This window comes from Haliotis asinina, chromosome 2 (assembly GCF_037392515.1).
Source record: "Haliotis asinina isolate JCU_RB_2024 chromosome 2, JCU_Hal_asi_v2, whole genome shotgun sequence".
In the NCBI taxonomy this organism is placed as follows: domain Eukaryota; kingdom Metazoa; phylum Mollusca; class Gastropoda; order Lepetellida; family Haliotidae; genus Haliotis; species Haliotis asinina.
Genome location: NC_090281.1, coordinates 4,524,078 through 4,592,745, shown reverse-complemented (window position 1 = coordinate 4,592,745; position 68,668 = coordinate 4,524,078). Strand labels below are relative to the sequence as shown.

The 68,668-nt window shown below is 40.4% G+C and overlaps 5 protein-coding genes across 7 annotated transcripts in view; 1 reads left to right on the top strand and 4 right to left on the bottom strand.

Moving 5' to 3' along the window:
* The window catches only part of LOC137272206 (insoluble matrix shell protein 5-like), a 3,016-nt gene extending 344 nt beyond the window's left edge, over positions 1 to 2,672 (bottom strand). The window contains exons 1-4 of the mRNA XM_067804562.1: positions 2,465 to 2,672; positions 1,754 to 1,806; positions 1,170 to 1,294; positions 468 to 635 (exon numbers count right to left, since the gene is read on the bottom strand). Of these exons, the coding sequence (XP_067660663.1) occupies positions 468 to 635; positions 1,170 to 1,294; positions 1,754 to 1,797 (337 nt within the window). The 5' untranslated portion in view covers positions 1,798 to 1,806; positions 2,465 to 2,672. The remainder of the gene's footprint in view (positions 1 to 467; positions 636 to 1,169; positions 1,295 to 1,753; positions 1,807 to 2,464) is intronic.
* A 4,327-nt stretch (positions 2,673 to 6,999) lies between these two features.
* Positions 7,000 to 16,003, bottom strand: LOC137274750 (GRIP and coiled-coil domain-containing protein-like). The gene is made up of 4 exons (XM_067808088.1): positions 15,688 to 16,003; positions 8,805 to 8,942; positions 7,862 to 8,029; positions 7,000 to 7,076 (listed from the first exon to the last, which is right to left on the bottom strand). The coding sequence occupies exons 1-4, from the start codon at positions 16,001 to 16,003 to the stop codon at positions 7,000 to 7,002; spliced, it is 699 nt and encodes a 232-aa protein (XP_067664189.1).
* Positions 16,004 to 17,508: 1,505 nt separating this feature from the next.
* On the bottom strand, positions 17,509 to 24,271 carry LOC137272204 (insoluble matrix shell protein 5-like). Its single transcript, XM_067804560.1, has 10 exons — positions 24,246 to 24,271; positions 23,432 to 23,490; positions 22,951 to 23,066; positions 22,234 to 22,398; positions 21,729 to 21,775; positions 21,258 to 21,369; positions 20,694 to 20,858; positions 19,728 to 19,762; positions 18,224 to 18,258; positions 17,509 to 17,580 (listed from the first exon to the last, which is right to left on the bottom strand). Exons 1-9 carry the CDS (start codon positions 24,246 to 24,248, stop codon positions 18,232 to 18,234), a joined length of 729 nt encoding a protein of 242 aa, XP_067660661.1. The 5' UTR covers positions 24,249 to 24,271; the 3' UTR covers positions 17,509 to 17,580; positions 18,224 to 18,231.
* Positions 24,272 to 37,726: 13,455 nt separating this feature from the next.
* On the top strand, positions 37,727 to 53,136 carry LOC137272202 (putative ankyrin repeat protein RF_0381). 2 transcript variants are annotated; one of them, XM_067804559.1, is made up of 3 exons: positions 37,727 to 38,162; positions 50,321 to 50,838; positions 51,392 to 53,135. In XM_067804559.1, exons 2-3 carry the CDS (start codon positions 50,329 to 50,331, stop codon positions 52,010 to 52,012), a joined length of 1,131 nt encoding a protein of 376 aa, XP_067660660.1. In that variant the 5' UTR covers positions 37,727 to 38,162; positions 50,321 to 50,328; the 3' UTR covers positions 52,013 to 53,135. The 2 variants fall into 2 exon arrangements, with proteins under 2 accessions (XP_067660660.1, XP_067660659.1); XM_067804558.1 differs by lacking the exon at positions 37,727 to 38,162 and adding an exon at positions 42,038 to 42,234 and having other exon boundaries at positions 51,392 to 53,136.
* Positions 53,137 to 58,794: 5,658 nt separating this feature from the next.
* LOC137272201 (uncharacterized) lies at positions 58,795 to 64,548 on the bottom strand. 2 transcript variants are annotated; one of them, XM_067804556.1, is made up of 6 exons: positions 64,477 to 64,548; positions 62,602 to 62,638; positions 61,493 to 61,609; positions 60,275 to 60,394; positions 59,861 to 59,986; positions 58,795 to 59,090 (listed from the first exon to the last, which is right to left on the bottom strand). In XM_067804556.1, the coding sequence occupies exons 1-6, from the start codon at positions 64,531 to 64,533 to the stop codon at positions 58,951 to 58,953; spliced, it is 597 nt and encodes a 198-aa protein (XP_067660657.1). In that variant the 5' UTR covers positions 64,534 to 64,548; the 3' UTR covers positions 58,795 to 58,950. The 2 variants fall into 2 exon arrangements, with proteins under 2 accessions (XP_067660657.1, XP_067660658.1); XM_067804557.1 differs by lacking the exon at positions 64,477 to 64,548 and adding an exon at positions 63,755 to 63,817.
* Between the last annotated feature and the right edge of the window lie 4,120 nt (positions 64,549 to 68,668).

The following is a 68,668-nucleotide window of genomic DNA, read 5'->3' as shown; positions in this document are numbered from 1 at the left end:
CATACACACATATGTGCTGGGATCTCAACATACACACACATAGGGTTCAGGGATCTCAACATACACACACACAGGGTTCAGGGATCTCAACATACACACACATAGGGTGCTTGGATCTCAACATACACACACATAAGGTGGAGGGAACTCAACTTACACCACATAGGGTGCAGGTATCTCACATACACACACACACACACACACACACACACGCGCGCGCGCGCGCAGGGTGCAGGGATCTCGACACACACAAACATGAGGTGCAGGCATCGCAACATACACATAGACACAGTGCAGGGATCTGTTTCCAGTATGTCATGTGATTCCCCTATTTCCCCTTCACATCAAACAGAAATTGTTGCTGGATATAGTAAAGACGGGTTATTCTTTTGACCTGACCTATATTTACTGCATGTTTGAGTTAATGTTAATTTACTGTATTTATAAAGTGAATAAACATAACTCACTGTCCATGTCGAAATACTGGAAGATGAAAGGTAGATCGGCCTTGGTGACTTTGCCGTCGTCATTTGCATCGGCTGCATCGAAGAGCGCATCAGCCTCTGCTTTTGGTCCTAAGACAAACTTGGCAACCCAATCAGCCTCGAACTCGGACTTTAAGATCTGTGTGTCATCTACAACAAAATACACCACTTGTATATGAGGCAGAATGTCCTTTACAACACAGTGTGTTGTTAACATTACGATTAACATGTTAACCTGCAACGTGTTTGATAGTAGCAAAGGTTTGTCACATGTGATGAGTCATGTGTGCAATGTGGATGGGTGTGTTAGTCTGCAAGGTGCTAGTGAGTAACAACACGATGGATGTGTTAGTCTACAAGGTGCTAGTGAGTAACAACACGATGGGTGTGTTAGTCTGCAAGGTGCTAGTGAGTAACAACACGATGGATGTGTTAGTCTGCAAGGTGCTAGTGAGTAACAACACGATGGATGTGTTAATCTACAAGGTGTTAGTGAGTAACAACACGATGGGTGTGTTAGTCTGCAAGGTGCTAGTGTGTAACAACACGATGTGTTTGTTAGTTAGGAAGGTGGTTGTGCGTAACATCACCGTGTGTGTTAGTCTTCAAGGTGATAATGAGTCACAACATGGTGTATGTGTTAGTCTGCTAGAGTGAGTTAGCAACATTTTCATATTGGCTTACTATTGGAATCAAAAAGGAGAAAGATATCTTGCAACTCAGTTCTTGTTAGTTTTTGGTCTTTGTCCATGTCGACCTTGTTGAACAACATCACCTCCTTCTGGGGTTCAGAGTTGCAGTTCACCAAACTGAAGAACAGACCCAGGTACCAGCATTATGCAGACATACAGCATATTGCTATAAAAGCCTTTGGTCCACAAAAATCAGTGACTTAATCGATTCAGTTTCTCTTAGTTGTTCGACTTTCCGGATGAAACTAATTCAGTCAAAATTTTACATCTTGAGATTTTATATACTTTGTGAGTTGTGAAAAATACACAAAATTCGACTTCGATACAAAGCCTCTCTTACATACTTATAAATACTTTGTTCTATACTCTCTTTAGTGTGCGTGACAATTATGTGAATCCTCCAAGTAATTCTAATTATGCCTTCAACATCTGATGAGAGTCACATGTCTTCTCAGACATACTGGGAATCAAGATTATTATTAGTGACTGACCAGTTAGAACCGGTCCAGCCTTTTACTGCGAGTATGAAGTTTGACATCTAAATGGTATTGTGACATTTTCTGTTGTGAAACCTACCCGAGAAAGACGGCCAATGCTACAGCAATCAATAGGAACTTCATGATGGTACGCTGCGAAAGATGAATTGTGTGTTCAGTTGATTAACTGGCAATATTGACCTTATATGATACATTTCATGTGTTATAACGCTTACATCTGCATATGCAAACGAATAAGGGAACACCGCTTCCTGATTCATATTCAGATTTTCCCCCACAGCGGTATTAAAAATTGGTGATGGAACTTGATAAATATTAAAGCAACTCTTGAATCTTCCTGTATTCCTCTACTTGCTTCTGTCAGTATATTAGATATGGGGTGGGGTGAAAAGGAGTTTCAATGGGTAAAGTTGGGTTTACATTAAGGTGTGGTTTGTGGAATAAGATCTATTCATTTAGATATGAACATCAGGTGTGGGTGTATTAACATCACTGGGTTAAAATATAGGGACTATGTGGTGAAATATGGTATGTATGTACATATATCAACACAACCAGTCCAAGATTGCGTGAGACGAGTAGCACTTTTCAAACTATGTTGTCATCACATTTGCGGACCTCTCCCGCAAAATTAGCTTTGTTTTGCATGACACTAACATGTTTAAAAACTCTGCTGAGGAGAAAGTAGTTGTCTACCTTGAGTCAACAATAAGGTGAGCTTTGGTTCCTGGCCTATTTAATACAGGACTACGTAATACAGTATACCGTGGCACACTGCGTATGCACTTACCTTGTACACAGACGCAGGTAAACTGTCTCTCAGTAGCCCACTGTTCAGATAACATCTGATAGCTCTGATTGTACGGAGACCACCCGTGTCAAATTTATGCTGATGAAAATATTTTAAAAGAGGTTCACAAGCACACTATCATATGTTTAAACTTCGAAGTTTGGCATTATTGCCTTCCATACACCTAGACAAACACACGATCTGATATGAGGTGAGCTGCACACGTACCTTACGAAAGGCTTCATATATAGAAACACATGTATAACCAACATCTAAAATTGAGACATGTAAATGATTTATTCATTTATTTTAGGACTCTTTAGAAAACTTGTCATAAGATTTTGTTGCTACATTCAGATTAATCCAAAGCGATTTTTACAAGCCCGTGGTTTAGACTCATGGTCATTAGACAAGACAAAAATCAAAAACAGAACATGTCATTGACATGCACTACATCCCGACGTTGTTACTGGGTTCCAGTGACACTAAGACAGAGCTCAGGTCACACCGTGTTTGACTCCTGAGGGTTTCTAGGATTTCAGTCCTGCCCCACAACGGAGCACATGTCTCGCCATGAGTGCAGGCAAGTGGGTTTGTTCAAATGTGCCTCTGCTCACTCCAAATATCGGATACTCGGTTGAATGAATCATGTAACTATAACCTAGCTCCCAGAGACACTTTGACTTTCCAGGGTAATATAGTTCTGTATCACTCACAGTGTACTTGGGTTGAAGCGAGAGGTTGGAACGGCAAGGTCCGCATATTTACCATGCCTCTCTGGAATCTTGCTTATCGCAAAGGGGACTGAAAGTTCAATAACTTTATCAAAAAGAACAAAATCAGACAAGCCATTCAAGACAAGCCGAGTTCTTCCAGGCGAAAGAGTCAGTTGAATTATCGGTTTGTTCCAGACACTACAGGTACACACGATGTAATGGTGTTTCACAAAGTTTCTCCACAACAGATCGACTCTGGGTAGACTTGATAACCCCCTTAACTCCCATCGATATCCAGCAGTACATCGCCATCATCAGAATCAACCTCAAATGTCAGATTCTGTCCGACCACATTTCTATGCTTAAATGACTGTGGAATTTCTTGCTTTCATCATGAGTCTTCAAATGCATCACCAGAGGATACTCTGGCGAAAAGCACACAATAAACGATTTAGAGAGGAACGAGGGCGGAGGACTCTAGATATGTTGCATGGCACGATCCTTCTGGTCAAACTCTAGATCTGTTGATCCTTCTGGTCAGGCTCTGGATCTCCTTTTTGTCCAGTCAACTTCTCCAAAGGAATTGCAAAAGACTAGCACAGCATTATTGGTGCCTTTGATCTCGTTTAACTCTGAGCTCCAGATTTCCGTTAGACGAGCTTGTACTCGGCCTGAGGTTTGTTTGGAATCTGGGCGTCATGGAGCTTGTCTCGAACTAGCATTCCAAGACAGGTGTTGGTCTGATCTTCCACAAGATGCTCAATAACTCCTCCCCTGTAACCTGACCGATCCATCAATAGTTACCTTGCCACGTTTCAAATAAAGTGTATTACATTTGTCGAGTTCAAATTCAATCTGCAGACGTGTTTGTATGCTCTTGATCTCCGTCGCAGTACATGGCGTTTCTGTGTCATCGGTTGATCGAATCCTGCTCCAGACAAACCTGTGGATGACATTATGAACAGTATCCACACTGTAATAAGTGCGATACGTTGTTTTCACTGATCCCTCGGGGTCCATGGACAAAATACATGTGCTCCGAAATCCAGTGAACAACGTATGTATCTCACCGAACACCTCACTGTTAGTTTTGAATTGTTTAAAGCACAGGTGCAAATGTATTCGTTGCCACCACTAGTTATCTCCTTTCCATCGATTTGCATTCGCTGATTTCCGTACATCATACGTGATTCAGTGTTAATCGAGTTGAATAATTAGTACCACGGAGTAGCAAATGAGTTCGGCATTCTCAGCGGGGTACATAGAAATGTTACTCGCTTGCTAGCGGAGTACATAAAAAATAAGTGTTCAGTCTGAAAACGACATTTATGTGTGAGATCAAATAAAATGAAATGTCAAAATCTGCAAGAATATGTACATCGTGTAACTTAAACGGAACCAAGGATCCCCCGATCCCCCATATACGGCAATCCTTTAAGAATATTCGAAAGAAATGCATACCAAATAAATATTTAGTTCGACCTTTAGTGCAGTTTATCCGTCTTATGGCCACCACAAACCATGAAGATTTTGCAAAATGCCGTTTGATTTCAAATATGCCCTCAAGGGTACAAACGGATTGAAGTGAAATATGAATCTTTTGTCAAAGTGATCCTATATTGTATCATATGCACTAATATTTGAATTTGAATTGTTAATGACATAGGGTGAATCTTGCTTTAATATTTTCTAACGCTCGGGCATATGTGCATTTCCCTAGCTCGCTATCAGAGCTGATCACACCTTATAGTTACCTAGAGACCAATTAATCTCTTTCAATCTTTCAACACGTTGCCATGCCCCACTATCTATTTGCAAGTGTCTTCAAACCAATTCAAATTGTTGTGTTTTTCATCTTTTTCGCAATAGTCGTCTTTATGTGTGCCATGGTGGAATTGTGAGCTATACAATTTATGAATCGAATATTTAACAAAGTATGTATTTTTGTAAATAACTGCTAAATATGGACACAACTCCTAAATATGGAATGTAAATCTCCTAGAGATGGACACAAAATAGTTGTTGTTGGTTTCAGGCTCTACTCTGTGGATGATTCATCTAACGCATTTGCCAACAAGAGAGCCATAACAAAAAATCAAATATCGCATGTGTTTTATCCAATATGGTGTCAGTCGCACGGGCAGTTTGTCAAGACGCATGAACTTGGTGTCATTGGTACGTTACGTCATCACCTTTTTCATACCTATGTATGCAGGATATGATGTGCAGGAAGATGTGATGCGTCTCCTGTTAGGAAAGCTGTTGGACACATTAGAGTCATGGCTACAAGCCTTTGTAAATTGTTAATCTGTACTTGTATGAGTGAATTACTTAAATCATATTTTGACTTCCCTGTCCTCGGACTCAATACAACCAGAGTCGAACTGAACTATAAGAGACTAAGTGTATAAGGTTCGTGGACGTTCAAGAACACAAACCTTAGCCGCTTACAAAATTCAGTATATTTTATACTGTAAGACTAAATAACCCGTAATGAGGAAATCTCACCAGTCTCACAATAAAGTGAACTAAAATTCTGACCGTGCAACAGTTGACAGACTCAAACGTCAAATATGGCGGTAACGTGCGATGACAAATCCAGAATGAAAATGTGTTTGTTCGTTGTGATCCTTGATCTTATAACTCTTGTATCCCGTCGCTTAGTGTCAACATAACAAATGGAGGAAGCATTTACGTAAATGAATTGTATAAAGCTTTAGTTAGTAAACAGCGTGACATAACTGAATGTACACAACATTACCTTGACCGACATATATAGATTACACACTCGTCAGTGTCTGCTCGTTACTATAGAACTTACACTACGCCCTAGCGACCTTAAACTACAAGTGACGCACACAAACAATATCAACACAGGGGAGGTGTCTTCAGTTTATGGTTATATTGATAAATGTTGGTAATAATTATACTGGACGATCTGCTAGTATTCTTGCTATTTGTGGTTATCAGAGACAACCGACACGTGTTATCCTGGTACAAAATGCGCATAATTTATTGACATCCGGTTAAATCATATTTCACACTGGTAAACGATACTAAAAATGAAAAGAAATATTCTACGTTCACTTACAGCAATAGCTTTAACTCAGTTGTAACAGTAAAGCTCCATTCTGTGTTAATCTCTCCACCAAGCTAATGGCGATAACAGTCGTTATCATTTCTAGCAACCAACTACACATACATAGAACTACCACCAAACTAATGGCGATAACAGTCGTTATCATTTCTAGCAACCAACTACACATACATAGAACTACCACCAAACACCTACACCAAAAATAATAGGAAATGTTGTGGCATTTCCAAATATGTTAGTTTGGCGGGTATTTAACCAGAGAATGGACCAAAGACGAGAAATGAAGAGAGCAAGATCTATATACGTCCATGCCTGCTCCGTACAAATCATTTACCTCTATCCACACTAAAGCCTTTGAAATCCAGTAATTGTTGGATCAATTATGGTCATAAGTATTTGCAGTATGAATGTTTTATGCCTGGCATAAATAAAGATTCATATAACATATCTTCGGAGTAGAAACTCACTCTCTCACCCTACTGCCTACCCGCATTTGCAGTACCAACCCAAAACCACTCATGCAATCACGCCCTAACCTAAGACGTTAACCTAAGGAACTTAACTTAACTCACCAACCATCATTGGTTAAATGATGTTTTTTATTTATTTTGTAACAATATTCTTTTTCAAAATGACAACACACAAGGAGGAAACAACGTAAACATTTATTGTACTAATATACAATAGGACGACAGCCTTCGGAAGGGAGACAACTCGAGCGTCTATTTGCCCACCGCCGGAAGAAGCGTGAGATCGCCCCACTGCGTGAGGAACTCATTCATGTCCACACTACCGTCACCTGGAAGGAAAATGATTTGTTGGTAAGACATAACAGAACGTCTACAACATTAACTGACAAGAACGTAACTTGATGAAAAGAAAATATCTGACTTTCATAAAGTAATCGGAGGTAATCAAAACTGTTGTCAGCTCAAATCTTCTCAAAACAGAGGCATAATGCAAAGGAATGGAGTAATGTCTTGTAGTTGTAGCTGTAGAAGACACATTCTTACACCCTGTATGTCCGGACTGGACCAGTGTTGGACTTCCACTCCACTGATTACCTCAAATACATTACTCTGTGTTGACAGTGAAATACAGTAAATGTAATATTATTGTTATTGTGTAACTTATCTTGGTTATTTGATGGTTTCACACAGAATTCCTCTACGTTTCAATTTAACGATACACTTGTTGTTTCAACTTGAAAATGAAACTTGACAAGAGTCACCAGAAGCTACAGGAGAAGTAGAAGAGACATGATTACATCTGATAGTCAGGGATTCCTCTTTGAGCGGACATCGTGATGAATCACGGAGAGATTAAAACCAGCCAGGACCTCCTTTCACAAGACGCAAAGCACTAAGCTGGTTGCAGGTCGCTTAGGTGACCTTAGTGCTGTATAAAGACGGTTAACCTTAGTAAAGGTTACTTTGTGAAACGAACCACAGGATTAACAGGGCACACAGATTCCTAAATATGATACAACAGGGGCGGCGTTTATGGGATGGTAAACACCAATCATCACTGCACAGGTCTCAGTTACCCTTGAACACCTTGACCACATCTGTTGGACATACTCACTGTCCATGTCGAAATACTGGAAGATGAAGGGCAGATCGGCCTTTGTGATCTTGCCATCGTCGTTTGCATCAGCAGCCCTGAAGAGAGCGACCGCCTCCGCCGAAGGTCCCAGTGCATACTTCACAACCCACTGATCCTCGAACTCCTTTTGTGTTATCATCTTGTCGTCTGCAACAGGACATCAGCCACGTGTGTAAGGTTTGCTGCGTAATGAAATGTTTCGCTGGTAGTTTTTGTCTCAACAGTGGGGTAGCTGGGGATGTGTTACACATGAAGCAGACCTTCCAGCACTGCGAGCGAAAAATTAGGTCTGCTTCAAGTGCAGTTAACCAGTATTGTTAAGCCAGTTTTAATTATTTTTAATACACTAAACAAACACCAATCACTTGCAAGTGACCATGAAAGGAAAACCTCATGCGCATAGTTTGAAAGCTGAAGATCTGCGTCATGTGCATACACCAATACTGCCTATATATCCAGTCAAATCACACACACATATAGTGAACAGTGTATGGGGCATTCGGAGGCATGATTTTGTTTCTCAGATTGTCGATCTCTTCCGAGTCGCCATATATTTATTTGTTTGCTTGTCTTTTTGTTTAAAGAATGTTGAACTGAACAATGTTACAGCTATTTTAAGAGGGTGTTAAATAATCATGTTTGATCTAGACAATCTTGGGGATCGATATAATGGTAGTTTGGGACACGGCCTCACGCCTGACCACTGGGCCCTTTCAGACACCTCATGCCGCAGGGGTCGGTACACCGTGTCCAAATAAGGCGTAAATGTTCCATTTCGGCATGTCAAAACAGAAGAATCTCTAATAATCCGGATTCGTTCACACACAAACACACGCACGTACGCACGTACGCACGTACGCACGCACGCACGCACGCGCACACACACACACACACATACACACCGCACGCACGTCCCACTTACCGTTAGCGTCAAAGAAGAGGAAGATGGCCTCCAACTCGGCGTTGGACAGTTTGCCGTTTTTGTCCTTATCGACGTTGTTGAACAACATCACCTCTTTCTGAGGTTCAGAGTTGCAATATACCAAACTGAAGAACAAAGCTTAGTACTAGTATCATGATCCTCCATACTGGTGTAAAGGAGCAATGGAGCTAGTTGAGCTACAATTTATGAATACCATTTCTAAGTATCTATAGAGATCTGTATTAGATACATGAAATATACAATAAAAGAAAAGCAAATGTAAAAAAAACCCTGAAATCTCATAAAAGTAAGCGTTCATGTTTATGCCTTCTACTTTAAAACTTGACAAAAACACCAGAGTTGCGTTTCGTTTGCTTTGAGTATACATGTATTTCTAACTGTTGACTAGTCGTCGCTTGTCCAGTGTTATATATCTCCACTCTAGTGTGACGGACACGCTCACCGCTTGCCTGAATTTCGTGTTCCAGTAATATGGCAACACACAAAATAACCATTCCGTCATTTATACAAAGTAAGCCGTGGGCCACGCTGCGTTGCACAGAGCGATTTATAGGGCGATCGCGAACCTATGTTAAAAATAGTTACTGATTTTGCTGTATCCGCCTTCAGCAATGTTCCAGCAATACCCCGAGGACAGCAGGGATGAGCTACTGTATGTACTGTATCACCAAATGACCAGACTATTTATCACAATCAGTCCGACTGGAGATACACAGGTAAGCTAGATGAACAATGATGTACACAACTGTAAATGCTTCATGAACCTACCCGAGCAGGAGGAACGACACCGATGCTGTAACTAGGAAGTTCATGATGGAGAGGATCTAGCTGGAAAAGAATAAAGCCTTAAGTATTATGTCACCTTGTATCCTTTTTTCAGTCCACATCAAAAACCGTTTTGCTGGAGGTGGTGTATCCTCATTGTAAACTCATTTGACCATCGAGATGATGCTACAGATGTCAAGATAACGCTCTGGCTAAGACCAAACTCATTTGACCATCAAGATGATGCTACAGATGTCAAGATAACGCTCTGGCTAAGACCAAACTCATTTGACCATCAAGATGATTCTACAGATGTCAAGATAACGCTCTGGCTAAGACCAAACTCATTTGACCATCGAGATGATGCTACAGATGTCAAGATGACGCTCTGGCTAAGACCAAACTCATTTGACCATCAAGATGATGCTACAGATGCCAAGATAACGCTCTGGCTAAGACCAAACTCATTTGACCATCAAGATGATGCTACAGATGCCAAGATAACGCTCTGGCTAAGGCCAAACTCATTTGACCATCGAGATGATGCTACAGATGTCAAGATAACGCTCTGGCTAAGACCAAACGTTTCGATTAGAGATCCAGATCTCACTGACACGTGTTTATGGACGTAATAATCCATCTCTAAAACTTTCATAATCTGAACGTAATACCCTCACCTTTTGACGAACACCGGGTGTCAGCAGTATGTGGTGGGATTTGGACATGCATAGTTAACCCACATTGGAAAAGGCAAAATTCAATAATTGCTTTGATAATTCAATAAGGCTAAAATAGCTAACCATGGGAACGATATTAAGATTCCCGATTGACATGTACGATTATTTTGCTAAATGTTTCAGAGCATACCCCCCAGCCAAGTCACCCTCAGGAAATTCCTAAGAAGTTCTGACAGCAACGTCGGGGAGCGTAAACGTCTGGGACATATCACTACGACTTGCGGTAAATTCTAAACGCAGAGAGAGCAACGTTGGGGTTTTTGTGAAAGGGGAGCAGTAAAAACGTTTTACGTTGTCTTACGGGCAACATCGACATAATGTGAGTCCTAATTAATACATAACTACATACATGCACAGAGGCCGCTTTACGATGAAGTATTACTGAATCAGTAGTTCTCACAGCGAAATGGAAATGATTCTGTGACAGTCTGACCAGGGATGTCTTCTTTTGGGCGACCTTCACCTTTCTATGGCACCACATTACAAATTGTATCACAGCCTTTTCAAAACCACTAAATCGATGCAGTTAAACCTGTAGGCGCCAGGTTAATTATACTTCCCATACAGGTACTTTCTGGGTTCGAAATTGAGACAAGTCCAAAGTTTCGCTATTTGGATAATTTCTACGATAACTTATACATTCGCGAACATCTTGTATTATCGTTGTTTGAAGGACAGTCCTAAACATATGTTTATGACAAGGTCTGAATCGAAGAAAGAACGCGGAAATGGTTCTTCACCTTATTATTAACAACTGAGCTCGCTATTTTCGAAAATTGAACAGTTTAGACATGAAATAAGATGTGATATGACAGACAGGTCTGTGTGGCTACATAGACCATCCCACTGGTATAGTATTGTCCTAACAAAGATGCTAGACACAAAGCGTACCGCCATGGTTCAAACGAAATGTAGAGAAACTGTAGAATGAACATAGATCTATTTTTTGTCAGTACAATATCAAATCTTAAGTAGATAAAAATATATGGTAGAACATTTCAGGCATTCTTACCTTGTACACAGACGCAGATAAAATGTCTCTCAATAGCCCCTTGCCTCCGTTCAGATAACACCTGACTCTTGCTTATAGCCCTCTATGTATGGAAAACCAGCTATGGCAAAACTCCGAATAGTTGCCGATCAGCCATGTTGATTTTATCAAAGGACAATATTTGTTGTACGGTCATATTGCCCGTGAAAAAATACAATGCTTGAGATAACACATCCGTAAATAGATATATTTGCTACATCCGATATTCTGCATATATTTTACTTTTGATGATGATGCTCACATCTTATTTAAATCATTTGAAAATTGAAACCCTCCTTTTCAATGGATCAAAAGTGGCTTCACGAAATATTTTTGTAAAAACAGCAAAGTGACCTCTTACTGTCGGTTGTCAGGTAATCCCGACGTTCCTCGTCGAGCGTGTAGATTTTTTTGTTTGGGTGGCATGTACACGTCCTGTAAATATGAGAGTCGGAACCAGATGATCCAGTGATCTATAAATTGCAACACGGCCAACGACGTCGATCAACGACGTTTTAAATGGAAGGCAAACTTCGAATTGTGGAGTGTATTTTCTCCCGTACTTCCTACACGTCAGCATTGAATCTCGCCTCGTGAGGTCATTGTATGATAGTATTGACCCTTAAAACGAGAGTTTTAACCCAGAATTGTGCTTTTTTCTGAAAAACATGCTGTCATCACTAATTCTGAGCAATCCATTCTAACAATTTTCGTTTGTAGCCCTTAACGCTCAGTAGAAAATTTGGCCGATATTCAAGACTGATTCAAGACTATTCTTGTGTTTCCTATTCACGTCAAATGCATGTAACGAATCATTCAGCATGCTAATATGAGTTAATTTTACTTATTTAAGGATTGGTGCAGTTAGTGAACATTTGAAGAGGTCGCCCCAATATTATCTGGCTTCTCTCAATATATTTGTTTCCTGGGGTCAAAGTCCACTGAAGGTAATCTGTCAACCAATTGGTTCTGCCGTCCGTTTGTGTACGTTCAGCCTAACCTATACACCCTCCCTATAAGCAAATATCCTTATGATACAAAGTCACATTTCTGGGGAATGGGAAATACATTTCCTGTACCTGCAACGTTAGACACTGATCATTATGAATCCTGGGTATATGTGTAAAAATACATGGTATACGCGGCAGACATTATTCATTATTGACATAGCCGGTTTTATTGTTTCAAGAAAGTATGCAGAGCTTTAGAAAAGGCGCGTATTTGCGCATTTTACTCAACAAAAATCACATTTACTCAATTAAGTACAAATATGGGAGTGCAAAAACGCATAAGAATCACTTAAAACCCAGTAGGTCTACGTGTGTAATACCTTGGGTATTTTACTCAATTAACTAAACTGGCTTGAGTATGATTCGTCGTTGCGCTCAAAATCTACAACAGCATCAGCAAAAGGTAGGCGATTCCTATATAAACTATACACATACATATACTGTCCGGAGTTTACTCTGATAGTCACCTGACTTTCATGTTGAGCATCTAAAATGGCTGAAAACTATTTGGCAATATAACAAGAACGTGTTTTAGTCTGTTGAGAAGCATTTATATCTATATATTAAGGAGAGTGAATTACCCAGTAAGGACAAGAAACTCTGTGTAAAAGTACTCATTTCTTCAGAAAATGCTAGTTACTCCTAAAAAATGCAATTACTTATACATAAGCAGACATGAGAGTATATACCCAATTGCTTGAAAAATTACCTGGAGCTTTGGTATGTAATTGCGCTATGGTGTCACTGGATTGTATCGTCCATCACTTCATTGTGTCAGGTTGCCTGGCAATTCGATGGAGTCAGACAACACTTCCTTTACAGTGAAGGACGGGTACTTTCGATCACATTGTCGTGAATGTCTGGTCATTCTAAGCGAATCATTCATTCAGATTTATAGAATCTGCTTCAGTGGTCATGGTTTTGTTTTTGGTATTGTGTGTAGTAGCAACAGTTAAGAAACGAAGGTAGTTAAGTGTCGCATCAAATGACACTGAGTTATATCACGGTATCAGGAGATGACAGTTCCATCATGTTCTCTTGCTCAAACAAACATGTGTTACAACTGTCAGACGTATTTATGTCTAAAGCCTGATCGTTTTGTCGTCAAGTTAACCCAGACTGATGTGCTGCTGCCCTACAACATCCATGCAGTCACACCAGACAAGCACGGTAAACATCGCTGAGTCCCATTGCTCTTTCGCCAGGTCAAGCTGTGCTATGGGGTGCCGGTATTTGGGGGGTAGGGGATTATTGGGGTCATGTTAATCCAACAGAGCTTTTTGCTGTATCTGTGTGATAATGAGGCACTATAGCAATAAGGAGACACTATTCCTCTATTCGGTTAGTTGCACACTGTCACTGTATAGCGTTAAACAACACACAAACAAACAATAAGTGAATCCATACAATTGATATTTCTTGAGAAGTGTTATGTTTGATATGCAAACGAAATGTTTTGCTAAAATGGTGACACAGTTGTACTGCGAGAAGGCAGTAAGGGGCGACATTTAAGAATTGAAGACCGTTATCGCAGTACATTGTATTTCTGTATGATGTGATGATGCAGATCAGTATAACGGGGCCACACTATGTAACAGTGATGAGCTCCCTGGCAAGGAATTATACAAAAACGCAAGGTCCCTCCCTCAAAAGATTTTTTCATATTACTTGGGGATAAAACGGTGAATGTAATGCAAACCATTATGTTTTGTGATGTTTTGTGTATAGATGTGAGTTTATTGACATGAAGACTTAAGAGATCCTCCCAAAATGGTTTTACAGAAGATACTTCCATATTGCTTTACATCTGTGACACAGTGTATGTATCTTGCAATTCCCTCTTCTTAATTATTTTAAGTTAATCGAATCGACTTTTGACTCTGCAATTCGATTCTGAGTATCTGGCTGTTAACACAATGTTGTAACTGCCATTTTGGGCGTTAGTAAACTCCACAGCAGTTAACTACTTGTAAATGTACAAGCTCCTCCGGAAATAAGTTCCCAAACGATTTGTTGTATGAAAGGATCGGTGCACGTGCAAATTGTCATCACATGCAAAAACAGAAAATCAAACATAGTGAATTTCAAAACTTGTGTGGTGTTCCACTGTAGAGAAATATTTAGGTGAGCAATCCTCAAACTGAGATTACCAGTCTAAGACAGAAGGTCATGTGTTTTGGATTGGTTTTTTTTTCATTCAGTATGTAGCCCCGTGAATACCCCTGTTAGAACTGATTTTGAGTAACAAGTGCTTATCATAATAAGCGACTAACGGTTGACACACGTCATCGTAGCCCAGTTGCCGCATGTTGTTGATCACTGGATTGTCTGGTCCAGAAGCGATTATTAAAAACGTATGATCTAAGTAATGAGAAAACCCACGACATTTTGAGTTTATATTTATAATCGAGCTTTTCAATCAACGTGACAAAACGGAACAAATTATATAAGTCATCAGTAAATCCTCGAAAAGTAAAACCCAAAACTATTTCACAGTAATGGAAATAACGACTAGCAGGCACCGTATTCCTAATAAGACACGGGCACGACATGAAACCATAAATGGCATTTAGTCTCTGGCATCACACCGCCTCAAGTGCCGCAACATAGATTTTAGTGCCACACACTCGACATGAGTAATAAATGGGAAGGTGCCCGATGATCAAACACTAAATTTGTTGTGGCCTTCCTCGTGTTTGCTCACGTACTACGAGGCGTTCTTGAACACACGTGCAACCGCGACAGACGAACAAAAACGCCTCACACCATGTCTGGGTTACTTCCGACCACGTTCCACACTACGATCGGCAAATCTCGCTTCTTTCCGTAACAACGTATAGAGAAGATTCGGCAGAAAACGTAAGACATGGGGGAACCTGTCCCCATACTGTCAACAGACTTCTGCCTTAACACGCCAGCGGATAACATTACTTGCGCTCTTAACTGTTTGTTCATACACGTACGTATAAATCAAGTAAAAATACACGTTGTGTTTGAAGTGAAAACTAAAATCCGCGCATTTTTGTATGGTGTGTAAATGTGTATGGTGCCCACACAGAAAAAAGAAAGAAAGTGATAAAAATATTTTTGCGAAATGTACTTTTTTAATTCCGCGTATTAATATGGTCATGGTGACATAATGAAACAAAAAACAGAATTTCTTTCGTCAAACACATTATGAAGAATGTCAGAAAGTATGGTCACCATGACATACCTCTATAATCAGTGTCACAGTCCTCAAACACATCACCAATTAGAACGTCACAGTCCTCAAACACATCACCAATTAGAACGTCACACTCCTCAAACACACCACCAACCAGAGAGGGTGTCACAGTCCTCAAACACATCACCAACCAGAGCGTCATAGTCCTCAAACACACCACCAACCAGACTGTCACAGTCCTCAAACACACCACCAACCAGAGCGTCATGGTCCTCAAACACACCACCAAAGTGACTGTCAAAGTCCTCAAACACATCACCAACCAGAGCGTCATAGTCCTCAAACACATCACCAATTAGAACGTCACAGTCCTCAAACACATCACCAATTAGAACGTCACACTCCTCAAACACACCACCAACCAGAGAGGGTGTCACAGTCCTCAAACACATCACCAACCAGAGCGTCATAGTCCTCAAACACATCACCAACCAGACTGTCACAGTCCTCAAACACATCACCGACCAGAGTGTCACAGTCCTCAAACTTCGAACTTGTCCAGGGGGATTTTGTCCTGCGATGTCTCCCATGTACAGCAACGGCTGTCAGTAACGAGTAAAATTTTAGAGAAACAGCTTGCACCAGACCAATGAACTCTGCGGCACGCCCTCAAATGGCCGTTGTCTCGGGGTCGTTCCTGCCTGTGTCTGTAAGGAAGCTACGTCAGACCGAACATATTACCTCAGACCAGCAGCCAACAGCCTCAGTTGTGTCACTGTTGGAGAGTTCGACTCCCACATTTTCGGAGCTGGGATTCCGTCTTGCCAGACTCGATCGTCGAGGTCACTGGTCTTTAATCTAGATCTGTTTGGAAACCTTTATTGCACATAGTGTTATTATGAAATCCATACCATAATGAGCCATCGTTCCAAGCGAACATGTGACCAAGAGCTTTTAGGCTATTGTGTGAAGCACTATTTATAAAGTTGTCAAAATGTTTCTCCCTATATGTTTCACTTCAAGTACTCGTGGTACTCGTGAAATAATGTTCAAAGTTACCACAGCAACACTATCACGACGTTTGACAAAATCGATAGATCATATCACAGCCCTATGACAGAAATGTGAAAGACAAAAATCGTTTAGGACAGACAGTATTGACGTTTTTCACAAGGTTCAACAAAATCTGTCAGGTATTATGCGACTGATTCACCAGACTGCTGGTTCAAGTCAAATTGAGTCCTTCGGTGTTTGAAATTGGTCTTTTCAAGTTCGACCTCTGTTTCTTAGCTATGTCATGTCTGATGGTATAATAATCTACATATGCTGACACCTCTAATGACACATGGGCCATGTATTACCCCTACACACGTCACTCCCTGAGAACGTCTATGTGCAGTTATCGCCATTTCGAGGTTCCGTATACGGCACATCCACACAAGGCTGTGTGTTGTGCCAGCCTTAATCAGCAGCCTGTCCCCCTTCACTGGTTCTGCATATATTTGCCTCGAGTAGTATGTGTCTGATGTTGACAGCAATATGTTGTTAGTGTCTGATATCTGCATTGTTGTGTTAGACCAGGATGCCATACACCGTTTATTGTATAGTGTATCAGTCTATGTTTCTATGGGCTAATCTCAATATTGTGACAGTCGTTCATGTGTATGCAAAAGATGAACTTAGACTGAGTGCGTGAGTTTGTTTTGAAGACGCTTTAGACAATTATATCCATGCCGGTCTCCGACGTTTACCATTTCCTCTAATAGTTACGATATAAGGCAGAGTGCGTCCAAGGGACGTAACTCTCTACAGCGGCGGCACGGTGACGCCGTTCACCCACCCTTCAAATCCTGTTACAAATTATACAATCAGTTGATGATACCAGGCACGTACACGTTAATTATTGTCCATGTTTTCTTCCATTTCTTTTCTCCTATTTCGAATGTTGAGGTTGCTGAACTGAAATAAGGACAAGTTTACCAAAGACGTTATTCTTTACTTTTTCGTTCCGGATACACTATAAGAATTCTTTCTCTAAGCGTTGCATCTGAAACAGAATAAAGCGTGCGCGTATTTTACATGTGCAAATTTAATTATACAACCGTTACTATATGAGCATGTTGGCATAATTATATGTCTACAGTATTCCAGCTAATCTACAGAGTTAGACTGTTACTTAGAATTGATCTCCCGCAGAACCAAGGATTGGTGCATGTCATGTTATCCAAAACGGCGATATCCAGAATACGAATCATTAAGTTATCTTATCCTGATTTGATTAATCACAACGCGTGGCCAAATTTCTGAGGAACAGAACGTTAAACAACGTACAGATTACCATATGATCTGATTCTTTCTGTTTTAGCATTATTGTATTATTATCGGGGTTGAGTTCACTGAATGCTTGAGGCATTCAACATGTTACACACAACGTCAGCCATCAAGGTTACCAGCATGAACCAAGCCCAAAGTAAGGAATCTGTAGGTCACTAAGCAACTAAGAAAGCGTAACCTGAAAACTAACATGTCGACCACTTTTTAAAACACAGAGTAATCACAACGTATTCACAACCAACATCCTGGTCAACATCCTACCTATCTCTCACAGGCACTTTATTAAGGCGAATTTCTCATTATCAGCATTGTGAAAGTCAGTGTATGCAGAGGGCTCAACAGTTCCCTGTACTTACTGAAGACTCTAGATGTGACCGACGAGAAGACTGATCTGGTAAGAAGAAACGCACAAAATATAATGTGTGCATCTATACGTATGTCAACGAGTGAAGTGGTGGTGGTGTTCATGTCGCAGTTGACATTATTCAGCTATTGGTGGCTTTATTGATTGATCAAATCAGCGTTTGTCCTTAACCCCGAATACCTGCAGGCCCTCAGGACCCAGAACCATGAAATGTTGTGGATCCTAATCAGAATGTATGTCCTATATTTCAGTATGACAACAAAACTCTTTGTTATTGGGGACGAAAATAGGATCACATGGAGAAAACAAAAGCTGTTGATCCACGCAGTTTCAGTCAGCCTCACGTCTGAGGCCTGACGTTCATTTCGAGCGCTTCATCAAAAAGATTATTGTACAAGTGGGCACATTTGTGACACTTGTACATACAATACATACACATATTTGTATAGCGCCGATATCCAAATTGAATACAACTGCTCAAAGGCGCTTTGCATTGATTGGGTCACTGTCTGTCCATCACAATGGTACACGGTATTTTCAACCTCAACTCCTTGGGGAACATACAACTCTTATTGCCTACAAGGCGCGCCGAGTTAATGTGTCTGTCACATCCTTACGAGGTAAAGTGTAAGTGTACATGGTTGTGTACTGTACACTAGGGGTTGTGACAACACTGGTAGAGTCTGCACACTCCCAGGTACCTCCAAGTTCGCTGGACTACTACGCTGGACCCTGAGACAGCTCACCCACCACCACCCGTCACTTGTGTGGCATTCGCAATACTGTTACCATGCTACTGGGATGTGTGGTGTTTAACCCGATGGTTGTTTGATACCTGTAGTCACATCAGCAACCAGCTTTCGGAATTAACGTCGGTCCATGGCGATAAAACCCACTCTGAGCCACCGCATTTGTTTTCTACAGGTCCTTATGGCCAACAGCCTTTTCCTTGCCACTCACTAAGAGTATTATTTCCATATTAAAATATAGGGTACGCTCTCTGATCAGGATCCACATCGATTTATGGTCCTGTGCCCTGTAGCTTCTAAGGGTTAAGGCCAAACACGGTCGGCCGCCATGGCACTGATAGACTGAGTGAAAAAAATGAGGGATCATCAGAAAGCACAAATGCTCCATTATTTTGCAGGGTTTTTCACAAGCCATGCGATACAAAGAAGAAACCGGGAGAAAAGTAAAGGAACATCTGTCTCTTCATGTGATCCCTTGATTGCTTTCCTGAGTACATTTCATCTTCAGGGGCGTAGCTACCATTATATGAAATGCCCGGGCTTACATGGATTTTTTTGAGGACAAGCCCTCAATATAATCTAAGTATAAATCTTTACTATCAGCTCACACGAAAAAAAACACGACTTGCTACTCGCCGCGTGTTTCAAAAGTAGCGTCGCATTTAAAGCTAAGCATTTAAATCTTTCATTAAAACTAAGTGTATATGTGTGTGGTTAAAAGTGGGTTTGAAAACATTCCAGCAATACCTTTGATAGTTCGATGAGATCCACGTGGCTGTCGTCTGGAACAGAAAATAGAAATTGGTGTTGCCTGTAGAAGCCTAAATTATTAGGAGATAAACCTACTGTCTTTTAAAATTAGACGTAGTGTATCAGACCTATCTTCATTCTAGTATGACAGTTTATGGATAATATCAGTTGGAACTCTTCTTTTGGTTACGCTGCAATACATGATGATGCCTCGCATTTCAGTCTGAAGTGGCATCGCCCATTAAGGGGTGATTGATGGTACAACAGTCAATAACTTACAAACACCATGATCACTAATAACAAATACAGTTTTGTTTTTGCTTTGTTTAGTTTGTCACTTCACTAATCACCAACCACTAATTAATACATTGGAAAAACATATATCGGTTCACATTTTAAAATTCCACCGTAGAACCCATCTCCACACAAATAATGGCAGCGACCTGGGGACCTTGACCTATTCTCGGAAGTCATTGTTTACCTTGACGGTAAATAATGGAAATTTGGATAGATGCGAATGTGAACTTCAGAGAGATTATGCATGGCTGACCTGATCGTGTGACTGAAACATTGATATCTAATTATTGGTACCTTACCTTTCGCTTTAGCTAAGATACATAGCGTTCACTACATGAACAGCGTTCACTGCGTTCATGTAGTGAACGTTATGTATCTTAGCTAGGTCGCTTTTGCTGTGAGTCCATGTTGTACGAATTTAGATACCGTTGAATTTTGTGCGTTGTCAACTTGACGATTGCAGCCAACGCCCGCGTTCCACAGCAGTGTGACGGTGGTGGCTCTGACACACTCAGAGTGTACTTTGCACTGAACGTATTTAACGGATAGTTTAATTTACTTCATATTAATAATATGTAACGTAACTAAGTAAGCACACAACGTGTGTCAAGTTTAGATTAATGTCTGTCCACATAAAATTTGACGATAAATAAACTTCTGGCTCACGGTTCGCGTTATACGTCATATACAGACGGTTGGTGTCGACGCTTGTGATCTTGTTGTCATGGTTACTGTCAAGGTTGCGGAACAGTGTGTCAGCCTGGGCCTTGTTTCCGAAGTTCTCCTTGGTCCACCCTGCCTCGAACTCTGACCTCGTCACAGCATTGTCCTCTGAACAAAACACTTGGCATGTATTATCCTGAGTGAGTGAATTTAGTTTTAAACCGTTTTAGCAATATCCCATCGACATCACGACGGGGAACACAAGAAATGGGCTCCCCACATTGTACCCATGTGGGGAATAGAACCAGGTCTTTGGCGTGATGAGCGGACTCTTTAACCATTAGGCTACCCCACCGCCCACCGCCCACCGCCCACCGCCCACCGCCCACCGACGACTAACGGGAACGGGTGGTCATGCTCTCTGACTTGCTTGACACATGTCATCGTATGTCAACTTAGATAGATCGATGCTCATGATGTTGATCTGCAGCTGGAATATTGCCGAATGCGGCGTTAGCTAACAAACAAATATCTGCAATCTGATCGTAGACAGACTGAAATACATACTGTCCGAGTCGAAGGGCTCAAAGAGTTTGGTAAATTCAGCTTTAGACAAGTGTTCGTTCTTGTCAGCGTCAGCTCGTGTGAACAGGACAGCGAAGGCGGACTCCTTGTAAATCTGAAAATTAATGTCACAATTATTATGGTAAAATGCATGGTTGATGTGCTAAATGCGAGGCTGATATGATAAATTGCATGCTGCAAATGTCATACTACTCATGAAGAACTTAGTTAAAACTAGTCTTCACCAACGCGTGATTGTCGTACGAAGCGACCAATCCAGACTTCATTTTTGCGAACCGATTTCATGATAAGTGACAACTAATAAATGATTTTAATTTCTCCATACCCGGCTTTTGAAGTAAATGTATTCATAATGATAGAAGTCGTTCAATATTTCTTTGTCAGAAGCATACGTCTGATAAATTTCAATATGTTTGTGGGTTTTGTAATTCACACAACAGAAATGACACTTACGTCTTGCCACTTGTGATTAAATTCCTGACCAGAAACCTTGCCATTTCCTGTTTAAATGGGAAAAAGTTCTCCGTTTGAAAACCAGATAATGATTTATGCAAAAATATGTTCTCATTTTATTTACAAGGTATTATTTCACGTAAAAATATGCAGATACCTTTAAAACAAGGTGTTGTTTCACGCATTGTCATTCCAGCAAAGTCCCTCATGTCCTTTACATCAAAACCAGTCACGTCAACATGCACATCATTATTTTCGTCCCTTGAATAAATGCAAATTACGGCCAAATTACAATGATCGCGTCACCGACGGACTTCCATCGGTCGTTGAATGCCTCCTGTACGAGGATCTAGTCTGGCTCAGTTGATGCTATGGTATCCTAGCCGTATACACAGATGCCGGTGACTGGATTGTCATGAAGCTGGAATACTGGAGTGTGGCGTTAACGACAAACAACTAAACCCACAACCACCACTAGTTTAAGACAAGGAATTGCTGAACGCACCGTCGATGTCGAATCTGCTGTATAGTATGGTGAGGTCCTTGTGGTCGATGACACCATCGGCGTTAAGGTCAGCAAGGACGAAGTAAGCGTTGGCGAGCTCCCTCGAGAAGTGAGTGATTACCATCCACGTAGGCACAAATTCAGCAGGCGTTACTTTGCCGTCACCTCAAAGGTCAAGGTCAAGTTAGTATCACGGAATTTACATTGTCAGATAACAAGAGTTTTAGCCGTTTTGAACAGTATTGATGGTATGTCACGTTGATGTGGGGTACTGTGAGAGTGTTAAATGTTTACAACCTTGCTGAGACCCACCATGGGTATGGTGCTGGCAAATCTATTGACACAGCTTCCTTCAATATCAAAGAGAGACTCCAAACGTGGCATATAAGAACCTCCATTAAAGTGATTATGAGGGCAGAGATTACTCACAGAATTCAAGTGCTTCACTCTGTCAGTGAGACGTTTCGCTAAGTGTTAGTAGGTCCAAGTACAAACGCAATTAAAACGAGAGCGAGTTTAGTTTTACGCCGCTTTTAGCAATATTCCAGCAATATCACAGCGCGGGTTACAGAGAAATCGGCTTCCCATATTGCACCTATGTCGGGATTCGAACCCTTATCCTAGGAGTGATGAGTGAACGGTTTAACCACTCAACTATCACTAATGCGTCAAACTACTGGCGCTGCTTCCAGTGGCTCTAGTTGAGCACGTACTTACTGTTAGCATCGAACCCCTTGAATATGTCATCGAGCTCTGTCTGTGTAATGGTGCCATCGAGGTTCTTGTCAGCTTTTAAATACAACATATTTATCAAGCCAAACATGTCCAGGTCCCTGTAAATCTAACATAGCATCAGTCGTCAGTTTATATATTACGTTTGTTATTTGTTAACAAACACACACAAAACATTTGTCTACAGAATGAAACTGTGAATCAAGAGGTGATTTGTTTATTTATGGGGGCCGAATAAAGACTCAAGTTTCGTAAAATCATTTATCCTGATTTCCGATCCGCGGACGGGAGATTCAACAAAGCGCAATGAGAAAATTATGCTCTTAGTTCATGTCCAATCAGATTATATGTTTCTCTTTAAGAAATCAGCACTAACTAATTTAACACATTTTTGTTTGTAGTTGTCAGTTTACGTTTGAACAGTAAATAGTCATATGACATAGCGATCTAATGCTTGTTCACTTACTTGTTTTGACATAGACTTACTGGCATCAAACATGCTAACAGAAGACCGAGTTTCAGCATCTGATAAAAATAGTCATAATGATAACACCTGATGGCTTACACGCACAGGTACATGCACATGCACACGCACGCAAACACATATTGAGGCTCACGGACAAACACGCACACAGACAAAAGGAAAATCACACATACAAACACACGCGTACATGCATCCAGCCAGCCATACATGCATACATACATACATACACACATACACACACACACACACACACACACACACACACACACACACACACACACACACACACACACACACACACACACACACACACACACATACATACATACATACATACATACATACATACATAGATTGTGACGTAACAAACAGGTGAAGTGGGGTAAACGCTAAGACATAATGCTGTAATAAGCAGCTACAGGGGCGCCATCATCTACAGGAATGAACCCCATCAATAACACTGTCTAGGTTTAAATCTGTTTCATCGATATACCGGTAGACTGAAAACTTGGTTCGTGATTTGTGTCCCTGTTTTGATATGTTGAGAGAGGGTACATGACTAATGTCGGTGCTCCCCTGACACCGAGGTTGTACATATGCAAGCTCCAAGTTGAACCCAAAGAACCTTCGCGGGACAAAGGAGGAGGCCAAATTCGACATGCTAACTGAGACGAGAGGAAGAAGCACATGCTGTTAAAAAAAGTTAAAATCTAAAATATATCTGTGTTATAAATCGAATGGAATCAACCAGTAGATTTCTTTATATTTTACACGACATAACTATACGCACACCTACCATGTCGAAGGATCTTTTTACGAAAGGGCAAATATTTTCACCGGTGTCTCTTGTGCTATCTGAGATAGGAGCACACACTGGCGACCATATGTTGGGTTCTCCTAGGCCTCACCTGGAGATAAAGATAAGGCCTAGTGTAATCTCAACGCCCATATGACATGAATGTGGAGATGGTTGTTTGGGTCATTGAACTTCGTCCAGACAAACATCTGTACTTGTGTCACTTCGATCATTTTATGAAAACAATAACCACTTCATCCTGCGGTTGTTGATGCCTGCCCGACCCGTGAAGGTTCCGGGTTAGAATATCAAGTTTGCCATAAAAGGTGACTATCCTTGTCGTGCGAGGCAACTAACGGAATCGCATGGTAAAGCTCGCTGACTTGGTTGACACATGTCATCGGTTCCCAATTGCGCAGATAGGTGATCATGCTGTCATGCTGTTGATCACTGGATTGTCTGGTCCCGACTCGATTATTTACAGACTGCCGTCATATAGCTGAAATATTGCTGAGTGCGGCGTAAAACTAAACTGACTCACTCACTGATGCCTGCCCTGCTGGTGGAGATCGATTGAATGTGCAATTGTGCTTTTGAGGTTTTCTTGTACGTCCAGAGCATATTCTAAAATATATTTCATGAACATAAAGGCCAGGTCACGAATGTCTCAGGTGGATGCATGGTTGATTCCGTGGTCTCAGGTGGAAGCCTATGTATTCGGTATCCAGTTCCCCTCTGTTGTCTTCCTATGGGGGCGATTTAGCAGCAGATAGAAGTAGAAATGGGTTTCAACATTGAAAGGGTCAGTGGGTTAAAATTTACGCCGCTTTTAGCAATATTCCAGCTATGTCACAACGAGGCACATCAGAAATGGGCTTCACACATAGTGTCCATGTGGGGAATCGAACTCGGGTCTTACAGTAGGCTAACCAGTAGGCTACCCTGCCGCCTGTGTGGGTTAAATAGAAGTGTACTGTGGTTAAAACACTGAAACCTGATGTCAGTAACAGTTTCATTTACACTGAATGAAAACGCTGTGAAATATACTTATCGTGGATTAACGTTCACATCGCAAGAGAGAAAATATATCCCTTGTATGTTTGCTGTTTAATCGTTCAGCTGCAGTCCGTTTGGCTTTGAGGTGGACCGACTAATTGCAGTATAACTCGAAAACCAATAAACACAAACTACACAATGAAACGCTGATCTTAATACAAGAACAGGCCAACTTTATACGTTTTTGCAGAATTTATGTGCTGAAAAAAGGTTGTTTTTCACATATTATCGTTAAAATATTGACACAGTTCACTGTTTGTTACGAGGGATGAGTGGAAAGAAGGGGATGCAGAATACTTTAAACTTCATATCTTCGTAACATGCAGGAAGTAATCAACTCACATTTCATACTGGCAGCACCATACCATCAGTAATATTCCAAGTGGCAGCTTCTGGTTCGAGAAAACGGGAAAGTTATGAAGAAGAGTGGTCCCCCACTGCTAGTGAACGTAACCTCAGCTGTGTCACATTCACCTGAAGTACTGTCGGAAATAGAAACAAACTCTTCCATGCTGTTACTCCGTATCGATCAAATAGCAACTACATGCAGCATATGTCGAAATAACCTACATCAACCTAAACGAGGGTTCAGTGGGATGCTTAACAGAAAATCGGTCAAAACGTTATAAATACGAAACGTTCAGGCTATAGATGGCAGTTAGGTGGCTCAGCTAGATATGACGACCGTCGACTCACCTGACATGGAATGCACGTGCTGCCTTCAGGTCATCTCAAAGATAATTTATGTGTGTTGAATATGTCTCATCTATTGATTAACATTTGAAGTGTCTTTCTTAAGTTTATGCTGAGACATGTACGTTGAGATATGTGTAAGAGTATGACACCCACAGAAAAAGATCAACTCAACCATTTTATTAAATGTCTCAAAATATGCAGTATATATAGGTAGCGTGACCACCTGAAAATCGACAGGAACGGACATGTTTATAAATTGCTACTTCCCCAGTCTAATTACTCCCAATGGATTATTTTGCCTCAGCGGATATCTGTATCGCCCAGTCCGACATTAAACACGATCTAAAAACTGGTCTGGTTTTGTTTTTGAGACGACCCTTCCTACCTGACTGTTTTTAGAGTAATTGTGAGATGCCATGGTAACTACATCCTGTATAGTGGCAGTGTTAAAGATATTTTACGTCCGTATAATGAAGCTAAGTCTAGTTTCAAAATGGAAATTTAGAAAGTGTCTCTTGTATTACAATCTAATCTAATTGCACAAAGCCATGGTCTGCTCCAAATAGGTTACAAATTAGAAAGATTACACATTGCTCATTTTTGCAACAGCTCATATCATCCACGCAGCGATTAATCTCTTCTCAGTAAAGTTCTCTTGTTACGTTTCCTATCTCCCTACAACTGAGACTGTAGTTAGGCCGAACTTAGATTGACAGATATTTCATACTTTCACATATTAACTACATAATTTGTAGATAAAAAGGTGAAAAAAGGTTGTCGTTTTCCAATTCAGAAAGTTCTATAATTACATACACCCAAAAGGTTTTGGCTCCGGCAGATGGGAGAACATTGAACATAAACTGGTACAGAAATACAGAGATATACGAAAAATCTTCCGAAAACGACAATCACCATAATTATCACGTACAGATTACAAGTCAACATAATGACACCGAATGCAGTAATGATGTAGGCACGTTTCTCACATAATAATATGGTGACAGTATATTGAAAACAAGAAATATCTAGTTTGTCCTAGCAAACATTCCATCCTCTTTCTTCAAGGATATGATAGACACACTTAACTAACCCAAGAATATTATTTTTAAACTTACTTTTAAAAAATTGTGCAAAAGTGCACATATTCGGAGTTTGGTACAAACTCTTATCTAAATACAATTGTCTATATTTTACTTACCTGGACATATTTGGACAAACCACTATAACAAGCTACTCATCATCATGATAACTGGCACAAAAAGGACATACGTGTCCATTTATCACTACAAGGGATCAAACATCTGTTTTCATTACTAGTATTGCTGCAATTTACTGGTATACCCATAGTAATAACAGTCAGACGGTAGTTATCACTGGCTACTAGGAGTTTTGCCGATAGCTCCGTGAATATCATCCTCGATATCTCCAGGGTATATGTTCCGATAAGTCTCCGATATATCCTGGACGCATGTGCGACTCTGCCCGATAAATGTATTACCTCCCTTTTCTGGCTCCGCCTTCTCACAGTAGCCAATCCGCTAGGCCGCCGTTATAACCGAGCTTGCCAGTGTCAACAAAGGTAGAGGCCGCAACTGCGAAGGTTTGCTCGCAGTATGACTCAGATTTTAGGGAAATCATACAAACCAATTGACAGTTCCGAAACTTTAAAACAAGATGTGCAAGAACTCTTTCTACCTCTTCCAGAGAACCTCTGCATCGTTTGTGTTGACAAGTTAAGTTAGATAATTCAAAAAACAAAAGTGAGTTGTGATTGGTTCGCTCATCATCCCAGCGTAGACACCTGACTGGATAGAAAGACAGCCAGGGGAGGTAATAAATTTAGTGGGCAAAGCCGTAGATGTGTTCAAGGTAGTGGAGACTTATCGGAACGTATACCCTGAAGATATCGAGGATGCGTGAATATTGGTCAGCTAAGTGATGTTTCTGGCCACTGTCATCTATCCTCGAAATTGAAATTATCTAAACCTCGAAACTTAAATTACCTAGAAAGCTATGTGGGTCTCAAACCTCGAAATTTTAGTACCTTGAACATTTCCCGGTATACGGTACTCTTTTCGAAATATCAAACTCACTCCACCGACCGAATAATATATGAGAACGTAATCGAAATCGCGTTAAGGTATAGTTAGCTATTTCTGAGATAACGTTCAAATCTACATGTTTAAGTGACACGTAGATACAATCGAGTGTGGCTAAGAGATGAAATCTAACTTCTCCACACTTGGATATGAATGTCATCTACTCTTTGTCTAAATCCATTTCACAAAGCTAGCCTTACAGGATACAGTTTGCGACACCCAGACATAACCATACCTGTATTGACATGATATACCTATCATGTTTTACAAAACAGACATAACTCCCAAAGTGTAGTAGGCCATGGCTTGAAGACCGGCTTCTTTTCAATTACATCGCTCTGTATCACTGCGGTGCACATGTTTGCTAACGTGCTGTCGGAAATAGAAAATAGAATCGTTTTTTCACATTTGTGTCTACAGTTTATGCAGTTATGTGTGAAAGTGTGAAATATGTGTTAAGCTAAGTTCGGCGTAACTACAATCTCAGTTGTAGCGAGACAGGAGACATGAAAAGGGACTTTAGTTGGTAGGGATTTGTGCACAAATAAGCATTGCGTTTGTTTTAAGTACAAAAACGACTTTTTTAGAACAGACCATGACTTTATGCAAATTAGAGTGCGATAATGTTGTATTAAAACCGACACTTTATAAATGTCCATTTTGAATTTGACCAAGTTTCATTATAAACAATAGCTGTGGTAAAAAGAATGACTTTCGTGCTGAAACTATAAGGATATAGCTACTACCATAGACTATCACCACAAAAACTATCAGGTAGGAGGGGTCGTTTCAAAAGCAGGACGGATACCGCAGGTGATGGATAGGGTCAAGCTGGGGGATAGAAATATATCGAGCTAAGATAAGGTTATAACAATATCATTTAGGGAATTTGAACTGAGGAAGTAAACGGCATGTCACAACAATTTACAGATATTATCCAGTCCTGTCGATCTCCGTGGGGTCAAACAACCTACTTATTTTGAGACATTAAATACGTTGGCTGAGTTTCTATGGGTATTATACACTTTTACTTATCTCAACATAAACTTTATGACACCTTAGAAAGAAAAAGCATACGGTATCTTTGAGATGACCCCTTGTGGCTGTGAACAGCACATGCATTTTCGCGTCCCGTGAGCGACAAAATTGCCAGTCTGAGCTATTGTTTTCAACAGCTACTCGTATTGTTTCTGAGATTTACCCTATTGTACGAGTAAACATAATGTTCTGGATATCCCTGGATGACATCCAGTAAGGCCGATGTGGGTTATTTTGACATGCGCTATATGCAATTGTGTAAATTTTAGGGATACAGTGTAACAACCACTCTAATATCAGTTGTTCTTTTAACCATCGATTTTCAGTGGTTTATCGATATTATTGTCATCTTTTTATCAGTTTCTTTGGATACCCGAGACTGGTTAATCCCTGGTGTTGGCTTTCTATATTCGTTCTATAGATACCGGTTTTCGCCTCGACACAATTTTTATGAATTAACACGGGACAATGTCTGACATTGTAAACACGTTCCCTATCATATCAGTCAAATCGATAGGATAGGAAGAGTCAGTCCAATCGATAGGATAGGAAGTGTCAGTCAAATCGATAGGATAGGAAGAGTCAGTCCAATCGATAGGATAGGAAGTGTCAGTCAAATCGATAGGATAGGAAGAGTCAGTCCAATCGATAGGATAGGAAGTGTCAGTCAAATCGATAGGATAGGAAGAGTCAGTCCAATCGATAGGATAGGAAGTGTCAGTCAAATCGATAGGATAGGAAGAGTCAGTCCAATCGATAGGATAGGAAGTGTCAGTCAAATCGATAGGATAGGAAGAGTCAGTCAAATCGATAGGATAGGAAGTGTCAGTCAAATCGATAGGATAGGAAGAGTCAGTCCAATCGATAGGATAGGAAGAGTCAGTCAAATCGATAGGATAGGAAGAGTCAGTCCAATCGATAGGATAGGAAGAGTCAGTCAAATCGATAGGATAGGAAGAGTCAGTCAAATCGATAGGATAGGAAGTGTCAGTCAAATCGATAGGATAGGAAGAGTCAGTCCAATCGATAGGATAGGAAGAGTCAGTCAAATCGATAGGATAGGAAGAGTCAGTCCAATCGATAGGATAGGAAGAGTCAGTCAAATCGATAGGATAGGAAGAGTCAGTCCAATCGATAGGATAGGAAGAGTCAGTCCAATCGATAGGATAGGAAGAGTCAGTCAAATCGATAGGATAGGAAGAGTCAGTCCAATCGATAGGATAGGAAGAGTCAGTCAAATCGATAGGATAGGAAGTGTCAGTCAAATCGATAGGATAGGAAGAGTCAGTCCAATCGATAGGATAGGAAGAGTCAGTCCAATCGATAGGATAGGAAGAGTCAGTCAAATCGATAGGATAGGAAGAGTCAGTCCAATCGATAGGATAGGAAGAGTCAGTCAAATCGATAGGATAGGAAGAGTCAGTCCAATCGATAGGATAGGAAGAGTCAGTCCAATCGATAGGACAACTTTGACATCAGATATTCTTTGTGATAATTCATCTACGTTTATGGCAGACTGCACAAATCTTGTTTCACTCTGCCAACCATTGTCCCAATGTTTCACACTGTCAGACATTGTCCAAATATTGTTTCACACTGCCAACCATTCTTCCAGTGTTTCTCGTTGTCAGACATTGTCCCAATGTTGTTTCACACTGCCAACCATTCTTCCAATGTTTCACATTGTCAGACATTATCCCAATGCTGTTTCACACTGTCAACCATTGTTCAAACCCTCTTCGAGTTTGGGAGTGAATCTGACTGAGACAGGTTTGCGTAGCATGATCCATAGAGTTTGAAGCCACAGTAAAATGATTGAAGGACCAGAGTCCTTTTTACGCACTAAGGGACCTAACTCTCAGTGTCGAGAGTTCTGTCCAGTTTCTTCCTGACCTTTGAACTGATATTATGTGGGTTCGTATTGTAATTCAACAGTTTCAGAAGTGGCGGTGTTTGTTATCAAAAACCTTGCACCATTCCCGATTAGATGAATAGTTACATTCTGACTGGACTACTACCATGTAGCTTTACAAAGAATTGCTCAAACCATTCACCACTAGCTGGACTGGCCATGCAGTAGGATTTATGTTGAATACATGACACGTTTCGTGGACAACAACGTCTTTTTTATTGTAATTTTATTGTAAAGTTGTTATCCATAAACATGCCATGTTTTCATGTTCGTCCAACTTCTATATGTCTTTCAAACACTCTTCTCTTTAGAGAAATATGTTGCTTTCTCAAATCCCTCTCTTATGTTTAAAACGCTCCTTCTATTTTTGAAACTGCTGAGTTTGTTTTATCTGCACTAAATTGACTGACTCACAGCTACTGTTAGTCCAATTGGTTGTCCGGCAATGAATGTGACTCTGAATATCAACGCCTCTGACACGGTGGTGGCTTTGTGTTTACGTTACCTTGGTAAATGAGACTATAAAAATCATATACACTGCATGCAACCAAACTTAGCCTGCATATCTTATCAGTCCAAGTTTGTGTCAAGGGTATTTGTCAATCATTTAGACGTTGTATTTGACTACATGTGAGACTTGTACACAGCAGAGATCTCATCCATCATGAGCCTTGTATATAACCTGTTGTCTATATCTGTCAACGTGTGTGTGGACTGTGAGATAAGTTTGAGATATGCAGCAAGCAGGAATGATGTATATCGTGTATGGTTTACCGGTCTTCCGTGGTGATCGGTCTACATGAAGGTTTATAGTATACCATTGAAATATAAAAGTATATAGTACTAGATTTAGAAGACTGACAAAATGTTCTCAGATTCTCTCAGTTTTCAATGTGTTCTTCATGTCTAGCATTTGTAATAAATATGTGTGTTAGCTAGTAAACGTTTGTGTAAATTACACTGTAAATAGTGATTCAGTGAGGAACTGAGATTGTTGTTGTTTGGTTGGGCTTTTGTTGTTTGTCGTTATGGTTGTTTTGTTTGTGTTTCTTGCTTTTGACTGGGGTGGGTGACGGTTGTTTTAGTTGTGTTAAAGATGACAAACTAAATTATGTTTGTGTCAGAAAGATAACATTTTGTACAATAGATGCATGTGATTTTTGTAAGCTGAATTCCAAAATCTTGGTTTGCAAGACGTGAGAAAATCTCGTTCCCCAGTTAACTTGATTTCATTTTTATTGAAAGTCCTGTGCACACAATATATAAAAGCGGATGTGTGTCTCTTTCACTTAATCCAATCAGTCTACATCCATTCTTAACACAGCGACTATGATGACTGTAACAAGTTACACAAAATGATGTCCTTCCAATGCCCCAACAGAGACGTAGCTCTTAAAGCAACTGTTGTGCTTCATTTTAAAATCTGTTCTATGGGCGTATCTCATAACAACGATCGCGAGATAGAATGTAGTGTTTGAAAAAGTATAAACAATCGCCAATTTTCTCAAAATATCATGAATTCAAACTGTTGAACAAAGTTGTTTTCCCATATATTGTTTGTAGAATTTTTATAGGCTTGTATGGTGTGATATATGTCTCTCATTTTTTCCCGTCACTTTTAGATCCAGTGTTTAGCTCCTTGTCCTGCTCTAGTGTTAGTCATCAATCCATCGAACTAAAGAGAAGGTCACATGCCTTGTTCAGCTTTCGTATTTTACAATCCATGAAGGGCCGAGTTGCCACCCTGCTGTACTCTCCTTTGTCATACAAATATAGCCGGAATACCTGCTGGGACATTAAACCTAAACTCACTCATTTACACTCGTCTCCTTGAACATTGCTGTAAGCCGCAATCGATTACATAGGGGTTGATATGTTGAGCACCAGTCCGGAGTGAGTTGGCGACATAGGTCTGATATATGATTATGATGTGCAACCTATTACATATGCATAATATACGTAAATAAACGTGTTATGGCTCCAGAAACCTGTCGTTATCTACATGAACACTGTGGTTACAGGCCGTCATATCGCCTGATTCACAATGCCATCTAGAAAGTGGCACTGTGTGACATGCGTTATATTTGGGATTACGCTTCTTACTAAAGGACGAATTCTAGTACTTTTTTTAGCTGGATGCCATCCGGGATTCGAACTAACACCCTCAGAGTCAGGCGCCTAATCAACTGCACACAAAGTCAGCCGAGTAACCCTCTCAGCCTAACAAAATAGGGTTACGCGACTGACTTTGTGTGCTGGCGATTAGGTGCCTGCAGCTGGCTCCCAGGGTGTTGCTTCGAATCCGGGTGGGACATTAAAAACATACTAGAAGCCTTTACTAAGAAATATGTTACACAGTACCTGCTACTTTCAGACTGCGTGGTAACACAGCAGCCTTCACAACTTCGAGTAGTACTTTGAACCTCTGAAGACTACACGTCATGGCCTAACAATTCAGTCACTTATAGAATGTACATATATGAAGTATACATGCACATTTACAGTGCTAAATTTACAATAAAGTGGTTATTCCATGGTGTTGTGTAGGTGTGCTTTCGGAACATATGGATGGCGTGTTTCGATGACCGTTTTCAGTGTGGAACATTATTGGCAGTGTTTCAACAATTTCAGTGGCCACAACTTTTACCTATATATAACATTACGTAAAGTACTCCAGATTGGACCTAGCATATCAGTGATCCGCGACATGAGGGATGATGCCCGATCCAGCAATGGAGTGCTGGTGATTAAGTCGACGGGGAAAAGTATCTAGGCAGGAATACACACATGGATGTAATGGAACTTTCCTTGTCCCCAGTTCTCACGGGTATGACTTTATAAAACCCCAGTAACACGTGTTTGTCTAACAAACACCTTAAGGAGAGGTGTTTCCATACACCAGCAGGTGCTCGACCAGCCATAAACTCTCATGAAGATTATCTCATATCGTCAATGTGTCGTGCAAGTGTTTTGTCAGCTGTGTATGACCAGTGCATACAACCTGAAGTGTTGCATTGTGGGAGCACGCTTAGTAGAGAGGAAGAAGTCAGGGTGGACTCATGGGTGGGGGGACAGTGTGGATGGAACTTGATTGAATTATGCCACAATCGTCAAAATCTCGGCCTCACATATTTCTACCAAATCGGCATACTTATATTCCTCAACATTTCAGTTTTTCTTGTATAGGTAATAACAACATCATCATTATAACAATCAGTGTTTGGATTATTCCTGTACTGGTGGAGTTTGTCTGAGTTGTCCTAGATTTTGAGCTGATGAATTGCCAGTTACAATGGTGCATGTTAACACACCGTCTCGACATCTATCCTCATCATGTGATGCCCCGGAGTTGGCGGGTGCGGGGGAAAATGGAGGTGGTATGGCGGCTGGATATGTTTTTGCAGGTACAGATACAAAAACAGAACCGATACATTCTTATTTAAAACTTTAACAATGTGTAATACATACATCAAAAACTATTAACAGTGTAAAGCATTTTTATTTTTCAAGCATTTATATTTTGTATAACACCTAAAGCATACCTTAATAGGAGAATGGTCATCTATGTTCTAATGGGTAGCTATGGCTTGATTGTCACGTGATCAGTCAGATTCAGTCGTAGTTAAGAAGTATTCATTTCGTACGAACGGCCGGATACTGTAAACAAATACTCAAAACATTTGTACTCTGTTTTCCACGCCACTCGATTCCATGTTGTTTGAAGAAGAGATACGTGCACGAGTCTAATTGTAAGAGCTAATCATAACTGAAATATACAACTCAATATTTGATAGGAATACTCAGCAACCGACGTCAATATCTCATGTGACTGGATTTTGCTGGTGTGAAGCTAGTGTCCACACTGCGTGTTGGTTGGTTTAACACTGGCTATTTAACACTCAACGATATTACAGCCGCATTCCGTAAATAATCGACTCTGAATCAGATAATCCAGTGTTCAACAACATGCACATCGATCTATACAACTGGGATCCGATGACATGTCAACCACGTCAGCGAACCTGATACCTGATTCCAACAGTCACATGGACGACAAGTTCTAACCCCGGATCTTCACAGTTGTAACTCCTGTGATGCTTCCTGTGGCTTCAGAGGCCCGGTGGGCACTTTGAATGTCCACAGAAATAGTTCTATCATGTTGAAAATAATATGGCTCTATGTATTCCTCAAAAACCTCAACATCAGTCATGTAAGTGAATTATAACTCAAAAAACCGACTAATGATTAAAAATGATGAAATAAGTTATATTGATTTTACAATCCACAGAAGGTAAGTGGCACCTGGTCCTAACACTTCATCATGAGCAGGCGAAAGAGAAGTAACAACATTTTAGGGCAGTGGCAGAAGGATATGACAACTGCTGACAGTACCAGAGATTTCTGAATCAACATCATCATCTGATATTGAAGATGACTCTGACTGATCATGATCATGGTGTCCTTGTTGGCGAAGATGGCGACAGATGGTTCACCACTCAACCAGGACAATGACACATCATGCATGATCCTTTGCAGAAAGTGACCCGTGAAGATCCGACGTAGAATAGGCCTTCAGCAACCCATGCTTGCCATAAAAGGAGACTATGTTTGTCGCAAGAGGCGACTAAAGGGATCGGGTGGTCAGGCTATCTGACTTGGATGACGCATGTCACCGGTTCCCACCGGCGCAGATCAATGCTCATGTTGTTGATCACTGGATTGCCTGGCCCAGACATGATTATTTACAGATCACCGCTGGAATATTGCTGCGTGCGGCGTAAAACTAAACTCAAACTCTCATAAACTCACTTTGCAGTAAGCAGTCCATGCTGTTTCAACTGCACACACTAAAAAATCATGAACAACATCTATCAATGTGGAAGGAAAGGGAGTAATGAAAGAAGGGGAAAAGGAGAAGGTGAAAGTTATGAGACAAATGAGTCAGAAATATGGGCTCTTGTTGGAATATTATTCAGTTTATCTTTTGGACATGTGAAACTAAATATGGCAGACACTGATGTTTTGTGGAGCAAGCTATGTGTCATGTCGCTTGTGAGAGCAATAATAGCTCAATGCCCATTCAAGTATCTCATGACCTTACTGCATTTTGATGACAAAGAGACCAGAAGTCAGAAGTATGGAAAGGATAATCTTGCAGCTATCCCAGAAATCGGGCAGGAGTTTCAAGCGTGTTTGGGGCGATATCATGTACCCGGAGACAACTTGTCAGTGTTTGAACAGCTACATTTTGTGGTAGATACTCCTCTATTCAATACAATCCAGCCAAACCTGATAAATATGGACTAAACCACTTTGGCTTGTCGATGCCAAAGTTGATACATATGGACTAAACCACTTTGCTTGACCATGCCAAAACTGATAAACATGGACTAAACCACTTTGGCTTGTCCATGCCAAACCTGATAAATATGGACTAAACCACTTTAGCTTATTAATGCCAACCAGTGTTATCTCCTTTAATGTTTGTCTTGGAAAGGAAGGCAGAGGTGTCCAAGTTGGGCCAGGCAGAACGACTATAGTGGAAATCTGTAGATCTTTCTTTCATTTAAATCGTATCATCACTGCAGATAACTTCTTCACTGGTGAAACACTTGGACTGGAATTTCCCTCCATTGGTCTGACTTTGGTTGACACTGTCATACAGAACAAACGGTTCCTCCCTGCACCAAGAAGGCCCGTGGAGTCCTTTAGTCAGTCTTTGGTCAAGAAGTCAAGGAGTGTAACCTTGTTCAGCAAATGCACATGGTAGCTGACGTTGAACACTCCCAGCACAGGAAGTCAGAGATAGTGCTTTACCACAACAAAACAAATGGGGCAGTTGAAAGAATCGGTGGGATGGCCCATGAATATTCCACAACTAGGAAGACCAAGAGATGGTCCATCATGATCTTCACACACATGCTGGACGTTGTGGACATTGCATGTTATAGATCCTGGAGAGTCAAGACTTGAGTTCGTTCATGCCATAGCTGAAACACTCATGCGTCCACTTGTCAACGTGAGAAAGGAAATGCCAATATCACGTCTGCATCAAAACAATATGCAGGATGTTCTGTCTGATGATCCTGCAGATGATTCCCTGTCAGGAAAAGGTCGCAGAGTACAATGCATCATAGAGTACAATGAAAGACAAGAAATCTCAACAGACTTGAAGCATATGCACTGGCAATGTGAGCAGAGAGCAGACTACTAAGGCATTCACATGCTGTATTGAATAAGGACCGAGTTCAGTGTGAAGTGTTAATTACAGTGCAACCCATACAACACTTATAGGTTGTATCTTGTTGACTTTTTTATCTGGACCGATTTGAGCTTGCTATTTTCACCTTGGAAACATCAAGAGATATAGAAACCGCAGATATTAAGCGCAGTGCAATTTACATGCATCATGAGTGTTAATTTTGGTAGTGTCGTGCTCTTTCCACGTAGATGAATGGGGCGTAAACGGGGGTGGGGGGGGGGGGGGGGGAGAGAGAAAGGAGAGGGGATATGGAACTTTAGTTTTGTTTAGAAGACATAATAGTGTCACTCGAATACACGGTCCAACGTCTTTGCAACTCCTGATAACCATAATCCACATGCGCAAATCAGTAACCGTCTTCTCTTCCATACAATATATACAAATGTTTCATAAATTCGTAACATGACTACTCCACCGTAAGTCTGGTATCTGTCGTGCCCTCGATCTGAAGCACATTAATCCTTTAACGCTGAATAGTAACGTAATCCATCAGACTGGCAGTCACAAGTACCCGGTCCTGTCCGACACTCAGCCAGACCTCAATATTGGGGTGACGGTTATAAACGTGGGTGAGGACACCAGGAGAAATATAAGCCCATTTCACGGTGACTGAACCCGCTCTACTCAGCTCTAGTGTTTCAATACTCCGCTAAGCACAGTCGCTCGTAATCTCATTATACATTCAAGTAGTGCGGGCGGAATAACGATAGATGTACACGACAGATACCAGGCATAGAACGCGTCGGAAATAGAGCAAGATCCTGTGGGCAAGGAGAAGACGATGGTCTACTTGTACATCAGGCCACCTGGAGGCGAGAATGACGGGACATACTTGTGGGGGAGTGATTAGACAGGTAAGAATGTCAATGTTATAAGCTGTGACTCACCTGTGTATGACTTGTGCATGTGATCTATGCCCGACTTTCGTTATCTATACCTGTCTGTCTGAGGAGAGATTACCAGGTATGTAATGACTGGAATTGTTTGTGTTACACACAAATATAATCAACAAGGTCTAGGCTGGAGGCTAAATATCGACATGTAGTCATGCACGTGCGTCGGAGACATATATTGCAAATGGGATTATGTAAAGGATATTATTAAACCCACTAAGTATACAGGTACAGGCAGTCGATTTAGAATGGTTTACAAGGCTTGAATTACTTATGCTTCAAAGCGGAAGCGATCACAAGTTAAGATAGGGATGTCAAAACCCACGTACGCGAAGCACGAAAACCTACTACAGGCTTAAGTTATCAAGGGTCTATTTTCGAGTCGAGTTGAACTCACATTTATGAAGTGTAGGTTTTCAGCTACAGATCAGATTGGACAGATTCCGCGTCCAGCAGACAAAAGATTGCACTTGTATGCTAAGACCAACCCCTGACACAGGCCTCTATTCACAGAGCGACCGTATCGCCAAGTCAGCAGTAAGTCGCATTCGATAAATATAGTGAGTGAGTGAGTGAGTGAGTGAGTGAGTGTGGTTAGTTTTACGACGCACTCAGCAATATTCCCGCTATATGGCGGCGGTCTGTAGATAATCGAGTCTGGTCCAGAAAATCCAGCATGACCATCGATGTTGTCATCTGGGATCTGATGACATGTGTCAACCAAGTTAGCTAACCTGACCACCCGAACCCGTTAGTTGCCACCTTCAACAATCATGGGTTATTGAAACCCAATATTCTAACCCGGATCTTCAGGGTCGATATAGATAGATTGAAAACAGTCGTATCAACGCATTCGAAATAATCATTACATCAGAGTTGCCACAGAATTAGCTAAAGCGGCAAACCCTTTTCCAAATTACAGCATTGTGTGCGACAGCCTCTGGCACAAACTGACGAAGCTTTGTCGTTCATGTAATTCGCACAGTCGTTTGTGATGGTTATGTACTGCCTCGCAGAATAAAAGTATTCTCTCGAAAATCGGATTTGGTCCAAACACATCAAACGTTATGTGAGTGGGAACAGTTTCCGAAACATTAACCATTTAGGTGTTGTTGCTGCTGTCGAGAGGTTTTAATATCACGTTTAGACCAAATGGTTTGTACATGTCGATTTAACTAATTCAGATAAACACTAATGATGATGAAATATGATTCTATATACCAATGAGTTCTGGGACTTGTCGTTGTAGATGAATTCAAGGTTTTTGAAACACTTTTTTCATAACCACCACGCGTCGTGTAAGCATGTTTACATGACCGTTATTAGACGCCTCACTCGACAATAATAAATCTCAATGACAGCGGTCTGTAAATAATCAAGTGTTGATCAGACAATCCAGTGACTCTCCAGCTAATCCAGAATCATCGATCTACGAAATTAGGTCATGATTCCATCGACCAGTCACCACGCCACACCCTGCTAATCGCTGTTTTCGAAAATCATTGATTGCTGAAGATAAATATAAAACGGACCTATGGGGCAGGAACACGCACATCAATCATCGCAATTACCTTTGCTTTTACAAATCATATGTTTACCTGTAAAACAAAATACAATATTGTAATTAGTCATCGAGAAGCATTATGTTGCATTACAGCAAATTTTATTCATGTAGTATTGTTGTAATAACTTATGTCGACTTACAACTCAATCTTTTATAGAGATAATCATATAATTATTATTCTTTAACATGCGCTTGATCTATTGTGGGTGTCTATTTAGAAGCGTAACTTGTGCACACATTGTGGAGCCAATTTCTTGTGGTCTCGAATATTTCTAGAGTATTTCTTATGTAGCGTAAAACTAGATTCGGTGACTTGCCTTACTTTAAAGCCATGCTTTTAACTAGAACAAATCTGTGTACACCTGTAACACTGTCACGCTCATTGGAAAAAGTGAAAGAGGGCCTCTCCGGGATAGAAAAGGTCGAAGGTTTGATTGCCTCGTCGCGTCATCACAATGGACGTTGTCACTGGCATCTGCCCGAGATGGCAAAAGCAGCACACATGCATGCACACACACACACAGACACACACACACACACACACACACACACACACACACACACACACACACACACACACACACACACACACATAATATATATATATATATATATATATATGTAAGACATCTTATACATAAGATTATAAGACATCTTATACATAAGATTATTTCACTGCAGTAGCAATGTGTTATAACACACACACACACACACACGCATAATATATATATATATATGTAAGACATCTTATACATAAGATTATAAGACATCTTATACATAAGATTATTTCACTGCAGTGGCAATGTGTTATAACACACACACGCGCACGCACACACACACACGCACACACGCACACGCATAATATATATATATATATGTAAGACATCTTATACATAAGATTATAAGACATCTTATACATAAGATTATTTCACTGCAGTAGCAATGTGTTATAACTAACACACACACACACACACACACACGCACGCACACGCATAATATATATATATATATATGTAAGACATCTTATACATAAGATTATAAGACATCTTATACATAAGATTATTTCACTGCAGTGGCAATGTGTTATAACACACACACACACACACGCACACGCACACGCATAATATATATATATATATATATGTAAGACATCTTATACATAAGATTATAAGACATCTTATACATAAGATTATTTCACTACAGTAGCAATGTGTTATAACACACACACACACACACACACACATATATATATATGTGTGTGTGTGTGTGTGTGTGTGTGTGTGTGTGTGTGTTATAACACATTGCTACTGCAGTGAAATAATCTTGAACGCGACATTACACCCAGTGTCAGCTCACATCACGTCTAAAACTACAAAGAATCAGTTCAATGGATAATTGGCCACGGAAGTAGCTTTTAAATACCTAGTAATCAATCTGTGCTGTGATATCACGCTATGATTAGCCAGGTAATCTCACCTGATCCTCTCCTTGATCCTCTATACACTGCAATCAAGCACGCACAATGTCACGTACCTATGTAGTGTGGATCCTCCTATTAGGGTTAAACCAGATAAAAATGGGATCTTTGTACCTGACTAATTACCCCCTGACGATGTCCCAGTACATCGGTGTGCATATTTCAGTCTGTATTGTCTCCGTGACCCCATTTACCTGGCTTAATGACCCTCCAAGACTGTGGGTTTGAGGACAGCAGAAAAATACATGTAAGGTAGACTTCGTATCTCACAGGAGTATCTCAACACACAACATTTCACCTTCCTTCTTGAAGTCGCTTTCATATTTCATCGGGATACCTTAACAAACAGCATGTCGCCCAACATCTCACTCATTCCCACCCAACATCTCACTCATTCCCACCCAACATCTCACTCTCAATATTCTCATGGGAATTGCTATAACACAAAAGCGCATGTGTCAATACAATATTAATCGCATTTATGAGCAGTATTGTCCAAGTTTATTCAGGTCAAACGGTCCATAAATATACCGAATATGTCAAAAGTATTACGACAAACAATGACCCTCTGTTCAGAGAGAGAGACGCCATGTATAACTATTCAAAGTCACGTTTTAAGAGCCAGATCTCGTTACAACAAGTAAACGGCCCTATCTATCTAATATAGATACGCATGTCGACGATTTCCCCAGTCTTAATAGACTGACTCCGTGTAAGGAGAGTGTGTTCTGTGTGGCATACACACTATTAGCGCATTAAAGAACTATGTTGACTGTACAAGATAATACACGTATCAAGTCTGTACAGGCGAGAGTATGGTGTAGACGTGGGCAGGCGGACAAAGGTTTAATTCATGAGGTTATAGTGGGGTCTAACCGGGTATATATAGAGCAACTTTCTCTCCACGCCAGTCGATGGAACTGTCACTTACAGGAACCGGTGGACACCGAGAGAAGTTCTGAGACAGGGACACCAACTTGAAAACATGTCAGGTAGGAAACGGTCCCATTTGTGTCAAAACAAATACATGTATTTAATTCAATGCGCTACATTATACTCAAATGTAAATAATAAAATACTGGTTACATTTATTGATTACTCAGCAAACTAAATATGTGGCTTGTCTTGAGATGTCATCATAGCACGTCCCTGAACTACATTAATGTTCCCTTCTGTCAAGCCATCCATGCAATGCTAAAGCCTTAATGAAACAGGTCTACATTTCCCCAGGTTAGGTCCCTGAATCTCCCAGCTCACTGGGCTCCTTTTCAAATTAAATGGGTTTATTTGTTATTTTCAGAATCATACATATTCGGGGCTAACCGTTGTCTGCCATTTGCCAGATAAAGCTTTATCGTGTCCATCACATCATTGTCTGGTCCAGACGAGATTATTTATAGGTCGCCGTCAGATGGTTTGAACAGTGGTGCAGTGTAAAACAAGAAACAAAATACCATTACTCAATATCATTAAACCTGTAATCCCTCTCTAGTGAGACATTCTGAACATTATGTATTGTCCAAAAATGACATTAGGAACTCGTATAATGCTTAACACAGTGTGCAGTGTGTTGACAATATGTGATAATACCTATATAAACTAGATACCATTTTCTCTCAAAGTTTTGTCAAGAACTATCAGTTGCAACTTATAAAAGCAAATATATTGTAACTACTAAATCCGCATTTTTAAATAAAGTCGACACCAACATATTTGTACTTAGTAAGACATTCAGTTTCGATCACCTAACACGATATTCTGTAATGTTTTAACTCGCGATGCTCGGTTATTTAATCATCCTGAGGTCTGATACACATGATGAAAATGACATTACATCATCTTGAAGGTCTCCTATCAATGATCAAAATGACAAAACCCCAGCATTCAGTTTCAGTCTAAATAAAGTTGAATGTATCACAGGCAAAGGCTAGCTATTCACGAAACGTTCGTAGTCCTAAGAATTCTTAACTTTGATCGTAGCCAGTGTGTTAAGAATGGGCTTATGAAGTTCGTAGGGCCACGAACGTTTCGAGAATAGCTAGCCACTTGTTTTAAGTTCCAAAGAAAAGCTAGTGATTGCTGATTGGCTGATCTCAGTTTTGGTGCGGGGCTTGTGTTTAGTATTGATGTTGTGGTTCGTGTGTTACTGACTGAATAAGAAAGCTCCAACATATTATTAGTGACGAGTAATCTTTCACAACTAATATTTACTTATTTGTTGAGATTGCAGAGTAACAATCATATATACATATGTATACGCTTTGTCTTCTTGTTTCGGTATTTTAGAAGTTTGGACGACGATAAAAGTATCTGTATCGACGCGTCGCACTCTTAGCGCGTGTGGCAGAATGGTGTTTTGTGCCGCAGATAAAGATCGCGAGGTATTGCCCTTGCTGTTTTGGTCAAACTTATATATACAGTATGGTTCAAAATTATTGAGAATAGCTAAAGCATTTCATATTATTAAACGAGAACAAATCAGATAAAATTGAATGTATTGTGAAAGTGAACTGACCTTTTCATGTTGTGTAGGTAACAATTTAATATTTTATCAAGTCTCCTTGAGCTTCACGGCACAGTCTAAGACGGGTAGGCATACTTCCTATCAGAGAGGTTAGTGTCTCGTGAGTTATGCTGTCCCAGTATCGGACCACTTCTCTCTTCATGTCTTCAATTTTTGTCAACCCCTTTTGATTCACACATTCCTTCATCATCCCCCAAATGTTCTCAATGGGATTTAAGTCAGGACTATATGCAGGAAATGGTAATGCAGTCACATTTTTCTCCTGAAACCACTGCTTGGCATGTTTTGCGGTGTGTTTAGGATCATTATCTTGCTGCAAAATCCAGTCATTTCCATAAAACACATGTGCACTTGGAAGGAGAAAATTATCTAATATGTGAGTGTAGCGTTGACTTGTCGGATTTCCCTCAAACACACACAGCGGGGTCGTTCCTAATAAGGATATCCATCCCCATACATGAAACTGTGGGCTGTATTTAGGTCGTCGATACAACGGTGCAGACGCAGACTTTGTCCATATTTTCACATTATTGGGATATACCCATATTGAGCTTTCATCAGTGAAAATCACATTTTCCCAGTCAAAGTTTTCATGTGCCAAACACCACTCAACATGCCTGTCTTTATGTTCTTGTTTCATGAGAGGAGAACGAATTCCAGTCTTTTTCTCCCATCCAAGATCAATCAAATTTCTTCTAACTGTAGATTTTGATATAACTGTTGATCCCCTTTCTATCATTTCATACCTGATGTTGGAGGTGCTTGCCCTTTGCTTTTTAGACGCTAAAATTCCCAGCCGGACGCGATCTGAGAAGTCCAATTTTCTGGGTCTCCCTGCTCCTTTCTGGTGCCCCAAATCCTTTCCCTCTTTAAAATTCTTCCTAATCCTATACACAGTAGAAAGAGGAGTTCCTGTTCTCTCTGCCAATGTATTTACATCATCAATTCCTTGATTACACAACTCAAAAATCAACCTTCTTTTATCTTCAGCAGACATTGTTGACAGTGCTGAGGAAAATAACGTCTGCTACAAATTCAGGGGAGGTAACTCTAATTGTACTATACTCAGTAGGCCAAGATGAGTTACCTCCCTTATACCATTACTTAGTTTTAAGTATCCGTGAATCGGTTGAGGTGTTAGGATAGCTCAAAGTAAGAAGAAAAATTCTCAATAATTATGAACCAGACTATAATACAATTTTCACAGTTGTTGATTTCCAGGCTGAAACTAAACAGTTACACGGGAATCAGTCCGTCAGAGAACTAGGTGTGAAACGAACAATCAACAAAGATGTATGGAATATTCTACAGTTTTATTCTAAACTAGATGTGAAACGAACAATCAACAATGATATATGGTATATTCTGCAGTTGTATTCTAGCAGGAACTAGGTTCACAAATCAATACAGAGTTATTATTATTTCAGCATAGAAAGTGTGTCGGTACAATTTCAAATGTACTACAATAGATCAGTGGTAATGACAAACAAGACGAAAAGATAAGAGACAAGTGTTCATTCCCTCCCCTTACAAGGAATATGTTCCTCCAGATCAGCCAAAATCGTGAAGTCTAAACAATCCACACTACTGACAGTTACTGAATTTGCAGGTACGATGTATGAGGTGGAACACTGTCGCACAACATATAACTCCGCCTTATAACACAGTCGAGGGTCATGGGTGATTAACCCTTACTATAATCCTAATTCAAAATGTATTTATTGATTCATTTATTTCAATGCTATTTGTTGTCGAGATTAATCCCTACGAACCAATGGTTCACGTACAGTCCGACAGTGGATCAGGGATTTATCTTGATGATATGACCCGACCTTGGGACTCTGTGTCAATAATATCAATCACTGGTTTGTCTGGTCCAAAATCGATCATCTACAGGTCGCAGTGATTTCGCTAAGGCCAGCGTCAAAGAGCAAACGCTCATACGAATTTGCAGCTCTAAACCAACTTTAAATAAATGTGACCATTATTAATGAAATTATAGAACGACACAATCATCATGATCAGATCTTTGTGCTCTCTGTGGTATACAAAGACATGGGTACATGGTGACCCCCTGTCCGACAAGTCAGAAAATAAATTCTGACTGGCTACTGGCCACTTCTCGTTAATGATTAATGTTATTGGTGGTCAAAAGTTAGCTTTCGCGAAGGATCTTTCGTGCATCGCCCAGTCTTCCACGTCATCAGATCTTTGTTTGGTGGTTAGCTGCGATCTCTTGAAGTGATTACTAAATCAATGATCAGTTATCACACACTGCATACAGCATATATTCCACGGGCTTAGTATCACCAGGTGTCCTTTGTGTTACAAGAGTCTGTTGTACTCGCTATTACAAGGTGTATATCTCTCTCTCGCTGTTAGAAGTACATGTTTCGCTGTTGCAAGGTGTCCGTTTTGCTCGGCACAACGCTCCGTCGACTTCATACTATGTTTTTCACTTCTGGAATCAACTGGAAAGCCAACCCATCAACCCTTTTGTTCCCTCACTCCGGCACACACGACACTACATGGCACTTACAGTCATAGGTAGAGCATATCACTAGAAAGACTCTACATTATGCGTGTCCAACACAGGCATGCTTCACTGATATTCTCCATTCCTCATTCAGCCTAATGGAGTAGCTACTCAACCACACAAACCCGATCTTTGTTTAACTGTCTGTACACGAGGTGGGACCGTTCACGCTCGAGGAGGCAGGTACTTTCAAACAAAATCTCAAAGCATATCAATAAACACTCCTCTATTTCCGTTGCGCTAACGCTCTCAACTTTGTGTTCTCAATGATATATCATATGTACAGAATAAAGTTAGTAGCGACAGAAAAGGACTTAACGGAACAGGAAGGATTTAGAAGAAAAGGAAATGCGGCAATTGTGCCAGGTATGTATGTGGGCGGTGGTATGACTGTGTGGTAGTGAGTTAGTCAGTATGACTTTACGCCGCCTCCAGCAATATTCCAGCAATATCACGGTCACATGGGGAAATCGAACCCGGACCTTCAAATTTACGAGCGAACCCTTTATCCTCTAGGCTACCCCACCGTTCTATCTGAGTGCTAAGTATGTAGGTGCTGGTATGACTTAGTGGTATGTGTTGAGAGTAGCTGTGACAGTGCTAAGTATGTAGGTGCTGGTATGACTTAGTGGTATGTGTTGAGAGTAGCTGTGACAGTGGTAGGTATGTAGGTGCTGTGTGACTTAGTGGTATGTGTTGAAAGTAGCTGTGACAGTGGTAGGTGTATAGGTGCTGGTATGACTTAGTGGTATGTGTTGAGAGTAGCTGTGACAGTGGTAGGTATGTAGGTGCTGTGTGACTTAGTGGTATGTGTTGAAAGTAGCTGTGACAGTGGTAGGTATATAGGTGCTGGTATGACTTAGTGGTATGTGTTGAGAGTAGCTGTGACAGTGGTAGGTATGTAGGTTCTGGTATGACTTCGTGGTATGTGTTGAGAGTAGCTGTGACAGTGGTAGGTTTGTAGGTGCTGTGTGACTTAGTGGTATGTGTTGAAAGTAGCTGTGACAGTGGTAGGTATATAGGTGCTGGTATGACTTAGTGGTATGTGTTGAAAGTAGCTCTGACAGTGGTAGGTATATAGGTGCTGGTATGACTTAGTGGTATGTGTTGAGAGTAGCTGTGACAGTGGTAGGTATGTAGGTGCTGGTATGACTTAGTGGTATGCTCATGAGAGAAGTCACTGGTTTGAAAGTCGAATATTTACAGATTGACGCCAAACAGCTGGAAGGAACAACAAACATTACTTTCTTGCTATGCGGTGAAATGCTAATGGCAATCTGTAGTAGTCTATACTGAAACTTTTGAGTCTCCACATGTTGTTTCTTATCTTCAGGAACACAATCGGCACAGGTACGTGACCTTGTATGTATTCGTCTGCAGATCAGCAGTAGGCAGAGAAGACAGTGCCGGGCAGCAAATGTTCTGGAATATGTCAAAAGGAATTACGAGTTTGCCAGACAGATTTTTCAGATGCTTTGGGTGCGAGCAATTTCTTGAAGCAAGCACATATATTTGGAAAAGTTCAGTTAGCACAAATGTGTTAAATATAACCCAGACCTTGTTTAGTTACTTGGATCGAAACGTGTTTCTGTTCTCCCAGCTGAAAATGGGTGCCTGGCTGGATGTGAAAACGAAAGTTACATTTTGAGCACGTCACTGTCAGGTTTGCTACATTGTCCGCAGGAAGCTTGGAAATTATTGCGGGGTCAGCTCGCTTAGTTGCCCTAGCGTCAAGAATTAATACAATAGGCATAAATCACAACTTTAAATTACATGTGAAATTCTCAGTAGTAACGTGACTGCGAGCGGCCATATCCGGCCATAACACAACTACAATATCACATTTACTACACAAATATACATATTCCAAGTTCAAGTCCAAGCCACACCCTGGACTAGGGTTGTTTTGCTTCAGACATAACTATGATCTGTGGTTTAACGTGATAATCTATGTAGTCACGTGACTGAGGGCGGCTATATGTACGTCTAACCAACGTAAACTTTTAGAAACATAAAATGCATATGTAGCTTTAATATGCAGGTTGGAGATGCACACTGTGCCAAATATATCACCTATAACACCCCTTTTGCGATACACATGTAGCTATCTCGTTTAGATAGCAATCGGTATGTTTTATAATTAAGTTTTCAGTGGTAGGTCTTTAGGTTTCTGGGTTTTCTGTGATACATGCAGCAGTTTATGTATGGGACGTCGAATGATTAAGTGATTAAAAGGTCCCTTTGACCTTCAAGGTATTTACCATCAATAAACATAGTTTACATCGTGACACTGAGACGAATACTTTACCCATGACGCATGTACTGCCAATCGATATTTGACTTCGACCCCAGGTAGGAGGATGCAGATGACAGGTATATTACAGTACACTGAGCGTCGTCCTCATTGTCACCCAGCAGCATCGACAAGGTTTTGTTTGTTGTACGGACGGCATCAACATGGCAGAAATGTCTAGGACGCATGAGAAGGGTAAAAATGGTCTGTTGTATGCTATGCGTGGATGAAGATCTGACACTGTATGTTTGTTGTAGGGCGGATGTGTGTGTGGGAAATCATGTTTACTTGTATCAACATGCATCGCATAGCGCGCTTCGCGACGTTTTCATCTTGATATCCAATCCACCTCAAGCGTGGCTACACCGTATCTCCACGCTGACTGTAATACTGTCACTTAAAATTATTGTTTCATCTAACTTGATCGTGAATAGAAAATCTCTCCCTGGTGCCTTCTGATACCAAATCAAAGGAGGCAAATCTCTGATATTTTTACATTTATCAACGAGTGTTAACATATTGGATATCAGTGAGTGAGTATAAGTTTATTCCATTATTTTTGGTAATATTCCACCAAAATCACAGCGGGGGACAGAAGTTAGGCTACCCCACCGCCCTGTTCGATATCAGAAGACGCGAGAGTGAGATGCTGTTTATCATCAAAACTCACTATTTTTCAATGAAAAATGTACATCTCTGAACACAGTACAACAGTTAGATGTGCATTGCAGCGATATCGATGTCATAGCATTGTGATGTGATCAAGTTCACGACGTCATAGTATTGTTAGGGCATGGTACAAAAACTACTGTCAAAACGATATCTCTTAGGCGATATCATTTGAACTCACACAAGCAATATTAATTTATTAATGAAAGGATCATCTGTAATCATGGTCATATTGATTTAGAATGTGGCAGTAAAAATACGATTATTTGTCTCAGCACTATATTACACACGTACGCACATTTAAGAAGAGAATGCGGTTCACCCAGCAACCTGGCGTCTTGTCTGGAGTAACGGATGGTTCACACTTTGGCTTCCGACTAGCCTACTCGAGGTTTCCCCTAATGTTAAGGAAGCAAGTAGTCTGCCATCTTTCTGACACCCTGCCAGGGACAGAACCCCGGATTTTCATTTCAGGGACTCTAAGCACTAGACCACGGAGAAGATCTTGGCAAACAAAGCATCAATGTACTACCCACAACACTGCACAATTTACAGACTTTCCTGTCTCACAGTCCTGTCTAGCATTGCTTAATCCCTCAATAGAGGAAGTCTAGATTTCCTCGGGTTCTGAACCTCTGGACGCCCTTGGTCTGCTTTTCAATTTAAATGAGTTGTTTTGTTACAGTCAAAATCATACATTCAGAGACAAAGCGTAAGTCTAACTTACCGACTGTATTTAACGTCTCAGTTACCACCAAAATCCAGTTTCTGTAGCTGCTTAACGTCTTTATCAGCATGCAAACATTTGTTATGCATGTGGTTTGAGTAGACATGCCATTGATGGGCACTCAAGACAGCAGAATGGGAGAAGATGCTTTGTGTGATGGCGATTAGGTTCCTAACTCTGAGTGTGTCGGTTCGAAACCCGGATGGGGCTCAACCCAACAAAAGAACTAGAATCTGTACTCTACTGAAAGTATAATCCCCCAAACAGCATATGTTATATCGCATTTGATGTTAAATATTGATGTATCATTGTCTTGTTCTCTTGCCCAGAATCTGTCATGGACGTTGTAGATCCCTCTGCCTCCAAGGAGAGCGCGATGGCCGCTCTGGACTGGTGCGTTCAGAGGGGTAAACATGACCTCATCCAAGCAATACTGTCCACCCACTTCAATGACTCAAACATCTCCGAACTTAGACGAGAGTGTGTGCAACTTCTCAAGCAGGCTGTTGCAGCCGGTAAAGGAGACGTCCTGGTGTCGCTGCTCAACCACGTGGATGACGTGCACATAACTTGTGATGAGGTCATCACAGAAACAGCTTACGTCAACATTAACGGGCTCCTCGGGAAAGCGGTGGAACATGGTCACGTTACTGTCGTCGAGGCCCTGCTGGAACGGGGCGGTGACGTCAACAGCTGGTATCAAGGGAAACCACTCCTTCATCTTGCTCTTAGTCTACGTCATGATGAGCTTGCAAAGCTGTTGGTCAGATCCGGTGGTCACGTGGACATCACAGACCAGAGAGGGGAAACGCCACTTACCACGGCCATTTCTCGACCTGGCGAAAAGGTACGCTCCATTTTTCATTTACGTACTGGATTTATCAAATATTTACTTTTACGCGCCATATGTGGACACAGTCTCTGTAAAATGCAACAGCATGTATGGGAACTCCGAAGCGTTGGATATTGGTTTCAATTGTTCAGTCCCAAATCGTTAACCTGAGACGGAATCTAGATTGGGGATTTCTAGTACCATAACGATGCGCGTGTGCCTTGTGAAATTGGGTTCCTGTTAACGGGCGTGTAGTAAGTTATTTTTCAACAAATATATACCGAAAAGCAAAAGAAACGTAATTTCGAAAAAAAATGAAAATCTCATCAGAATTAGATATTCATGTTTATGTCTTTTAATTAAGAACTTTTTTAAAATGACAAAAAGTCGGAGCTGCGTTTCTTTTGCTGTTCAGTATACTTGAACTCGGTATCGGTGATTTAGCGTGTTTATTGTCTACGTTCCGTAGCTACAAGGTAAGAAGTCATATAGTCTCATAGTTCTATCAAATAAAAATGATCTATCAATTAATATCTATATTCACGCGTTGCTGTTTGCTTGTTGTCAGGGAGATATAATCTCATGGCTCATGAAACAAGGCGCTGACCCAGAACGGAGATTGCCGAGCGGAAAACAAGCCGTTCACGTTGCTGCTGGACAGTGTCCGTCTTCCGTCCGGCTTCTGGCTGAAAGCGGATGTGACGTCAATACTGTCCATCACGTCACCGGCGATACCCCTCTTCACGTAGCCTGCACCCGCGCCTGCTTCGAATCCATTGTTCTTTTAATTAGGAATGGTGCTCGTTTTAATATCGAGAACAACAATGGCGAGACGCCGCTTCTAAAACTGTTGAATTACGCAACGAACCCGCACGACTTCAGTACAAAGACCAGAAAGAAACTGGCTAGAACTCTCATTGCTTTGGGATTTCGTATAGGTGATTCGTTCATGTCAAAACCAAGGACTAGAGCTGGCAGAGTTAAGCCCCTTGATGTGTATAGGACTCTTGTCAAAGAACAGTCGTTTGTGCCAAGACTGCAGCATTTCTGTCGGACGGCGATACGTGACCATATGCAAGGGAGACAATTCTGTGACAACGTATCCTCCCTAGACATACCCCTACATTTGCGGTCATATCTGATCTTTCAGCCATCACTTATAGATGAAACAGTTTCTCCTACCACGTAGCATACGGTGACAGTGTTTTCATGTCACAACAATTCTGTCCTTAATGAACATATTTCTTTAAAATGGGAACTCTGCTGATAACTCAACGGGTAACCACCCATTGGTAACTTGTCTCAGAATGACACGAGTGATTACGAGTGACGTTTTTACCTAATATGCATTTATTTGCATGTACGACTGTGGCTGATTGCTTTGTTGGGCTTGAGTTGGTTTGATTACTTGTTTCTTAATGTGACCTTTTTAAAGTTTAGGTCCAAATTTTGATGTTTTTTATCACTTTATTATAATGTACTTTGCGGTGGGAACATGTTTTTGTAGTTGTTATGTGTTGAGGTCGTGACGGTATGGTGAGGCAGAACGGGGTGGGGGTAGGGGGTGAGGGTTAAGTTACACAATTCGGAATTGGCTTTGTTTTCGAATACATTGTATTAGTTTCACTTTGGTTATGGTGTCGGTACCTCTTTGTGAATTGTTGCAGCTTGCCACCAATTGGAAGGAGTTGCTTACAACACTGTTTTGAGAATTCAGGTGTATCAGTCAGACCCTACCACCTAACATCAGAACATAGCAACAGTCCAAATTGAAACTTGACATACCACCAGGGCCATCACCAGCATGTTTTTGGTTTGCAGGAGCAACGTTCAAATCTTATCAGCAAATACGGATGACATTGTCAAATTAACATATTAGATGCCACAACTGATCTTTTTGGAAGCACCTTCCTGCACAGTTTATAAATGCATATGTTATTGATGAATTACCAAGACAATGGTTCATTAGTATTAATTCAACTACTGAGCACCTCATCTACATGAAGTTCCTCGCATCGCCTTTAACCCCTCGGATGCCGAGTTTTTTTTTCAGGTGCACATCTTCGTCAGGTTTAAAAAGTGAAAACTGTGGAGATTTGCGCTCGTGTGGTCCTGGATCTGCGCACGGCTATAAAATTGCACAGAAATGTAGAATATTTAATTTCCTATCCGTTGGCATAAATATAACTGAGACTACTTCAAGGGTTTGAGAAATAGACACTGTTAAATGTTGTCCAAAAATTTTGTGTGCATTCAAAACAGTCAATTTCTCCGCTATTTATCGTGCACCAATAAAAGCACCCTGCAACGATTTTTTTTAATTTGTCATCTTTACGAAAAGTTTGAGCGAAGATAATACAGCTTGATATCTGAACGACATAAGTGTATATGAAATGGATGTATGTGCTAATGCATAACGTCATACACACAAAATCAAAAATGACCTGCAGTAAATGTCAAAAATCGATTTTCGTCTATGACGTCAAACGTCGACAGAGAGGTCATGCACGTATAAAGATAAGGGGGCATAACTTCGCTATGCTTCACATTAGGTCAATGTAACTCACATGGAGAGAATTTGCGGACAGTATATTTTAGTTATGTTTTGTTCACAGTGAACCAAACTATTCCAATATAAAGTTTCCCAATGTGAGAGGATACCTTTTGGTAGTTTCACAATTTGTAAGAAAAGATGCCAATGTACTACATCAGAAAGCAGGTAATAGCGATTTGGATGGACCTATCAGATACATAATTTAGTTCTTAGATTCCCATATTCTAATGTTTGTGTAGATATATTTTGATTGATTTCGCATCACTATTAACGGAGTAACAGCCACGTTTTCAAATGTAATGAAATAACTGAAAATAATGCGCCATTTTTGTTGACGTCATATCATGTTTTGTGCATTTTGTGACGTCGGTACAAGACGACACTGGTTTGCTGAGTAGTAAATATCTAACCTAATTTCCACCCCGTGTGTAAAAGACCTCGACGTCGGTGTCAGAATTCAACACTTTTTAGACAAAACATAAAATGAATGGTTTTACCACTGAAATAGTGTCCTGAATATATCAACAATTAGACGGTTTTACTACGTATCTTATTGTGAGCAACACGCGCACCTGCCTGGCATCAATTTAGAGTAAATGAAAATTTCATAACACCTGAATATTCATTGAATATTCATTTAGGAAATAGACTTTTCTTCTTATGATTGTGTAATTATTTTACTTCATAAGTATGCAGTGAAAGTTACTCAGAGTTCGCTTTTTCAGTACAAAACCATTAGAATATGAATATAAGGTTTGTCCAAAGTAAGACATGACCTGGTTTATATATTTTTAACAATTTTCGTATAAATATTGTTTGAGTTAGATATTCTGCTATCAGATATGTTTTGATTTCACTTTATTATCTAAAAATATGATAATGAATCATAACACGTTTTTGACAAACTCGCACCTGGTCAATAAATTTTCATAATAGTTTTGTCTATAAAAACGACACAAACCAATGCAATGAACAAGACAATTCCTTTAAATACGTGTGCCTCTACATTTCATAAAATTTACAAATCTTTTTCATTAATATTATCAGTTTTACTTATAAGTTGGAATTAAATCGCTGTTTATTGATCTGTTAATATGAAACTGCAATATTTATCCCAACGTATTGAATATTGTAGAGTAATAACTGTAACATCAAAGTTAACTAAAGCACATGTTGCATTAATACTTCGTGTGATCTTCCAACACTTGTGTAGAGGCTTAAAATGTGGTATAATACACTTACTGAGTCAATTTCCCATGTAATATATATTATTCAAACAATCAAAAGCTTTCACAGAATAAAAACGGATACCTTATATCCACACATGATATGGTGTTGAACATGGAAATATGTAGATACTGAAATCAGTTTCATGAAAAAATATCTGATCGATACGCAAAATATACTTCAGAGTACCTACAGTGCAATCGGAATGATATGGCCAATCTGTCAACCGACCTTCACCTCAAAGAAATTGCCTAATATGTGCAACAATGTTGCTGTGTGAGATCACTACCGATGGCCGATTTATTTCAAAATGGCGGGGTCCCTGATAAGGGTACACCGGATTTTGTGAGGACTCTTTCCTTGATTCAGGGATCTTTTGTACATAAATGTGAGATGTAAGTAATCAGAATTATTTTGACTATCTGTGTATTGTGATGTGTTTTTATCGTTTGCATTGTAAATGACGGAGGAACCAGAAATGCCGACAAGTACCGTTGTAGTTCTGCGTGATTTTGCATCAGCCATGGCGTCGCGCTACACTAAAAGTTTAACAGTTTCTTGTGAATTATCAAATGATTGCATTGCATCTATTTTTAATTTGCTATTTCTTGCTACGATACTCTTCCCCTGAACATACTAAGCGCATGGAGCCATTGTAAGCAATGATTACACGGCTGGATGCTGGAAAATGTCCTGAAATGCTACGTAGTGTAAAATCGGAATTTTTCTGTTTGCATTTCAAACGAGCGCTGTCTTTCGAACACAGCGTTCGTTTTCATACCAAGTATACTTCGTTTCGTTTTAGCTAGACAGTTGGTATTGGTGACAAAGACCATTAATGTAATTTGATTCTATTGTATTGAATATTGTATTTTGCATGGTGAGTGGAGTTGTTTCCCCTTTCATTACGTCACTAAACTTGGCAAGCATGGTAGCATGGCGTGCACGGCAAAATTTAAAATAATCAAAGAAAAAGGAAAGCTGTATGGAATCATTTAGTGCCCCAGAATCATGGATAGAGGTAAACGAGAGGGCGCGGGGAAGAAGATGTGTGAGGTTTTGACACCTCGCAGATCGGGGACACTTGGTTTTCAACGCCCCAAAACAGTATTCGGCTGCACAGGATGAGTGCTTGAGTGTGGAAACGGAATTGCAGGCTTTGAAGCTTGAAAGACGAAATGATTCATTGAAAGCTGAAATAAGGAAGATGCAAGGTGACCTTGAAAGCATGCGTTCGCAACGTGATCAAGTTGAGGTCAATCAGCACAAAGAAGTAACTCCAACAGACATGACTGAAGGTAATGCTCGTCAGATCACGGATTTCGTGTGGGTGAACTCTCTTGATGTTAATAAACATTGCGATTTGCAGTTTGACAACGGTAGACTCAACTTGGGTAGCAACAAACCCACATTTCGCAGTGTTAGCATGGAAATGTTGAGCTATGCTAGTTTAGGCATATTCGATAAGATGATTAAGGAAGGAGCCTCGATGCAAAGAGTGTTGGACTGCCACCGCTTTATGCGTGACGTTTTCAAATTGGCAAGTAGAAACCTTTGGACTTCAGTTTTATTATACGACAAGGAGTATAGGTATATGCAGGCGAAGGAGCGCTTCCAGTGGGAAACTCCGAACCAGTTTCTCCGAGAACATCAGCTGGTGAGAAAAGATGAACAGTGTTATAGGCACCATGTGGTGGGGCAAAGAGACATAGCTTGTTCTGGGCAGAAACAAGTTAACGCAAGGGAAGAGCGACAACAGGGGTTATGGTGGATCCCAAAGTCAAAGGTTACGAGGCCCACCAGGTCATTTTACTGCAGACGGTAGGGAAATATGCTGTTGATATAACAGTGTATTTTCGTGCCAACTATCTGATTGCAAACTGGTTCACGTGTGTTTACTGTGCAGAGGCCCTCATCCATCGAGCAGCCACACTTTCACCCCGCCAAGCAACGTGGGATATAGCCAGGGTATGGCTCCAGGTATGCAAAACATGCCTGCACCAGAAAACTGAAAAACCTTGCATACCCCACGCACAATAGTTTAAACTTCAACGCGTGGGTCAGCCTGTTGCCTGAAGACTATAAAGACAGGACATATATTTTGGATGGAGTTAAAGATGGTTTCTATTAAGTTGTGCAGGATATTTGGTACAGTTGAAAGTGTGTTTTGCCAAAATCACAGATCTGCGCTTATTAACAGACCTCTTGTTGAAGAGCAGCTAAAGGCAGAACTGTTGTCAGGTCACTTTAAATTGGTTTCACATCGCCCTAAAATTGTGAGTCCCCTTGGAACGGGGACATACATGACGCAAGCCTTCCAAAGGGTAAGGGACTAAACCAGTATTCACAAATAGTGTCTGACCGTCTGACAAATCTGGCACACTTGCCAGTGGTCACACAGAAGTCTCCAACCTGCTGGCCCCAGTGTCTGACTGAATATATTACAATGACTTTGTCTGAAGTTGTTATTTGTGGCACGTGACACTTGTTCACTGTTTATAAATTTATGTTTATAATGTTTGGTATTATATAATGTTAATACTTTCAATGCCAATTATGAGAAATGTTGAATCTGAAATGTGTGTTTAATTTTATTCTGTTGGTCCTGTGAATTTTCAGTGATCTGACAGACGTCTGAAACTTACAGGACCCAATGTCCTGTTCCGTGGAACCACCATTCGTAAACACTGCTAAACGTGTATATGACAGAGTGTGAGTGCGCATATATGGATTTGCATGTGGTAAAGCAGCTTATACATAGGGTCGACATATCTTGCAAAGATAGAATATAAACAAGCATACAGATCGGTATAGGTGCATCCCTCTAATTATGATTTAACTGGTGTGTGTTGGACTTTTGAAGGCGAGGCATGTCCGTGTTATATGGTAGACACACGCCTCCCTTTCGGGACTACCAAAAGTCCAAGTATTTTCCAATGCCTGTCCAGAGCCGTGTGCGTAATTATGTGGTGTCGGTTCAGAATATCTGTTATTGCATACCTTGATGACTTCATGATCATTTCCACAAACAAGGGGCACTGTGTTAAGGCTATGCCAGTGTTTGTGTATGAGCTCCGTTGCTTAGGATTTGACATCAACTGGAGAAAAGTTGATGGTCCCAGTCAAAGTTAAAAATAGTGTTTTGGGGAATAGAAATAAACACAATGTTGCTAACGTTTTCACTACCGGGAAGGAATGTGAAAAGTTGTTGACAACACTGTGCGAGTTTCAAGTAAGGACCAGGGTCAGCAGGAGACAGCTGGAATCACTTGTAGGCAAGCTGTGTTGGGCAGCACAAGTTGTTCAGGGTGGTCGGACCTTCCTCAGGAGAAAGTTTGATGTAAAAGGTGTGTTAAAAGGTGGTCAGCATAAAGTAAAACTTGATGCAGAATGCAGAACAGATATTGCCTGGTGGTGTGATTTTATGTGCGTTTTTAAAGGAACTGTTACTTTCGCACGAGTTTCACCCTCTATGCATCTGTATACCGATGCGTGTGACACCGGCGCGGGTGCTTATGTGGAAGGAATACAAATAAACACAATGGGAATAAATAAACACAATGGGAATAAATAAACACAATGGGAATGATGTCAATTGATTTTGTAAACACTATCCAATATGGCGGAATGCGCACTTTGGCGTTCGTGGAAGTGTATTTTCGAAAACATCCCAACCGATTCTGGGTTCATCGGCGACGTTTCAGAATTATCATTACTGGTTAAAGGATTAAAGGAAACTTGATATTGGTGATCATTAATATGCTATTTTTGAAATTCAATACTCCCAGTAATTGTCCGATTTTCATATTTCAAAACATACAACAAATAACGTTCTGAATCGCGAATTTGTACAGTGTGAAAAATGGCGACATTTACGATGAAGCCTATTTTGAAAGGCAGTTTTAAGCACTTTAGTTTTGTCCGAGATGACGGTGGATGGTATCAGGAAACAGGCAATTTTCTGCAAAATGCAAAACTGTGAAGTATATATACGTGCGTGGTATATTTAGTATTTTATTGGATTTCGCAAAGTGAGGGGTGAAGAGGACGGACATGTATGTCCCTGTGGAATCCAAGGGGTTAATATGGGTGCCCATACTTATTACACTCGGCAATCAAACAGCATGTCACTAAACTGTGGTTCATAATGAACAAACGTAACCTTGCACCATAAACTACAAGATAAAAACCTGACTTCACACTTTATTATTGTCTGATGGAATATGACATCTCTTTAGTGCATTTTTACATCCAAATTCAAATCTCGATATTTCTTCATTAGATATTTAAACTCATGAAGTGGTGCTATAGTTCAAGGTTAAACCTGCTCCCGCCTAATAACAAAGTTAACCAACGACTTGCCCGCCTTGCAGCTGGCTTGCAATGGCCTGAGCGTGAGTTACGACTGTAGCTGTCCGAGTCAGCAGTTCGTCACCGTAACCAGCTATTTTTGTGAGCTCTGATATCAGTGAATCGTTGGAGTGACCTGAGAAATGAAAAAAAAAACCCAAAATATTATAATAATGCTTATGTATAAAGCACCTGTATCTAAGCACATTATTACCCCGGTTTAGGACTCCTATCACCTATCCCACCGGGTACCCATTACCGCTGGATGAACAGACGCAATTTTTTAAAAAAAACTAATTTGTCCAGGGCAAGACTAGATGAGTCACTTGTGAATGTTAATATGTTCAAGTTATGTATGACATGTGTTCCTTCGTTGCACTGCCCATCAGCAAAGACTGTGTATCGCAATGGAAGAAAGCTTCACTGCAGTATCGCGTTCACACCAGTCACGAGGCAGATTAAAACACTTCCACCTCTAGTTCACGCATATACTTGAAGGCTATACATGTATCAAGGTAGAACCTGATATCCCTGCCTTGAGCTCGACAATAAAGGACAGAGAAAGGAGTTTACTGAGGTGAGATTGTGGCAAGGTATCTGAGTAGGTTAACCACAATAGTACCGTCAGTAGTCGTGGGTAGCGCAATCTCCATCACACATTCGTGCATGCACGTCGCTCTGTAAGTAGCATAATTTCAACCTGAGCTTAATTCCATGTCATGGCACCTCGCATAAATCTACTGGAGAAATCTTGACAATATCGTGATCCAGCTTTCGATATAATCCACCTCGGGTGATACCTTTCACTGAATATTCTGTATAAAGGCATATAATGATTATAGATTTAGAGCGGTCAGGTCTCAGAGCCTTGTCTTATCGCAGACAGATACACCAAACTATACTTGCCTCTAGCTTTCGCTTTAGCAATGAAGTCTTGCATGGCGGCTTTGAAGGAATTTATTTGAGGTTTGAATACTCCAGCCTCCGTTACCGTGTCAGCCATGTCTTGTTGTATCGCAGAGTACGATGGCGCTGAAATAAAATAGCTAGCTATATACTACGGGTTGTTTTTTGTAATTTATATCCGACACAAAGGTTCTTTTAGACTGCTAATAACTTGATATTAAATTTATCAATTTTTGTTATAATATCCAATTCGGAAAATTTGCTTCGTTTCTGAAGCAATGCAAAATCATTTTCTGCCCGTTTCCCCACAACACAATCCTTAGTATGTGCTTCACAATGAAATATCTATATTTAACTTATTTCAATTTTGATAATTAAACACAGGCAACAAAAGCTGAGGTATCAGATCCTTACCTTGACCTTTTAGTTCACTTATAGCCTTCTCAGCGTAGGACCTGACCTTGTCGGCCTCGACCAGCAGGTCGTGACCCATGGTTTGCAGATCATATAGCATGCTCGTCAGGGCAGAATCTCCTGAAATATCAAATAATTAATTACAGTAGAGATCGGTTGTGGCGAGATAATGGAGCATACGTATTGATGTTCGGGATAACCGTAGTTGGTTCAAAGCGGTTTTTTTTTTAAAAGTATATATAGGTGATATAGACAAAACTGCAGCACGAAAACGTACATATAACTAATGTATAGTATGTGAGTTTCTGTAACTGGTCATTCACTGGACATAACCTGTTTGTCTTGCACAGGAAACCAGTCTAAATCAATCAATTACGTCATAACCAATTACGTGACTTTATCCACTTATCCAACCACTGTTACCACCAACGTTGCCACATTCCTTTTCGTAAAACAAAATGAAACCAGACGCTCAGTACAGATTCTGTAACCGGCCATTTACCGGACAGTAAATGCACACCCTTACTCCCGTTGCCGGGACACCTTACAGAGTGGCCTCATCCATATAAGGAACCACAAAGGAAAGATCACTCAGAGGCAACATTTCTGATTTTAAGTTTAAAAGATGAATCCAAATTGATTTCTAGAAATCACGGAAATAATGTCTTTGATCACGGAGCATGGTAAAAAGTAATACTATTGATTGTTTGTGAAAAGAGAAAACCATTTCATGATTCCAAAACACCAGTTCGTGGGATCTACTCTGCACCCATTTCGAGGGTAACGTTTCGTCCAAAAGTGAGTTAACGCGTCCAACCTTTTTAACAGGCTGAATTTGTCCCTCGGGTGAACTTTCTGCCTGCAAAATACACTTGGATTATTCAAAATGAACTATTAGCCAAAGATACTAAGTCCCTTTGCATTTGGGCAATTCCAAATGAACAATGAACACAGCTGTGGCAAATTAGGAACCACGTGACCGTGTAGTTAATCCGAAATAATTGTCCCGCTTTACTGTATCGTTAATGCGGGAATCGGATCTTCTATAAATCTCTAAATCGGTTTTTACTAAAATTATAAATCGGAAACGATACACTTTCAATTCAAAATAATTTTGAACATCATAGAGCGCTGTTGTACTTGTTCAATGCATAATTTCGAACAGCAGAATCGGAAAATCCATTCCACTTTAGTAGCACCCACTAGCGAACGTTTTACCTGAAACCTGAACGTCATAATAGACAGCGTCCTTGATGGTTTTTGATACAAGTTTCAACTGAGTACCCTCGTTTTTCAGACTCGTAACTGATGTCAGTAGCACGGAGTCAGACGGTCCTGAAATAAGATAACCTGTTATGTTTCAACATACAGTTTGAGAAAACTGATTCTTACTCTGCAATCTACCATTAGTGAGTGATTAAAACGTGAGTTATCAGCTTTATTTCAGGCATAGGGTCACGAGACCAACTCAACTCATGATAAGTACATCATAAACATGAAAACACACACACACACACACAGAGAGAGAGAGAGAGAGAGAGAGAGAGAGAGAGGTTACAACGACTGTCTGTAACATTCCTGTAACATTCCTGTAACATTTCACTGCGTCATAGGCGTTACTAACGGAGTTTGTAGAAACAGTGTGAGAATGTGCACAGTTTAGACTATTTTGTTTTCATTGAATTAATTTGAACAGATTTCAATAGATTTTAATAGATTTCATCCGGGCCTGCAGATTTTATAGCCCGCAGGCGGTAGCAGGCCCTGTTGGCCAACTAGCAAATAAAAGTATTGCAAACACTGCACACGAGGCGAACCCTTGGTGATTCCTGGGTAAGACAATGCCCCCTGACAACCTGTGGTTAACATTCGAGACGAACTCTTCACGATTCCTGGGTGAGACAATGCCCCTGAGAACCTGTGCTGAACATTCGAGGCGACCCCTTGATGGTTCCGTTGATTTGTATCAGTGTGTAAGCTTCAATCCCAAAGAGCATGCAAAAGTTGGCTCATTGTGCACAAAGTGCGCGTGCCATACGCGATACGTGACATTATTTGACGAAGGTTTGCTTTCCTTCATGTTTATTTATGGTTATTTGTAAATATTTTACATTCTATGCATTAATTGGTTCACATTTCCTTTCTGTCCGCTAGTATACATTACTTACAATGCAGACTATAGCATAAAGCATGCTCACTTATGCTCCCTGTTGTTACAGTCAATAAGCATGTCTACATACATATCCAGCGGAAGCTGGAATAGAATTGTTCTATCTTCTTGTTGATGGAACTGCTCATCTTTCACGACAAAATGAAGAAATATGTACTTGCGCCACCTTGTGCTGTTCCTCGTTGAGCGGATGCCTGTGAGAGAAGAAAAGGTGCTCTAATATGCAGATGACATGGCGTACATCTTAGGTACATTGTACTTTTAAGGCCTTCAGTGGCCGCCGCTATTGCATGTTGTCCGATGGGCGGACACAGAAGGTTCCGGTTCCGCTAGCTTAGTTTATGGGGTTTCTGCTCCGGTAATCAAACGGTCCTGCAAAACCTAGTAAACAGATCCTTTGTCCATACTCATGGACAAAAGAACTTTCCACACTCATGATAAAACTCTGCTAAATGTAAAGTCTATTGCACACTTACAACTATGCCATTTGAACATTTTGAGAAATCACTATCGCACAGAGATAACGCCCGGTGTTCGCAACAGATTGAAGGTATAAAACATTAGTATTGTACTGTTTGAACACAAATAGCTACGAATACTGTAACATTGTCTGATGCTAATTTTGCACAAAAAAATATGATATTTCAGAGCTTCACGAAAAAACATCCACTGGCTCGTACTTTTTCAGGTCAAAGCATTTTGACAAAGTTCTGGGAAGGTTTACGCCATTTCCTGAGTATTGGAAACGTTGACAGAAGGCCTTTCCTCAGTACAGGGAACGTTGACAGAAGTCCTTTCCTTGTACTGGGAACGTTGACAAAAACCCTTTCCTGAGTTCTAGGAAAGTTGACAGAAGCCCTCTCCTCAATACTGGAATCGTTGACAGAACGCTGAGGTTTTTACTGTATTTTCTTTGTGATGACTGCAGTAAATGCCTTACCAAACATCATTGCAACATTATTGCCCTCATTGCCTACTGTACACCGCCGAATCTAGCAACACAGTGTCAGATATGCATGTTACAAGGGCGACAAATTAAATAATTACGCGGATACATGCTATAGCATGATATTTATGTACATACTCAGAAAACTGCAAACGAAACTACATTTAAACAGACGCACTTCCACGGCACTACATATGAACAAAGTAATGCCAAGGTCAGTCCCGCCCAATGCGACCAGCGTCACTTTGTCGACCCCCCTCCCACTAAAGGAACGCGTGTTGTACCCAATTGTCAGCAACCGGTGTACATTGTTCTGTTGTCATAAGACTTATGATATATTAAGATAATATTCAGGTATACTTACAATAATAAAGAACAGAACGCAGAGGTGAGTACACATCTTGACTCTACAGAACATTCGAGGCTTATCAGTACTTTGAGCTGTCATATATAATGTCGAAGTACCAAGATAGCCATATGGCGTTCTCTCAGTCAAACACGCTGACTTGAACAAACGCGCCTGCCCGTTCCGGACAAGTACCAACAAAAGCTGCCTTTCATATGTTGGCGTATGCTTAAAATTGAAGATTATTTCCTTTGGAGAAACATATATTAGGAAAACACTATCAATGTTGTGTTTCAAACGGGTCTCGTTTACGGTTATCCCGTGTGTTAACTATCTTGAAACTTTAAACGCACTCTGTGTGCGTGCGTGCGTGCGTGCGTGCGTGCGTGCGTGCGTGCGTGTTTCGAACCCTCAATAACAGGTTTCGAGGTGCCGACTTCTAACAGCAAATCGCGTCTCCTCAGACGACTGGGTCGCTTGTCGATTTCTCACGAAAGGTACATTTATGAACTGACTGGGGATACTTCTGCAAAGATTCAAGTAGCTGCCCATCAAGTGTATTTTCCATATTCATGTTTTCCGTATTTTTTTCCCAATTTTCTTGTCGATGACCAATAGGTGACTTATTTTTTATTTAGATATTATTGAGGACTTGCCTAAACTTGGTAGAGACAATCGTGTGTCAGCCCACATCGCCCTATTTTTCATAATGATAGCTAGGCCCCTGGTATTGTACTTACCTCAGCCCTCGCTAAAGCCAGGCTCAGGGCCACAATCAGAATTGTTGTACGTGGCATGGCGATGTCACACTGTGAAATGTTCAACTACAAAGCTGCGTCTCTTTAAGTAACTATGCAGTGTAAACACCTGTGCATAATTTATAATTTCTCTTGCATTAAATATGATATCGTCTAAAGTTTCAGCAGCAGTCGGTCTGAATCAACAGAACCTACAATAAATGTGTAGTCAGCATATTTGATCAATAAACGATGTTTACAATGTTTGAAGTGACATTTTTTCTTGGCAAACCATTCAAGTATTGGCAAGTCAATGATCGGTGTTTACATGACTGTTGGGGTCAACTGTATGGTTGTGGGTATGAGGTAGATTGGATATATGACACATATAATGTTCCGAAACGAGAGTCGAAATATTACCCTTTTGGGGGTTATCCTTGGACAAGTTACAATGTCTTTCTTGAAGGATGAAACGTTCATCATGAAGCATATTCTACCCAATGTGTGGACTTTCAAATGCACGGAAAATGATAGATGTTAACGATCTCATTTCCCATGAGTGGGCATCTCATTGTTAACATCCAGAGGGAATATGACCTGTCTCATAACTTATAACTATCTACTGTGTATGACAGATTGTTTGTTTTTCAGTCTTGTGCTGTAACATTTCCTGTTTTCAAATAATAAAGTAATGGAGATATATTTTGTTTAAACTCTCATTACGACTTTGCTTTTTAAATGTTTATGAATACAGACTTGATGTCGCCACTCTATTGACTGAGCAATGATGATGTGGCGTAACGCCAACTAAACTGTTTCAGTGACTAAGCAATACATATATGTTGCGGAAACCACATCTGTGCATACTTAATACATTTTGTCTGAATTAAGTGTGATATCATCTACCATTTCAGCACCAGTCCCTCTGAATCAGAAAAACCTCCAAGAAATGTTTGTCAGCATATTTGGTTCACGGCCTTTACCACAGATTGTGTGAAGTGACATCTCGTATTCCTTGGCAAACAAAACATAATTTGACAAGCCTCTCATTGGTGTTTGCACAGTTGTTGTGGTCAACTGTTTGTCTGTTCCAACTGTAGTGTGCACTGTAACAAAGAATTTGCAAAATATCCCAATAGTTTTGTCTTAAGGCGCGACTGGACACAACAATGGTTCGGAAAAGGCATAGGGCACCCACTCGGCAGGCACACTGGGATAAGTCCATTTCTGGTGTCTCTCGTCGTGACAGTGCTCCAATATTGCTGGGAAACTAAGCCTGCTGACTCGAAGAATTACCCTTATTCGGTTATGCTTTGACCTCTTAACATAGGCAAGTGCAATGGCTGGCAATATCTCGTGTACTGGTCCTCTAAATGTGGACCATTAGCGGCCTTTTTGTTTTCGATGCCATAAACGAAGCTTTCGTGAATTCGTTTCCCCACAGTTATAAATAAATATATTATCAATGAATTACCAAGACAACGCATTATGAATGTTAATTTAATTGTTTAGCAACTCGTATAGTTGAAATATGACATCACTTAACTACATTTTGTAAACTCTAAATTACAATCTCTGCATTTTTTCGTTAGACATTTAAACTCATGAAGTGGTGTTGTGGTTTAATGTGGAGACAACCCAACATTTCTCAACCATAATAGAGTTATCCAAAGGGTTGGCCGCTTTTCAGTTGATTGGCAATGTCCTGAGCGTGAGTTGCGACAGTTGTTGTTTGGGTAAGCAGGTCGTCACCGTAACCAGTGATCTCGGACATCACCGCATCGTTAGAGTGGCCTGAAACATATACAACGGTAATAATGACTATTTATGAAGCACCTGTATCTAAGCACGTGTGTGCATAGTAATATGCAATATTACCCCGGTTAACCCATGCTGCCTGTGAGACGCCAGAGGTTAAGGAGTCACATCACCTATCCTACCGGGTACCCATTCACTGCTGGGAGAACAGACGCATTTTCTTATCAAACTAACTGACTGTTGGGTGAACAGACGCAATGTTTTAACAAACTAACTTGCCTAGGGCAAGACTAGATGTGCAAGCGTGAGTCTTAGCGCACTCGTACTCAAGACAGAGTGCATTGTCAGGGGTGGTACGCTTATACAAGGATAGTTTGATCAGAAAGATACCTGAAGTATATCAATGTATTGTAGATATCACCCAAATGTAGTACAGACTTCATGTTGCTAATGCAAACAGATCGTGTCATGGGTGTTCAGTAAATAAATAGTTTCTTGGACAAAGCCAGGTAATACATATTGAAGAAATACTCGACTTTTTAAAAAGTACCAAACGATACTTACCTTTAGCTTTCGCTTTGTTTTTGAAGTCTTGCATGGCAGCAATGAAGGAATTTATTTGACGTTTGAATATTGCAACCTCGGAAACCGTGTCAACCATGTTTTGTTGTATCGCAGAGTACGATGGAGCTGAAATAACAGTTATATACTGTGCTTTTTAATCTACATCCGAGATAGTAGTTCTTTCATATATGATTGATCTGTACCATAATCTTACACAGACAGGGATGTGATTGGCAATGTTAGGGACAGACTATGCGCAACTGGATATATATCATGTTACACGAAGCAATCAAAATAAATGTATAAGAAAAGAAAGAAAGTGTGTTTTATTAAGGGCAGATTCCTCAGCAATGTGATCCTGTGCAGACCGTGAAGATAATACCTAATCGTGTGACATTATCTGTAAACACAAAGAGGCATATGTTCATTTTCAGTTCAAATGTGTATTTCATTACACTCAACCACTGAATCTAACAAAACCCAGTAGAAGGTCGCGTCGGGTAACTTTTGACCGACTATTGACCGTCCAATCAAACGCGAGACGCTTATATGGATTTAACCAATCAGACAACGGCTACTATTTAGGGATGGGAGGGACTTTCAAAATATTCAGGTCACCGACACAGATCTCTCCACAAACAAACATTCGCATATAACACAGTTATTTGACCTGCAGTATATACGCTTTGGGGTTTCAGTTGACATGGTTACCATTAGCTAATATTTCCGCAAGTTAACATCCTTGAATATTGCCAAAACACTATTTTCAGCGACTGTTTACTCACCGTTGTCATGGCTGTACCTACGCCGTGTGCATCATGCGGAAGCGATCGTACTCTAAACAGCATTCGGAAAAGTTCGGGTACGAACCTTTTCGAGATAAAAAGTTCAAAAGGTATGTGCGAATGTGCACTTTCGCGACTTGGTAAGCTGTGTTCTGATTGTGTTCTAATCTCAAAGATTACCTGACGCGACCTCCCATAAGGTTTTGTTAGACTCAGTGGTGGAGTGTAACAAAAAGTACTGAGGATAAGTTTCCTTACACTGAAAAATAGCAGGACTTAAGATAAATGTAAAGAAAAGTAATGTTATGCCTATGTAAAACAGTCCAATGTGGTATAACGGGTTTAGACATTGTTTACACTGGCATTAAATGTTTAGGTATTCCCTTTTTTCAGAAATAATGATACTTTAACACCAGAAAATCTCAAACCCCAAATTTGGAAAATAAGAAAACCATTCCAAATCTGGTCATCAAGAATTTATAAATTTTTGCAAGAATATTACTTCCTAAAGGGGAAGGTTGTTCGAGGCTGATATACCAAACCAGTATGATGCAGGTTCCAGCAAACGTATGTAAAGAAATCAATGTGGAATTGTTTAGATTCATTTGGAATTAGAATAATGAAAAATTGAAAAGAACAACAAAGCTAAACGTAACAGAACTAGGAAAGCTTCAACCTTGGATTTTACCAGCATGAGTAAGGCTCTATGTTTGGCATGGATAACAAGATATTATTTCTCTGATGGAAGCTGGAAATTGCTTTTAGATAAAGGTTTGAAAAATGTAGGAAGGTTATCTTTTCTTTTGAAATGTAATTATGACATACGCAAATTGCATATTGCTGTATTGCTGTCATTTTATAGATGTATGTTAAATGGTCAGAGAGGGACTGATGAAATCGATGAAGGTGTACTAGTATTTAATCAAATTATTTGGAATGATAAATTAGCCACTTTAAATAGGACATTTTGTGTATAATGATGAATGGCTAAAAACTGGCATTGCATATGTTAGAGATTGGCTTGGTGAATCTGGATAATAATACAAGAGATATATAATTTTAATTTTAGCAGTAGATATTTTTATAAC

Bases quoted from the DNA above. Each gene is read 5' to 3' on its own strand.
- LOC137274750 (XM_067808088.1), bottom strand. From the start codon at position 16,003: ATGACGCTCTGGTTGGTGATGTGTTTGAGGACTGTGACACCCTCTCTG. The intron at 8,943-15,687 runs GTTGGTGGTGTG...ACTAGTACTAAG, and splicing joins GGACTGTGACACCCTCTCTG to CTTTGTTCTTCAGTTTGGTA. The intron at 8,030-8,804 runs GTAAGTGGGACG...GTCCTGTTGCAG, and splicing joins CCTCTTCTTTGACGCTAACG to ACGACAAGATGATAACACAA.
- LOC137272204 (XM_067804560.1), bottom strand. The intron at 22,399-22,950 runs GTAAGTACGTGC...TTGACCTTTGAG, and splicing joins CAAGGGGTTCGATGCTAACA to GTGACGGCAAAGTAACGCCT. The intron at 19,763-20,693 runs GTGAGCCAGAAG...TTTCTGTTCCAG, and splicing joins TATGACGTATAACGCGAACC to ACGACAGCCACGTGGATCTC.
- LOC137272202 (XM_067804558.1), top strand. The intron at 50,839-51,391 runs GTACGCTCCATT...GCTTGTTGTCAG, and splicing joins TTTCTCGACCTGGCGAAAAG to GGAGATATAATCTCATGGCT.
- LOC137272201 (XM_067804556.1), bottom strand. From the start codon at position 64,533: ATGCCACGTACAACAATTCTGATTGTGGCCCTGAGCCTGGCTTTAGCG. The intron at 62,639-64,476 runs GTAAGTACAATA...CTTCTCTCACAG, and splicing joins TGGCTTTAGCGAGGGCTGAG to GCATCCGCTCAACGAGGAAC. The intron at 59,091-59,860 runs GCAAGTATAGTT...TTCATTTCTCAG, and splicing joins TGCTAAAGCGAAAGCTAGAG to GTCACTCCAACGATTCACTG.